At 32.9% G+C, this 63,007-nt stretch overlaps 5 protein-coding genes across 5 annotated transcripts; all 5 read right to left on the bottom strand.

Moving 5' to 3' along the window:
• Positions 1 to 1,407: 1,407 nt before the first annotated feature.
• LOC131601136 (transcription factor bHLH25-like) lies at positions 1,408 to 3,947 on the bottom strand. The gene is made up of 4 exons (XM_058872886.1): positions 3,792 to 3,947; positions 3,509 to 3,655; positions 1,674 to 1,976; positions 1,408 to 1,571 (listed from the first exon to the last, which is right to left on the bottom strand). Exons 1-4 carry the CDS (start codon positions 3,825 to 3,827, stop codon positions 1,500 to 1,502), a joined length of 558 nt encoding a protein of 185 aa, XP_058728869.1. The 5' UTR covers positions 3,828 to 3,947; the 3' UTR covers positions 1,408 to 1,499.
• A 4,534-nt stretch (positions 3,948 to 8,481) lies between these two features.
• LOC131601133 (transcription factor bHLH18-like) lies at positions 8,482 to 10,479 on the bottom strand. Its single transcript, XM_058872884.1, has 4 exons — positions 10,345 to 10,479; positions 9,803 to 10,255; positions 9,029 to 9,445; positions 8,482 to 8,937 (listed from the first exon to the last, which is right to left on the bottom strand). Exons 1-4 carry the CDS (start codon positions 10,378 to 10,380, stop codon positions 8,839 to 8,841), a joined length of 1,005 nt encoding a protein of 334 aa, XP_058728867.1. The 5' UTR covers positions 10,381 to 10,479; the 3' UTR covers positions 8,482 to 8,838.
• Positions 10,480 to 14,089: 3,610 nt separating this feature from the next.
• On the bottom strand, positions 14,090 to 25,243 carry LOC131601942 (transcription factor bHLH25-like). Its single transcript, XM_058873876.1, has 4 exons — positions 25,202 to 25,243; positions 25,021 to 25,125; positions 14,260 to 14,571; positions 14,090 to 14,161 (listed from the first exon to the last, which is right to left on the bottom strand). The coding sequence occupies exons 1-4, from the start codon at positions 25,241 to 25,243 to the stop codon at positions 14,090 to 14,092; spliced, it is 531 nt and encodes a 176-aa protein (XP_058729859.1).
• A 2,512-nt stretch (positions 25,244 to 27,755) lies between these two features.
• Positions 27,756 to 29,909, bottom strand: LOC131601137 (transcription factor bHLH25-like). The gene is made up of 4 exons (XM_058872887.1): positions 29,738 to 29,909; positions 29,485 to 29,598; positions 28,208 to 28,519; positions 27,756 to 27,918 (listed from the first exon to the last, which is right to left on the bottom strand). Exons 1-4 carry the CDS (start codon positions 29,777 to 29,779, stop codon positions 27,847 to 27,849), a joined length of 540 nt encoding a protein of 179 aa, XP_058728870.1. The 5' UTR covers positions 29,780 to 29,909; the 3' UTR covers positions 27,756 to 27,846.
• An 11,718-nt stretch (positions 29,910 to 41,627) lies between these two features.
• On the bottom strand, positions 41,628 to 43,530 carry LOC131601135 (transcription factor bHLH25-like). The gene is made up of 4 exons (XM_058872885.1): positions 43,327 to 43,530; positions 43,082 to 43,231; positions 42,205 to 42,513; positions 41,628 to 41,844 (listed from the first exon to the last, which is right to left on the bottom strand). Exons 1-4 carry the CDS (start codon positions 43,366 to 43,368, stop codon positions 41,773 to 41,775), a joined length of 573 nt encoding a protein of 190 aa, XP_058728868.1. The 5' UTR covers positions 43,369 to 43,530; the 3' UTR covers positions 41,628 to 41,772.
• Positions 43,531 to 63,007: the final 19,477 nt, after the last annotated feature.

The following is a 63,007-nucleotide window of genomic DNA, read 5'->3' on the forward strand; positions in this document are numbered from 1 at the left end:
GGCTCGATTTGTTGCTAAGGGATTTAATCAAACAGAGGGCTTAGATTACTTAGAAACTTTTAGTACAGTCATGAAAATGACAACAACTAGCTAGTGTGCTTTTATTTATAACTTCCTGCCTAAATTGGCTAGACATTAAATTTTCTCTTTCTCCATGGAGATTTATAGGAGGAAGTCTATATGAAATGTCCTCCATGACTAAAAGTCTCTAAAAGCATTGTCTGTAAACTTGATAAATCTATTTATGGCTTGATAGAAGTTAGTCGTCAATGGAATGGAACTAAAAAATTACTTCCACATTATTTAACTTAGGTTTTATTCAATAAAAATCATATTACTCTTTATTTATAAAAACTCTATTGCTTCCTTTAATGTTATTTTGGTTTATATTAATGATACAATACTTGCAAGTAACAACCTTATATAAACTTCTAATATCAAATATATTCCAAACAACAAGTTCAGTATTCAAGACATAAGCAACCTCAAATACTTTCTAAGATTTGAGATTGCCATGTCTTCCAAGGTAATAACTTTGTGTCAATGCAAATATAGTCTTGACTTTCTAGAACTTGTTGGATTACTTGGAGCAAAACTTGCACCTATCCCTATGGATCTAGGACACAAGCTTGATGAATCTCATGAACCATTCTTATTTGATCCCTCCCAATTCCGAAGTATCATTATTAAATTATTATATTTGACTCATTCAGGGTATGATGTTTATTTTTCTATATGCAGCCTAAGTCAACATTTTCCTAACCAACCATCACTCATATTCAAGTAGCATTAAGAATCATTCGTTATGTCTAGAATGCACCGACCATGTGTCTCTTTTTCAAGTAGAATTCTACTTTAACTCTCACTAGATTCACTTACTCGGACTGGGGATCATGTTTGACAACAAGAAGATTCATCATCTGCTTCAACTTATTTCTGGGAGGCAACCTCATCACTTGGAAGAGCAAGAAACAAATAGTTATTTCTAGGTCTTCATCTGAAGTAGAATACAGAACATTAGCCAAAATTTCATGTGTAGCCCAATGACTCATGTACCTTCTACATGATTTATGTATTGACCATCCACAATTCGTAACTATTTTTTGTGACAACAAGAGTGGAATTCACATTACCTTGAGTTCTATCTTTCCTAATTGGAAACGACATATATAGAGGTGGATTTCCATCTAATTGTAAAAAATTGCAAGCAAAAATAGTCCATAAACAGTGCCCATCTTGTAATAAGCATTGAATTAATGGAACTTATATTCATTTTCAATTTTCTCTTTTATCCATTTTTTGTCTTTAGTAACAAGTGTGTTTCACTCAAACTAATCAACATGGTCAAATAAACTAATTTCATTTATACAATAATATCAAGTATTAATCTCCAAATTACGGTGGCACTTTTTGAACTAGATAAAATAATTAATTATAGTAGATTAATTAAACAGAATTACAACTAATATTACATTTGTTTTATACATAATCATCACATGCTACTTTGTCATGATCACTATTGTGAGGGTCTTCACTAGTTCATCCATTGTAATGTTGTATCCATCACCCATCTGCATTAAATATTCAATGCAAGTCAAATTCTCATTTTATCACCACAATAACTTTAGTCATGATTAATGAATAATTAGTATTTTGAACTATGCTTTATGTACCTGAGCAACGATGGTGATGTCAAAGGTGGATTTTCCAAATTGCAAAACACTGCTACTCACTATTGAAAGATGAAGATTTTTTAGCTTGGTAAGTATTTTTAGCATGACACTCTTTTGTTTCTCACAATGGATTGTGAGGAGAATTTCCTTTTGTAACATTTTGGTTTTCACGTCGGGAAGAATACTAGTGCTTGTTCCATAATTGTTGGATCCAACTTCTTGTTCTAACTCTTTTACGCGATCTTGAAGTTTTTTCACATAGTGTTTAGCTTTCTCTAAGATTGAAGCTTTGTCTAGTTTTCTCTAAATAATGAAAGGAAATGATTAATAGTAAGTTTTGATTAAAACCATAAGATAAAAGTACATTTAAAGTTAATATATTAATCTTTTTTTTAAATTCATAGGACACTTTTTCTTATTAATATTTAAAAATGAAAAGAATACTTTCACAAATAATAATAAAAATTATATATATATATATATATATATATATATATATATATATATATATAAATAAATGTAGTCATTAAAGATATTTTTATACAATAGATCCCACTTGTGTCTCGTAAGACTTGGTCTAAAGAGATTTTTGTATGTATCGATTATATTTTAGAAGAATTCTCGAGAGAAGACTAACTTTTTAAAAGAACCATAAATATCTCAAATAAAAGGGCAATGAAAATTCATGTCTAGTCGAATAAGTGACCCCACGAAATCTAGCATCTAAAGTGAAGTATACGTCGGGACTATCGAGTAGGTGGTGTCTTTCACCAAAGGTCTTTGTCTCAAAAAATTTCTTGCCCTATTCAGATGAAAGTTATCAGCTAGCTCTTGTTCCTAAATAATAAACAATTTTTTCCATTGAAGATCACAAAGCATCTCCCCATTAACGCTAACTTTTGGCTTTATAGTGTTGGGTATTAATCGATGCTAAAACACAGTTTCTTGTAGTGTAAATCCTTCACTTTATAATCTTGTTGAATAGAATTCCGATAGAGGTAAGGAAAGTAAACTTTCAATGGGATTGATTCTGACATAGGATTCTCCTATAAAGAAGTTAGCATATTAGATGCCCCTCCCTTTTTTTTTTTTTTCACACAAGCTTTTCTCAAACTAGTAGGAAGGGGCGATATGATTAGAGCTAAAGAGGGAAACATGTTTTCACCATGGAGAAGTCGATCATAACTTAGTAGACCAACGCCACTAATGGAAGATACAACATGAACATCATATCTAGTCGAATGAATATTTCGTCATATACTACTGGCACCTAAGATCAGTCTCCACCTAAACTTATTAAGAAGGGCGAGATCAACCAACCAAAAATCACATAGATTTAAACCCCTCTATTTTTTGTCTTACGGGAATCATACCACCTGATCCATGATTCTTATACTCATTTTTAACACCATCCTAAAAAGACTTTCTCTAAATCTTCACAATAAATCTTTTTAGTCATTTATTCATGAAGGCATAAAACATAATAATAGAATTGAATACCAAATTCAGGAGAACCACTCTTTCCCTATGAAAAAGTTTCACATATATAAATTTAATGAGTAAAGGATAAAGATACCTCTCAAACTTTAAATGTTATGAAATCTGAGATGAACTTAAATACATAATTGAACTATTAATTAAAAAAAGGTTTAATAATTAGTTATTATTAGTTGGAGAATTAATTGAACGCATAAACATTTATCTTCAAACACTCATAAGTATGATTGAATTACTAATCATGAAAAAGTAAAATCAACAGCACAGATGCAAATTTTTTTTTATCGTTCGCTTAATTAAGCACGAATATTTTAACTAAATATAAGTTAATTACAAACCTTCTTCAAGCCTATGGCTGCTGAAAGTTCCAACAATCTTTCTTCAAGTTCCCTCTCATTTCTCTTCTTTCTATTGAACCGATCTTCAGTCTCATCACACAAAGAATCATAATCTCCATCTTCCAAAATGACCTCTTCACATTTTTCCTATGAATAAATGTAAATAACAAATAAATGAGAGTTATATAATATATGCACACATACTATGATAGTGCCTAATATGATCGTAATTAATTCTTAATCATGTATATGCTATATGAGTTATGAATTAAATTGCTTGTACCAAATCAGAAGACCAATTTTCTCCTGACTCCTCCATTGATTTTGAAGTAAAATGCTATGATATCAAAAATTATATATAATATAGAGTTAATGTAAGTGAGTGGAAGAATGAAAGTTTATTGGGAAGTGAGAAGTGAGAGTATGAAGGGTAGTTGAGGCAACTTCATCTTTTATATATGTATATATATAAAGAAGTTTAGTAATATATATGTTAAGAATAATCCAATGAAAAGGAGTTAATTGATTATATTTTATCCATCTTTTTCAAAATGATCAATTAGATAAGATATATGTATTATGAAAATATTTTTTTTCTATAATATAGAGCGGTGGAAGTAAAAAACATAAGATATCTTTGGCTGTTGTATGAATGAAACATTCAAGTTGTCTAAACATTCCCTATTTGTGACAGAATGACAGCTATTGTGTATGACCACCGTTTTGTATTATTATTATTATTATGGAAATACTAACCAGTGTCCTGAGACACTTTTTAAATAATTAAAGTAATAAGTTTTTATTAAAATGCGTGTATTTAATGCATTGAAAATATATTGAAAATTGAAATGTTAACTTTTATAAAGAATACTTTTCTTATTTAGTATGCTTAAATAGTACTCTGAGAACACTGGTTAGCAAGACCCTTATTATTATTATTATTATTAATAATAATAATAATAATAATAATAATAATAATAATAATAATAGTAATAACGACAATAACCTTCTGTTTGTTCTTTTAATGCACATTTGTAAAAATATAAATGATATTCTTTATATTAAATTAATTTTAAAAAACAAAATATATAAAGTTAATAGTAAGAAATTATAATAATGATTTGACATTAAAAATTTACATCAAATTTTAACTGCTAAAAAAATTAATCAAACAAACATATTAAATAAAATAAAAAATATAAAATTCATTATTTTTATTAAAAAAAATTATTCATAAAAATTATTCATATAATCGTTCAATCGAGTTTAAATCTTATTGACGGTTGAAATTGAATATAAAACTTTTAAATTTACATATCAATGAATCATTATTTATATATATATATATATATAGGGGGCGACTCAAGTGAGAACACTTGGTTATTATGAGAAATGAGAACAATGAATCACGACCATTAAATTTTGATTTTGTTGATTTTAATGGACTGGATTGGTTTCTCTTTATATGTTGATTTAAAATAAATATTAAGGATCATAGAAAGAGAAACCAATCCAGTCCATTAAAATCAACAAAATCAAAATTTAATGGTCGTGATTCATTGTTCTCATTTCTCATAATAACCAAGTGTTCTCACTTGAGTCGTCCCCTATATATATATATATATATATATATATATATATAGAGGGCATATCATATGAGAATGCCATATTTATATGAGAATGTGAGAATGAATCTGAACCATTGGATTTTAAAATAAATGGTGGAGATTATGAGTGAATCTCTTTTTTCTCTCTCCAGTATCTTGAAATAAATGAAGTAGGAGAGAGAGAAAAAATATTCACTCATAATCTCCACCATTTATTTTAAAATCCAATGGTTCGGATTCATTCTCATGTTCTCATATAAATATGTCATTCTCATATGATATGCCCTCATATATATATATATATATATATATATATATATATATATATATATATATATATATATATATATATATAAGAGATATTTTAAGTTATTATAATTTACTGTATATCTTTACTATTACAGTAATTATTTTTAATTTAATATTTAAAATAATAGATAATTAAAAATACATGCAACTTTGTATCTTCACCGTTCAATATTCTTATTTACATGTGTCAACCATAGAGTGACCATGCTTTCGGCATGGGAAGGAAACGAGGTTCGCGTGTTTCGCACTATATTACTATACTAAGTACTACAAATATTAAATTTCAGAATATGTACATTTTTTTGTTTTCTTCAATGGATTAGATAGTTACTCAATACTTATTTATGCAGAACACAACGATTTTCTATTTTAATCTTTCTACTCTATTTTATTCTCTTGGAACTTTTAAATCTATGAATTAAATATGTGAGGTAGATCCAGTTCTATTTTACCTTCTTCTTACTTGGTTAAAATTTACCAGATTAATTCATTAGTCTATAATTCAAATAGATAGTAAATAGTCTTTAAATTAAAGATGATGTAGATACTATTGAATTTAATGGTAAATAAAATTAAAGAGATTTTATTTTAACATTTAATATAAATTCAAATCTCTCTTCTCTACTTTTTTTTTTATGTTGGGAATAACATTATTAGAAAATATAGAGAAAAATTAAGCATAGTGGCTTTAGTAATCAAGCAATTGTTGGATGCTTAAGTAGTACAACGATGAGATTACACATCTTTAGAAGTTTTCTTATAAAATTTAAAAACAAGTTAATTCATTAGGGTTTCGAATTTTAGAGAATCTAAGGTGTTTTATGTATCAAGGAGATGGAAAACAAATGCTATGTACCATTAAGTATGAGTTGTGGTCCAAAGTTAGGGTTCCTATACCTCCCCTAGGTTTTTATCCCGGTCCAAAGTTGCTAGCTTCTAAAGTTGGCGCGTCTTTGCGCGTTTTGTCTCGTAGGACCCTGGTTCACAAAGAAAATTTATGCCACAGTAGTAGGAAGTATAATATTATTTGTAATGGAGGTATTATGTTAGACAAGGGATTATTTATTTGATTTTCGAAGAATCTAAAAAAAAAAACTTATCTTGCATATTGTTAGGATTCATATGCACTCCTTTGACAGTTGGCTTCGCCGTCAAAATTACCTTTGATGGGGGTCACGTGAGTAGACCTTGGGTGCTTTGTCCCAAGGCCTCTTTGGAAACCATCCAGTTTTTCTAGGAGTCGTTGTCTTCTTTGCTAAGTTGTGGGGAAGAGGAAGATCAGTGGCTCGTATATGTTTTTGTGCTAAGTGTTTTCCTGTGATCGCGACCTCAGAATATCCATTCGAGATTTTAAATTACTCGAAATTCAAGGTGGGCTAAGTTAACTCCTTCACGTTTATCTTATATATGGTCTTAGTTGCATGAATATCCCAACTTCGTCATCAAGTCATAATATGTTTTGATAGTTTGGCTTCAGTAGTAGCCAAATCGTTATTCCCTTCTTGATTTTCTTTCTCTGAGATATATGAAGATGGTTTCCTTTACCGGTTGATGACTTTATCCTCAACCAAATCATAATGAAATATGTATATTAATTCTTTTTCCCTATCATTTACTCTCAAACTATATTTGGTTGGTGCACCATCCTTCATAGATTTTTAGTGACTTTGCTAGATGCGTGGGACTTTCTTTTCTCACCCTTACCCAGTTTATGTGTTTGAGACCTACCTTAATGTTCGTCTCAAAACATGTCAAACCAGTTGAGTTTCCATTGTTTATTGAACGTTCTAGCATAGTGTGACCTACTGTGATAATAGGGACGAATTTTAAACTTTGCGTCGGAAAATCCACTTACAGATTTTGAGTTTTCCTTGGAGAATCCTTAATTTTCTAAAAACCAAAACTTTAACCCACATTAGCAAAATCCTTACCAGAGGCAAAATATAGGACACTAGCTATGCTCGCCTCTAAACTTCTTTGATTGAAGCATCTTTTCAAAGGTCTTGAAGTTAATATTAAAACAGCCATGATTTATTCAGATAATGTCTTGCCATTCATATTAGTAGAAATTAAATCATAAATGAAAGGTTCAAACACATTGACATAAGTTATCTTATGTTTCTCCCCTGCCAAATCTTCCACTGAGTCGTGCAAATTAATTGTACCAAATAAGTCTTTTTACTATCCAGGCAAGCATCCAACCAATCAACCAAATTTAGATTTTTCGGGACCCTCGTACCAGAAGGTAAAGCAAACCACACTAGTTTGGCAAAAGAGCGATGCATAAATAGATGATTAACATTTTATGCGGCCAAATAGCAAAAGATTCACAAGGTTTCTTTACAATAACCTTTTTTAAGCAAGTTACCTTTGGTTGGAAGGGTATCCTTACAAAGCCTCCAAACAAAGTTATGAATTCTCCCATGAATGAGAACCTTCCAAATCTTCTTCCGAAGCAGACATTGAGACTGGTTCGAGGGACCATCTTTCCAAGCATCTCTCTGTGTTTTGATCAGATGATAAGCTGACTTAACGGAATATTCTACATTCGTTTCTCTGTGCCAAAGCAATGTGTCTTCTGGCAGTCAAAAAGATAGAGGAATGCTAATAATGTGTCTAACCTCCGTCGGATCAAAGCATCTCTCCATAATATCCTTAATCCACCTACAAAAATCATGATCAATCAATTCGTGCACTCTGACATCTCTATCAACTCCTATAACCAAACTAAGAATTTTAAACCCATGGTTGTTCGGAATCCAATTATCATCCCAAATTCTCACTTTCGACCCATCTTCAATCCTCCACCTTGTGCTCTTCATCACCATCTCTTTGGCACTAAAAACACTTCTCCACGCGTAACTCGGGGCATAACTAACTTTGGCTTCTTGAATATAACAATTCGAAAATACCTACTTTTCTACACCCTTTCTAATAGAGAATTGTCATTTTTTAAAGTCTCCAAAAATGCTTCCCCAACAAACTCAGATTAAAGTTAGCAATTCCCCTAAATCCCAAACCTTCACTCCTTTAGCCTTCGCCACACTCTCCTAACTCATCTGGTGCACCTTTCTCTCTCTGAGTTTCGCTCCCCACCAGAACTTAGCTAACACCCTTTCAATCTCTTTGCACACACCATCTGAAATTTTGAAGCAACTCATGATATACTTGGGGATAATTTGAGCGACCGACTTAATAGTTATCTTTCTAATAATTACTTTAAAGCTTAAAAAAGAGTGCAATATATAAGGCAACAAAACTCACCCAACAATTATATTTTTATATTTACAAAACTCAAATCCAACACTTAATCATGGCACTCACAAACATATTAAGAAACAGAAAATAGGCAATCCACCCAAAAACAACAATTGTTTTTTCTTTAACTCAAAAAACTTGTTGTTCACTGATACACTAGAATAGATCAACTTCACATCCAATTTCAGGTTTCAAAATCACTCGCCTAACACTTTTCACAAGATCTTCCACTCTCACTTTGTATCCTTCACCCATCTGCAACATAAATAAATAATAAAATCATATACAAATTTCATTCATATTTTCATTAAAAATAAAATTTTAAGTATGTGAATAATTAATTTACCTGAGCAATAATAGTAATGGAAAGATCTGATTTCCCAAATGACAAGACACTGCTACCAGTAACAAAAAGCTCAAGATTTTCAATGTGTTTTAGTACTTTAAGCTCAATTCCAATTTGTTTCTCACAATGAATTTCAACAAGCACTTCCTTTCCCATAACTCTTGCTTCAATCTCAGGGAGGATATTATTATTATTATTATTATTATTATTACAATCATCATGATCATCATCATCACTACTTGTTTGACCAAAATTTTTGTCTTCATTATTGTCAATAATTCCATATAGATTAGGTTTATCAAGGACCATATTTGACGTGACACCAACATTTTTGTCTTGTTTTTCTAGGTCATGAACACGTTGTTGAAGATGTTTCACGTAATCAATTGCTGCTCTAAGTATGGAGGCTTTGTCTGTCTATAAAAGGAATCTTCAATTAGTTAATTTTGTTTTGCACACTTGTGATTATAAAGTAACACCACGTGCTTTATGCATGAAAAAGTTGTCATATAAGACATGCAACACCTTCTCATTCTGACTCAATGATTCATTTATAAATATTATTATCATCACACTTCCTTTTCATGAATCTCAAAAATCATCTACTAATAATTTTTATATATAAAAAAAAAATCATATAATCATTTCATTTATATTAATAATAAAGTGAGGTGTATTAAAACCTGAGAGGTTGGCCTAACAGATAGTCGATCTGATTAGTTGGATATCAGATATATTAATAATAAAATGAGGTGTATTTAGCAATTATCTTACCTTGCTCAATCCAGGAATAGTTGCTGAAAGAGCAATGAATTTTTCGGTCAATTCTTGTCTCCGTTTTCTCTCTGCTATTATATGATCAACACACTGAGAACTGTTTCTACCTCTCTTCACTACTTTTTCTTCATTCCTTTTCATCTTTTCACTCTTTTCACCACTTTCACGTTTCCGTTTATTCTTAGAATCACGTTTACCTTCCAAATCGACACATGCTTCACGTGTAGCAGGTATCATAGTTGAGTCATCAAAAGACAAAATAAATGTCTTTGGTAAATAACATCGACCAGTAACATTTTTGGATTGTTCTTGTTCTTGTTGGTGTTGTTGTTCAGATTCAGACACTACTGAATCTGAACTTTGTGGTATTTCTAATAGAATCTCTCTAAGAAAATCGTCACCGTCAATGTTAATGTTGTCTATGAAGTAATCATCACCGCAATCCAAATCCTTCAAGAGTTAAATTATTTTTCATCATAAAAATGTGACAAACAAATCAAATTAGTATTCTGAAATTATTATAGAAATAATAAATTTACCATGTCAAGATGAAAATCTTCCCATGACGCTTCCATTGGAAAAAAAAAAAAAGAACTGATCTAGCTTGAACAAAGTTTTGTGTTTGTGTTGTGAATTTGTGATGTTTTGATTTCCAGAAGATGAATTATAATGATAATATATAATAATAGAATAATGATTAAGGAGTATAATATTATAAGTCTAGGGACAAACAAGATAGTACTCGTTTTTCATGTTATTTTAATTTCAGCCGTTGGATCATTGATTTTGGTACGTAACAATGTTGAAATGGGACCATCCCATGTGTGTGAAGTGAGAGCCATCTCTATGAGTTCCGCAGGGGGGGAAGGCTGAGCTAAACAAGCTTTATTCACACTAAATTATTATGTCACCTTTTCTTTTATGACAATATATTATATCAACTTTGTTAACTTCTACTATATGTTTTATGGCAAAAATACAAGTGTTGGAGAATCAATTTTTACGGTGATGTGAAACGTACAATAAAAGTCTAAACTATGAATCCGTGGTTGGATTATAAATTTGATTTGATTCATTGAACTAATAAAGTGTTAACTACATTTATTAGTATATGTGGTATAGTCCAAAGCAAATTGAGAGATGTAGATGTGGATTAGTGGTGGTAATAAATCATATTATACTCACAAATCATAATTGTTTTTCAATTATGCTAGTTATTTAGGTTATGTTTAGTTTGTTACTTGAGCTATAAAGTAACATATTATGTATATCTTTTGATCAATTAATGTAAGGCTAAACTAAATGTTCAGTTTTAATACCAATTTCAAATTTTATTATAGTGTCAGTGGTGTGAGCAAGTCATCTTATTCTTCACCAATTCTTTTCTTTGAGCTTCAATAATGTGTTTCAAGTATGTGTCTAAGTAATTGGGGAAGACACTAGATGGTTGAAGTCAGACCATAGTGCTCATAGGTTATCATTCGAATGATGCCTACAAATTGTATTCGTCAGATGGTGATAAGTTAGTGGTCAGTAAGGATGCAAGGGTCAGGTCGACATGAGCACGATAGAATCACAATTGTGCTTGAAGAAGACCAACAAACTGAAGTCATAACCAATCGAAATGAAGAACCACATGAGTAATATGTCAGAAGATCGACTAGAATGAGAACTGAATCGACATGGCTAGCTTGATATAAAAGATTTCCTGATCAAGCCATTGATGCAGATGGTGATCTCATAGAAAAAGCAATGATGATGGTTGAATCAGAACCAATTAATTTGGATCAAGCTAGGAATGATTCAAATTGGTTGGCAGCCATTAAGAAAGAACTCAATGCAATTTAGAAGAACAAGATCTGGGAGCTTGTCGAAAGATCTAGCTAGAAGCCAATTCATGTGAAGTGGGTATTTTAGCTGAAACTAAGGTCAAGCGGTGAAATTTCTAAGTATAAGGCAAGACTAGTGGCAAGAGGTTTTCTGCAAAATTCTGGTATCGACTTCAATGAAGTGTATGCACCTATTGGAAGGATGGAAATCATCAGAATTGTTATGTCGAACACTTAATACAAAGGATGGATGATACATCAATTAGATGTAAACTCAGCATTTTCGAATGGACCATTGGAAGAAGAGGTCTATGTGAGTCAACCACAAGGATTTAAAATCAAAGGACAGGAACACAAGGTATACCGATTGAGGATGGCTCTATTTGATTTGAAGCAAGCTCCAAGGGCTTGGAGAAAGAGAATAGACAACTTCCTGATCGAAGCAGGTTTCACAAAGTGTGCCTCTGAACATGTTGTATTTATTATTGATGCAGACAATGTCAGTCGAATCAGTTTATGCTTGTATGTGAATGATTTGTTGATCATAAATGCAGATGAAACAAAGATACAAAGAGTCAAGTCAGATATGATGCAAGAGTTTGAAATGTCTGACCTAAAAAAAATTTGTCATATTTCTTAGAGATGGAGTTCAAAGACATAAGTGAATAAGTGTTCTTGCACCGAAAGCAGTATGATCATGACATCTTGAAAAGGTTCAAGATGAGCAACTATAATACATCGAGATGAGAAGCATTGAAAGCATGAATTAAGGGGTGTGTTAGAAATTAATAATTTAGTGTTTCAAGTATGTGTTCGACTATAGCGTGTTCGATCTAATCAAACAAAGCTGAATAGAGTTAGATGTATTCGACATAGTCGAATACAACATATAGTTGTTGTGTCAAAGTGTAATTTGTATGTTTTAAGTTTTGGTTACCTATAAATAAGCATGTTATGTTATAAATAGATATAAAAACTTCACTTAATAAAATTTCTTTTTAAATAATCTTATCTCTCTGTTTTTTCCTCCTTCTTTTTCTCGAAATCCTAATTGTTTCAACGTGTAGTTTGGTGAATTATAGTTCATAGATTAATGGTAAATTATATTCTGATTATTTTGTTACAACTTTAATTTAATGTAGGGTTTAATTTTGTTAATTCATAAATATAGATTAACATGATGCTTTGTTGGTGATGAGTTAATGATAATGTCTAAATCAGGAGTGGATTTGAATTACAATACTAATGTTGTGTGTGTTAAGTTTATTTAACTTTGATTCTATTGTATATTAGATTAGATTTGTAATATTTATTTTGGAGAATTGTGATTCCTTCTTGTAACTTTAGAAACTCGAAACAAAACGCTATTTAATGAAAATATAATGGTACTATAATATTTTATCACAAGAATGATGATAGAACTGTACTATATGGCAAAGATCAATTTAAGGATGTATTTAGTTCTTATTTATCTTACATTTTTAGAAAACTTAATTATAGAGATGAATTAAAAAAAAAAAGTTTTGTTTGTTACAAATATTATCCATTTTAGCTATTTCATTTTCATTAAATATGAAAATGAGAATAATTTTCGGGCTAAAAATTAAGATGAGGCCCAATTTGATTGTTTAAGAGTTTAAGAAAATTTACAAGGCCAAAATAAAAAATTACCAAATATTTATGTTTTACAAAATAAATAAATTTGGTCCAACAATTATCTAAACCAATTGAATTGAATTCAACAGTATGAAACTTGAAATTGATTAATTGTGAACTGTTTAAGGGCCCGTTCGATTTATCTTTAAAAAAAATAATTTTTATAAAAATGTATTTCAAAAATAATTTTAACATCCAATATATATATATATATATATATATATATATATATATATATATATATATATATATATAAACTATTTAAACTATTTAAAAAGATGCATCTCAAGAATTATTTTTATTAAACTATATAAAATAACTTTAATTTGAAATTTTATTAAACTATTTAAACTAATTTTTTATTTGACGTTTTCTTTTTAATTCTTTGTAAAAAAATTAAACAAAAATACATAATACTGTAAAAATCATTTTAAAAAAAGAAGTTAAAACAAGACCATAAATTGGAAGTAATTATATTTTGGATAAAATTAGATTCAACTATTTTAAAGTAGTTCTATTTGACTAATATGAACTCAAACTCACCCATAATCAACTCTTATATAGTAATTAAAATGGATCTACACATGTAATGAAAATAAGATACCACTACAGCAACTGCAATGAAACTGAATTATTACAACTAGTATACTACGTAGCACCGATACTTTTGGAAAAAGCGTGTCCGTGTTGATATCTGACACTTACATCAACACTCATGAATATATTTAATAATTACTAGTGTCGATGTGTCATTGTCAGAATTAAATTCAGAGTGTCCGTGCTTCATAACTACTTCATGCTATTTTGTTGAGATCGCCGTTATGAGACTTTTCACTAGGTCATCCACCGTAATATTATATCCATCACCCATCTGCATTGTATATAACCATAACACATAATAACAAGTTAGAATCTCATGTTAAACATCAATACATACATACATACATGAATATTGAAACTAATTTGTACCTGAGCAACAATGGTTATACCAAATGTGGATTTCCCAAATTCCAATACACTACTACTTTTTACTGAAAGATGAAGATTTTCAATGTGTGTCAATATTTTAACCAAGACCCCATTTTGTTTCTCACAATGGATTTTGATGAGAACTTCCATTTTTGACACTATTGCTTTGACCTCAGGAAGACTATCAGTACTTATTCCATTATTATTGCTACAATTTTTTTTGGATTCAGCATCTTTTTCTAGCTCTTTAACACGTTCTTGAAGTTGTTTCACATAGTTTCTAGCCTTGTCCAAGATAGAAGCATTGTCAATCTGCAAATTTATTATATAGAAAAATTAGTTTCGGTTTGTATATCACTAAATATACTTGCTAGGGAATTTTTCTTGCTGAATAGTTAAATAAAGATATGATATGATAGTGATATTGTAGATATTTATATTATGTGTATAGTGTAGACATGAAAAAAATATAATGTTATTATTTTATGTGTTTATCTTACATTTACTAATATGAATATGTTGTGAAAAACGATACCAATAACAAAGTATAATAGGGAATTATAGGGGAGAAGAAGAACACAATAATTAGTTATAACCGTTATTCTTTTACTTTCTCTTAAAACAAGATTACAAGTTTACAAGAATAACAAATAACCTCTCTCACCCTAAATTAGGATTTGCAGCTTAGCAATGATGAGAGACTAGTATGCTATTTATAATAAAACCTAACATACTAACTAATGGGCTTTTTCAGCAAGGCCCATTACACAAGCCAACTTAATAAACAAGCTAACTTAACAAATTAGGGTTTAAACACTAAAACCTAATTTAACATGCTAACAACTCTAGCATCTTCGACATCTGCATGCTAGACCCATCTTCGACTACAGCATGCACACTTCGACACCAGCATGTGAACAATCCTTCGACTTCATGCTTAACTCTGTCGAACTGTCGAACCAAGAAGCTACCATTCGACAATACTAGAGTTCGATCCAATATCTCACAAATCTCCACCTTGGACCTAACTCTACAACGTCAAGGAACAGACTAGCTTTCTTCATGCAGCTTTATCAACTGCATACAGTGGAAAAACTTGCAACTCGGCAATGTCTTGGTGATCATATCAGCAGCATTGTCTTCAGTCGAAACCTTTAGCACTTGGACTTCTCCACGCTCGATTACTCCTCTGACGAAATGCAGCCTCACATCAATGTGCTTAGTTCGCTCATGATAGGCTGAATTCTTCGACAGGTGTATTGCATTTTGACTATCACATTTAACAGTGATACCTCGACCTTGAAGTTTCAGCTCCTTCGCAAAACCTTCAAGCCACAATGCTTCTTTCACAGCTTCAGTTAATGCAATGTACTCCGCTTCAGTGGTTGATAGAGCAACAACCTTCTGAAGTGTTGCTTTCCAACTAATTGTTGTGCCAAACATAGTGAAAACATATCCAGAAATAGATTTCCTGGAATCCATACAACCTGCATAATCAGAGTCGACATATCCTTCGATTACTGCTTTACTATCTTCACCCAAGGCTCCACCATAAATTAGGACTCTATTCAGAGACCCATTTATGTACCTTAAAATCCACTTCAATGCTTGCCAGTGAGCCTTTCCAGGATTCGCCATGTACCTGCTTACAAGACTTACTGCGTATGCTATGTCGGGTCTAGTACAGACCATAGCATACATCAAAGAACCGACTATATTAGCATATGGGATGCTATTCATATAGGCTATTTCGACATCAGTACTGGGACACTGATCAATACTCAGCTTGAATTGAGGGTTTGTTGGAGTCACAACTGGCTTCGAATTCGACATACCAAACTTTTCAAGAATCTTCCGTAGATATGCCTCTTGAGATAGGCATAACTTCGACTTCTTTCTATCTCTTCGAATGTCAATTCCAAGAATCCTGGAAGCAGCTCCCAGATCCTTCATATCGAACTCCTTATTGAGTTCAGCCTTCACCCTCATCACATCTTCGACACTGTTGCTTGCTATGAGAATATCATCCACATAAAGCAACAAAATAACAAATGAATTACCAGGTCGAAATCTGAAGTAAACGCAGTGGTCGAACTGACTTCTAATGAAACTTATGCGTGCCATGAACTTGTCGAATCTCCTATTCCACTGTCGAGGAGATTGTTTCAGACCATACAAAGATCTCTTTAACTTGCACACATAATCTTCCTTCCCCTTTTCGACATACCCTTCAGGTTGCCTCATCAGGATCGTTTCATCTAGATCACCATACAAGAACGCAGTCTTCACATCCATCTGTTCCAGTTCAAGATCGAATTGTGCCACCATGGCAAGCAACATTCGAATGGACCTATGCTTCACAACAGGAGAAAACACATCATTGAAGTCGACACCTTCTTTCTGAGTGAAACCCCTTGCAACTAACCTTGCCTTGTATCTTTTCGACGTCACTCCTTCAATTCCTTCCTTAACTTTGAAAATCCATTTACAGCTGACTAACCTTGCCCCAACAGGTTTCTTGATCAGTTCCCAAGTATGATTATCATGAAGAGATTTCATCTCATCATCCATGGCCTTCAGCCATTTAGTCTTATTTCGACTCCTCATAACTTCCTTATAGTCTCTAGGTTCTTCGTCTAGAACCTCACTTGCAGAGATTAAGGCATAAGCTATAAGATCTGCATATCCAAGTCTCTGAGGTGGCTTGATGACTCTTCTCGACCTATCTCTCGACAATAGGTAGTCATCGTCAGTTTCCTCAACTTCAGCATCTTCTGCTTCTTCTTCGACTTCATCTGGGATATGCAATTCAGCATCAACATGCTCCACCTCAACAGGAATCTCTACCTGTTCCAGCTCTTCGTCAGATGTTTCTGTACTTCGACCAACATCATCAGTTTTCTTAAAAGCCATTTCAACTTCATTGAAAACTACATCTCGACTGGTGATACACCTCCTGTGACCTGGCTCTAGGCACCATAGCCTATAAGCTTTGACTCCTTCAGGGTATCCCATGAACATGCATTTCAGAGCTCTAGGTTCGACCTTGTCTTGCCTAATGTGAGCATAGGCTACGCAGCCAAATACTCTCAGTTTGTCGAGATCTGGTGGATGTCCCGACCAAACTTCTTCAGGTGTCTTCATATCAAACGCTGTCGAAGGACATCTGTTTATCAGATATGTTGCTGTCGAAACAGCCTCAGCCCAGAACACCTTTGTTAACCCCGCACTAGTCAACATGCATCTGACTCTCTCCAAAATAGTTCGATTAAACCTTTCGGCCAAACCATTTTGCTGTGGAGTACCTGCAGTAGTTCTATGCCTTGCAATACCAGAGGCAGCACAAAAACTGTCGAATGCCTCATTGCAAAATTCAAGGCCATTGTCGGTTCTCAACCTCTTGACCTTTCTGCCAGTCTGATTTTCAACCAGAGTCTTCCAACTTTTGAAATTCTCAAAAGTTTCATCCTTAGTCTTCTGGATGAATACCCATAATTTTCTGGAATAATCATTTACTATGGATAGAAAATACCTTGCTCCTGAATGTGATGGACACCTTGCAGACCCCCAAAGATCAGCATGGATGTAATCAAGGGATCCATGTGTTCTTTGTTTGCCTTTGTTGAACTTCACTCTGCAAGATTTTCCAAGTACACAGGGTTCACAAAACTTCAGCTTTTCGACTTTGTCTCCACCAAGCAGATTTTGTTTCCCTAATTCGACCAGACCCCTTTCACTGACATGGCCCAATCTCATGTGCCAGATTTCTGTTTTCGATAAAGGTTTCGTGGATGCAACATTTGTCGAACCACTTACAACTTCAGCCTCAAGGGTATACAAGCCTTGTTTCTTTACGCCTCTCAAGACTTCCTTCGAACCCTTCATGACTCTTAGGATACTTTTCTCTCCTTGGAAAACATATCCTTTCTTGTCGAATTCACCAAGAGAAAGCAGATTTCTCTTCAAATCAGGAACATACCTGACTTCAGTCAACAACCTTATTGACTCATCATGGAGCTTGAATCTCACAGATCCAACACCTGCAATCTTGCAAGCCTTGTTGTTTCCCAGCAATACTGATCCACCATCTTGATCACATAATTCCTCGAACAAGTCTTTGTTTGGAGTCATGTGCCAAGTGCAACCTGAATCCATAATCCACTCTCTCTTAGAGTCACTGCTTGAAACCACAAGAACATCAGATGATTCGAAATCATCTTGAACAATGGCAGCGTTGCCATTATCCTTACCTCCATGATATTTCAGGCGTTCAGGGCACACCTTTCTTGTGTGACCCTCCTTTTTACAATGGTAGCATCGAATGCCAGATGCTTCGCCACTGTAAGACTTCGACTGGCTTTTGCCTTTCTTCTTGTCGAACTTACCATCCTTTCGTAAGAGTTTTCCTTTAACGGCCAAACCTTCGCCAACAGTCGAAGGTTTATGCTCCTTTCGTTCATTCAAGTCCTTAGAGTACAAGGCTGATTGAACTTCTTCAAACGTCAGGGACTCCCTTCCATACAAGAGAGTTTCTTTGAAGTGAGCATGTGATCGAGGCAAAGAACACAATAGTAACAGCGCTTGATCTTCATCATCGATCTTCACATCAATATTTTCAAGATCAAGAATCAGCTTGTTGAACATATCCAACTGCTCAACCAATACTTTGTCTTCAATCATCTTGAATGAATACAAAGCTTGCTTCAGGTAGAGTCGATTTACCAGCGATTTGGTCATATACAAACTTTCAAGTTTCACCCATAACCCTGATGCCGTCGTCTCCTTTGATACCTGCCGGAGAACCTTATCACCAAGGCTCAACAGAATTGCGCTGTGTGCTTTCTCGATCATAGTTGTCTTCTCCGCTGCCGTTAATGCAGCATTCATGGCTGCCTCTCCCTTCAACGCTTCCAAACAACCCTGCTGAACCAGTAGGGCTTTCATCTTCAAGCGCCACAGACCGAAATCATTCACTCCGGTGAACTTTTCAATCTCATACTTTGTTGAAGGCATCTTCTCCACGCTCACCGCACCAATTTGTTGTGAAAAACGATACCAATAACAAAGTATAATAGGGAATTATAGGGGAGAAGAAGAACACAATAATTGGTTATAACCGTTATTCTTTTACTTTCTCTTAAAACAAGATTACAAGTTTACAAGAATAACAAATAACCTCTCTCACCCTAAATTAGGATTTGCAGCTTAGCAATGATGAGAGACTAGTATGCTATTTATAATAAAACCTAACATACTAACTAATGGGCTTTTTCAGCAAGGCCCATTACACAAGCCAACTTAATAAACAAGCTAACTTAACAAATTAGGGTTTAAACACTAAAACCTAATTTAACATGCTAACAACTCTAGCATCTTCGACATCTGCATGCTAGACCCATCTTCGACTACAGCATGCACACTTCGACACCAGCATGTGAACAATCCTTCGACTTCATGCTTAACTCTATCGAACTGTCGAACCAAGAAGCTACCATTCGACAATACTAGAGTTCGATCCAATATCTCACAGAATAAGTGGAAAACTTCATTAAGAGATTCAAATTAAATATAAGGCTGGAATATGAATGATTCCCATGGTATAGATGAATTCTCTTTTAGGATAACATGCATTGAATGATTCACAAAAGAGAATGAGAGTAGACATGCTAGTTGAAGAAAAGGTAAACACTTGATCTCCATCATTGATATAGAGGATTATAATGACAGTGTACCATAAATAATAATTAGTCTTTCCATAGAGAGATTGTGCATCGGGATAGTGAGCACTAGCGTAAGGAAAATCAATTGCAAAGGGGAATTTGAACAGATCAAGGGATGTTGTGAAAGTGTGGAGAAGAAAAATGTGCATTTAAAGTCCCAAAATAGGGCCAAAATCACACCAAATTCTCCTTGCACGGTGGTCTCAATCGAATGCTTTTAAGAGGATCACAAAACAAGACTCGTAAAAGATAACATACCAAAATTGAGGAAAAAACCGCACAAAAGATAGGGAAAGATTCCTAATCGCTTTCAAAAACATAACACTCATTAGAGGAAAGAGAGAAGACACCCAAAGAAGGAAAAAATAATTGTATGATCAAAATGTAAGTCGTATAACTTGTAAGACTATTTAATAAAGTTGTAAGGATACATATTTGACTAAAAACTCATTGTTGGATAAGAAGTGTAAACTTCCGTTCAAATTAGAGGAAAGTTACTTCAAATGTTAGCAACAAAAATTGTGATTTTTTTTTAACTTTAAAAAAGGTTGTCAGTGTTTTGACCAATAATATTCCTATTGACTTGGATGGAATAGTTAATTATGATGAAACTGAATATGTTGTAAATATTAAAGAAAAAGATTTACAGTCAAGGAAAGAAATTCATATTCTAAATTCATATCCTAATAGAAAGAGAATGATTATCTCTACAAAATTTATATTCTAAATTCACTCGCAGATGATCTATATGTTTATTATAATAATTGTGAGACTGCAAAACAGGTGTTGGAAGCTTTGAATAAGAAGTATGATATCAAAGAGGTTAGAGATAAAAAAAGCTTGTTAGTCGCTACCTGAAATATTAAATGGTAGATGAAAGGTATGTGAAAGCTGAATGTCATGAACTTGAAATTAAAAATCAACTTAGCAAGAAAATTAGGAGGTTTTGTAGTAATGGATGAACTGAGTATAGTCCTAGTTTATTTAATGAATTTTATAAACAACGTGGAATTTTACATGAAACAACTGCACTATATTTTCTTGAAATGAATGGTAAAATATAAGGAAAGAATAGAACTCTACTAAACTAGTCATTGCTATTATGTTGAATTCTGGTGTTGCATCTCACTAGTGGGGAAATTTTTATTGACTATTTGTGATGTCCTAAAGAGAACTTAGAAGTATAAAAATAAGAAATCTCTGTGTGAGATACTGAAGAAAAGACAACCAAACTTGTATTAGTTTAGAACTTGGAACGGTCTGGCTTGTGTCAGAATTTTGGATCCTAAGCGAGTTAAACTCACCAGTAGTGTGTCAGAATGTGTATTCATTGAATATGAAGTAAACAATAAGGCATATAGGTTTTATGACCTAAATTCTAAAGTGATCATAAAATCAAATGATGTTGAATTCTATAAAAACAAATTTCCTTTCAAATTGAAAATAGTGAGGAAATAGAATTGAATCACATTTCTGCGATAATAAGCACAAACAACATTGATAAAGTAGTTCTAGAAACAGAACTTCAATGTAGTAAGAGAGTAAGAGTTGCTAAAGACTATGTGTTTGATACTTAGTATACTTCAAGAAACCTTGTCATATTTGGATGTAGATTTGTTGCCAAAAGCAATCAACAATGAGATAGATTCTGTAAAATCTAATCGGACCTGACACTTAGTAGAATTACCTCCTGAGTACAAACCAATGGGTTAGTAAATGTGTTTTACAAAAGTTACTAAAACTTTATCGAACAACTTTCCTTGTAGCCAAAGGTTTTAGGAAAAGAGAAAATATAAATTTCTTCTATATTTTTTTCCAGTCACTAGAATTACATCCATTAGGATACTGATTTCAATTATTTCTATTTATCATTTAATAGTACACCAAATAGATATTTAAACAACTTTTTTAAACGGTGATTTAGAAAAAGTAATCTATATGTACCAACTAGAAGATTTTGTGATTCATGGGCAAGAAAACAAGATATGTAAGTTAGATAAGTATTTGTATGGTCTACAACAAGCTCCAAAGTAATGGCATGAAAAGTTTGATAACTTAATAATATTGAAAGACTACAAAGTTAATAAAAGTGACTAATGCATTTATTACAGATCTAGAAATAGAATTTGCATTATCATATGTCTCTATATAGACAACTTACTCATATTCAGATCAAACATTTACGATATGGATATTGTAAAATTATTGTTGTGTAACAACTTTGATATGAAAAACTTCGGAGTATCTAATATGATTCTTGAAGTCAAGATCACTAGATTCGAGAAGGGAATATGATTGTATCAATCTCACTATGTGAAGAAAATCTTAAAGAAATATAATTATTTTTCCTACAAAGTTGCTTGCACACTATATGATCCTACTATTAAACTATTTAAGAACAATGTTGACTATGTCAGACAAACTGGGTATAAGATCATCATTAGCAAACATAGGTATGTCATTGATTATACAAGACCCGACATTGCATATGTCGTAGGGTTGTTGTGCAACTTTACTAGTAGACCGAGTAATGAGCATTGTCAAGCTATTGAGTGATTCATGTCATGCCTTAAAAGGATCATGAATCTTGGTCTACATTATTAGAGATTTCTGGATGTACTATAAGGATACAATGATGGAAATTGAAATACCTTATCAGATGATTTCAAAACAACTAGTGGCTATATATTCAATATAGTTGGAAGAGTTGAATCTTGAAAATACAAAATAGATTATCTTGAATGAGTCTATGATGGGGTTTGAAATGATAGCAATATTAGCAACTACTAGTGAAGAAACAAGTTGGTTATGATGTTTGTTAGTTGAGGTCCCTTTGTGGGAAAAATTTATGTCAGTTGTGTTGATCTACTGTGATAGTACCGCGTCTATTGCAAAAATTTAGAACTATTATTATAATGGTAAGAGACATCGAATAAGGAGAAAACAGATCATTGTTAGAGATTGTAGCTCTAAAGGAGCTGTAAGAATGGATCATGTAAGCATAGTTTGAGATTGTTGGAACATGTCAATATTCTAATATGGAGATGAATTTAAAAAATAAAAACTCCTTAAATCCCACATTGTTGGAAAATTATATGTGTCTGTATGTTAATTGAAAAAACTCTAAGTTCCACATTGCTTATATTACATTATTTTGCCTAGTTTACTCATTATATAAGAAAAACACATCTTTCATTCCAAGACACACACAAAATTTCTTTGAAGATTTTTCTTCTTCACTCTTTTACTATGCGTTTTCGAAGTGTCAAAACGCCAACTTCTCTTTCTTTCTTTCTACTTGTTGATTTTGTCGAGTATTTTTTAATTCCCTTTAGTGAATAACTTGAATTCCTCATTGTTTGAGAAATTACTGAGCTTTTTTTTTTGTAGTCTCTTTTACAAATTATTTGAATTTCTCCTTATTTGAGAAATTATTTTGAGTGGTCAAACAACCAATATTGAATTCTCTTTGTAGCGTTATTTGAATTTTCCCTCATTTAAGAAATTATTATGACTTGTCTATATACCAGATACTACGAGTGGTGTTTATACCATATTCAACCGATCTTTATACTATTAGAGAGTATATTTTTAGATCTATCTATCGCACAAATAATAATCATACAATATAGAACTAAATTGTTTTATCTTAAAGGCGTCGTGGTTGAGTTATTATTTTACATGACTTTGAACAATTATGTGAAATGTCTTAAAAAACATTTTTTCAAAAATTTTATATATATATATATATATATATATATATATATATATATATATATATATATATATATATATATATATATATATAAAGATTTATTTATTAAATTGTCAGTTTTTAAACACTCAATATATGTTGATATTTTAATGCTAAACTTAAAGTTAATGAAAATAAAATAACACACATTTCCACAAAATAGAGCAGAAAATAATACAAATATTATATGGGAAAAGCTAACATGTGCCCCAAAGGCACAAGTTAATGAGATATTTATAGAAATATTCTCTTAAAACGCGTGGAGTCAATGCATCGAAACTTTAAATATAAATTTACTGTATTTAATTACATTTAACTTTTTCTATTTATAGTATCCTTAACATGTACCCTAAGGGCACATGTTAGCCTGACCCATATTATATATATCCCTTGAAAGTATCGCAAACAAAGGACAATGATTTCAATTTCACGTATTTTCAAATGCATAATTGATTGTGCAAAGAAAAGGGTGCAATAGTACTGCTCTACCGACATTAATTATATTTGGACCATTAATAAAAGGTTCGTATTTTGTGGTTCTCATTTGTTTTCAATCTAACCTATTTGCAAGTTGAAATTGTGGTCCATATTCGACCATAATATTTGGACCATTTAATAAAAGTTTTGTATGAATATCTTTTCAAAAAGTTGAATATGCACTTGCAAATGGGATATATATCTATCAATCATAATTTTTATTTTCCTTTTCTGCATCTTTTTTAACTAAATTTGTTCATATCCTAAGTTTTCTCTTCTTCCTATAATAAACTATAAACGGAAAAGAATATCATAACTTTTTTGTGTCAAAAAAATAGAAGTTAAACGGAACACTTTATATTTTATATTCTCACTAACTTTTATTTTTTTATTCAAAGTTCAAACTATTAAATAACCTTAATTATCACTCTATAGATAATAAATAATCGATTTTTTTACAAAGCTAATAAATTAAAAATATTATAATTAAAAAAATTAAATATAATAAATAATTTATTAACTTGTGCCCTAAAAACATAAGTTAACTTTTTCCATTAATTATTGACCAACATCCCACCAAACAAATGAGTGTAAAAGAATTTTCTTAAATCAACTTTTATATAAATTATATATATGAATGATCAAAATTATACATAAATCAGTTCTTAAATTATTATTGCACAATAAAAGCAAGAAACAAAACAATTGTGCAGTCTAGTAACTTCTTACTATATATTGGATATATTAATTAACAACAAGTAACACAAAGAAATGATATAATTGTTTTGAATATAAATATATTTTACTAACCTTATTCGAGTCAGGAATGGTGGCTGAAAGTTCCAGCATCTTCTCTGATAAATCCTTCTCATTTAAATCATCACCATCATCAAAAATGACGTCAACACATGAACCCTAAACCATAAATTTTGAAAAATAAGAATCAAAAGAGAACCAAATATTTTGGTAATGAGTAGAAGTTGCATTTTACCATATCACAATCAGAAGGCCAATTTTCTCCAGATTCCTCCATTAATTTTGTGGTAAAATGCTATTATGAAAAGTTAACTTTGTGTGAAGAAATATGTATAGTGATATTGGGTGGAAGAATGAAAGTATATTGTTGATAAGAAGTTGAGTTGTTCTTATGGAAGAGAGAATGAGAAAGTGATGATGACATTTATAAATAAATAAATAAATTTAGAAAATAAATAAATAAAAAAGAAATTTAATGCGTGTGTTATGGTTTTAATTGGGGCAAGCCCACATGTGGTATTGAGAGAAGGGGATCTCTAGTTGTCAGTGGCTATAGCTTTGTGAAGAAAAATGAGAAAAAGAGAAGAGAGCAGGTGGAACATTAATGAGACAGAAAATGGTTTAAAGTGGTGGAAGAATCTTTTTTTAGGTAGAAGTTTTACTTTGTTGATAAATTTTTATTATTAGTGAATTATTAGTGATTATTAGGTTTGGAAGTGGATCAGAAAAAAATAATTAAATTGTTAATTTAAATCAAATTATATCAAAATAAAATCAAATTTTTTGGTTCGATTTTAACTAAATTAAATTAATGAAAATTGATATGGTTTGATTTGGTTTTCGGTTTTAGTCATTATTATAAAAAACACATATAACGTCGGACATGAAATGCATATGACATCGGTTATGAAAACGAGGTAACGAAGGGTGTCATGAAAAGCTATCACTTAAGACCTCGGTTATTTAAGCGTCGAGGGATAAAGTTCTCTGCACGTGGTTTCAATTCTCAGCATCTGCATTTTATTATTTTCAAAATTGGATGGCGCACCCAATATTAACACTTGGTATTTTGTAGAACCGAGGTAATATTTCAATGTTATTATCTTAGTTTAATGGAAAAACCGAGGGGTTAAGTTTTTTCTGTACTATTGTTTGCACCATATATCTTTTGATACCATGTGATAGACTGATTGTTACTTTATTGTTTGTCAAGTTATTATTCTCACTCTTGAAGCTTTTAAGTATAGAGTTAAGTATTGTTCTTGGTCGAAGCTTTTAAGCAAGACCAAATATTGTTCTTAGTTAATTAAGGTTCTTGACTAAGTATTATTTTATATTGCAAGTGCAATCTTCTACTTTGGTTACTAGTCATTTGGATTGTGATTAGTTTGTGTCACTAGAATTGTGACTTGTATTGTCACTGGAACTGTGACTTATTTGGAAACAGTAAATGTGATTGGGACTGTTTTGGGACTGTTTTATTACTGAGGTGATTGTTGAAAGTGAGATGGGATTTCTCATATCTAGATGGTGATTTCTAGGTAGAAGTTGCACGACGCAGTGATTAAGAGAGAAATTGTAATTTAGGACTGTTTAGACTTTGAACTAATACTATTATAGTGGATATTCTTTCTGGCTTGGTAGCCCCTAGAATAAGTGATGTTTCACCGAACTGGGTTAACAATTGACTATGTTATTTACCATTCTACAACTTAATTATGCACGATTTTGGTAAAAGTGTGTTTTGTTAGCAGATGATATCATTACATATGTCATGTCATTGTGGTTTATGTTGAGACATTTGTCATAACAGGTGTCTGTGATGATTATCATTCTGTAGTTACAGTCTGGTTGGGGTTATTCTGTTATGTCAGTCATACGATGTTGTAACATCTGTCTTGACATCATTATCCGATGTTGTGACATCAGCAGTGGCCTCTGTATTTCAAGTGCCAGAATTTCAGTCAATTAATCGATTTCTTCTTGGATGGATATTCAGGGTAGAATCAAATCACTTGAAACCCTGAAGATCATGAAAAGACCTTGTTTACATGCCCAATTAGGAGTCCTAGAAGAACGCCTTTTTAGATTATTAACACTTATTTTCTTTTAATATCAAACTTTTGAGGCCATTAAAATCTCTTTGCATATTACTTTCCCCATTATATAGTTATCCACGATATCTTGACAAGTTTAAATTGTACTTTGCTAATAATACTCTAGTGCTAACTTTAAAGACATGACACTTGTATTTGTAACATGAACTATGTTAAGAAACTTCTCAATGACACATTCTTTCTTAAATTTTTGTTATCCACGAGATCAAATCTTTGTTTAAATCATCAATAATAATTTTTGTGGTCTCTCAAGCAGCATCTTTCCCAATATATTTTTGAATGTTAGGTGACACTAATAATACCTCTAACATGAGCATTGAGTCTATCTTTCTTTTTTTCAATTTGAAAATCCCTCTGTCACAAATGCATCTCAACGTTATGTTAAAGAGCCAAAGAATCATTTACACATTAATGTCACTTATTAGATAAACATGTCAGATTTACATTCAAAATTAAAATAGGACAATAAAAGTCTCCTCTAATTGTTAAATAGGGCAATAGAAAACTAAATATTAAAATAAGGGAGTAAAACCTAATTAAAATTTAAATAGAGGTAAAAATACATTTAAATCTATACAATAATATCAAGTAGTCATTCCCCTACTTACAATGTCAATATTTGAATAAGATAACAATGATTAAATCTTTTAGAGTAATTAAAATGGATCAACACATAATATAAATAAAATACCGCAACTACATAATGACAATAAAACAAAATTACAACCAATATTACACTTGTTTCATACGTAACTAACACATGCTACTTTGCCATGATCACTATTATGAGACTTTTCACTAATTCATCCATTGTAATGCTGCATCCATCACACATCTGGCATTATACATTCATAGTTAATAAGATTTTCATTTTATCACATCAATCATTTTATTCGTAATCAATAAATAAAGGGTTAAATAAGTTTTTTGTCACTATAAATATTGTAGTTTTTATTTTTAGTCTCCCCTGCCTTTAGGCAATGGTTTTTACAAAAAAAAAAAATTATTGTCAAAATCAGTTAAAACTGTTGCCAAAACCTAAAAGGGACTAAAAATAAAATTGCAATATTTATAAGGCCAAAAACTTATTTAACCCATACTAATTTGAACTATGCATTATGTACCTGGGCAACAATGGTGATGTGAATGGTGAATGTTCCAAATTGCAAGACATTACTACTCACTACTAAAAGATGAAGATTTTCAAGGTGGGTTAGTATTTTGAGCACAACATTCTTTTGTTTCTCACAATGGATTGTGACTAAAACTTCTTTTTCTAATACTTTGGCTCTCACGTCGGGAAGAATATTAGCATTTGTTCGACAAATGTTGTTGCTAGAAACATTGGATTCAACATCTTGTTCTAACTCTTTTACACGCTTTTGAAGTTTTTTCACATATTGTCTTGCTTTGACTAGAATTGAATTGCGGTCCATCTACAAAATAATTATATAAAGAAAATTATATTAATTATGTTACAATGTATTTATTATTTTTTTTCTAATTATGTAAAAAGTTAGTTGGGCTAATTTAGTTAGTTAGAACCCTTTGCATCAAATATTTAAAATGAACAATGGTTTTTTATTTTTTATTTTTTTTATAGACAAAGGATCTATTAAAAGGGAGTATAAGAGATACTCTACCTGAATTACAAGACGGAAAACCTCTACAAATTAAAACATATGAGAGGAAAAGTATTTCAAATGTGGAAATTACAACAGACTTCAACGGTGCAAAATGAACATAACCAAGTCCCAGAGCTGAAAATAATGGCTGTCATACAGTCATCATGAGGCATTGTTAAAAATAATATTATTATGCATTAACCAAAGACTCCTCACAGTTGCCGAGCTATATCACCGCTAACACTGTCCTCTTCGAATAACTGATCATCTTATTGTGAAGAAAGAAATAGTTTTTTATTGAAAAAATGCAAGTCTCAAATTGATTAAAGATAAAATTTATAAAAGAATTTATATAGACCATCATCTTACACCTTACATTTTTATTTTATAAGAATAAATTAGATCAAACTTTTTATAAATACGAATTAGGTTAAATTTTAATTTTTTTAATATTAAAAAAATTTATATAAAAAAGTTATATTAGTTTTTTCAAAAATAAGAATTATTTTTGTGAGAGGAAAAGAGGGTACATAAAAAAATAGATATATCATGGATCTTTGTCTTATTTATTTTTTTTTGAAATTTTGATATCCGGCCCTGCGACTGACTAATTTAAGAAGGATTAATCTCACCGTCTACCAGCGGAGGCCCGTTTAAAGGATCTTTGCCTTATTTATTTCAATTGGACGGCTGGAAGCATGGAAATCTAGATCCATATATATTAGTAACAGTTAGTCAGCAAAGTTATGTTAACAAAACTTTAATTAATTACAAACCTTCTTTGAACCTATGGCTTCTGAAAGTGCCAAGAATCTTTCTTTGAGTTTACTCTCATCATCCCACACATATTCAGATTCTCCATCTTCAAAAATGGCATCATTCCATTTTCCCTTTGTATAAATAAAAACAACAAACAAAATATCAGAGTTAATTATATTCATAATATTCATGTATACTACTATATATGAGTTATGAGTTTGTTTAAACTAAAAATAAAGATATATGAGTTATGAGTACAATTGTTTTTACCAAATCAGAATCAGAAGGCCAATTTTCGCCCGATTCCTCCATTAAGATATATAAAATTATATGATATCAAAAAGTATATATAATATAAAGTTAAGAGGTGGTTGTTTTGGGAAGGAATAATGAAAAAAAAAAAGGAAAAAAAGAAGAAAAACAATGAAAAAAAGAGAGCTAAATATTGGTGTTCTAAAGTGAAGGGTAGCTGAGATTGTGAGGTGGGTAATAATATGAAGTGTGGGAGTAACTCACTTCATTGTCGACTTTTATTAATATAAATAAAGAACTTTCCAATTATGTTAAGTTGATCCAGGTGAACAAGATCTAGTTGATCATATTTTATTTATTATCTATTCAAAATGACCCATTGGATGGATCAACTTACAAGTAAAGACTCTATCAATCACATGGAAAAATCACTTTTAAATTAATAAGAGATATCACTTTTAAATTAATTAGAGATTTTGGGCCGGTTTGTTTTAGCTTTAAAAAAATGGATTTTTTTTTATATTTTTAAATTAGATTTTTTAAAATCGTTTTTCAAAATATTACAAGTTATTTTATATTTGTTTTTTCTAAAATGAAACACTAATTTTGACATCCTAGAACATAAACATAGATTATTGAAGACCAAAACTTTGTCAAAATTACAATTTTTTCAAAAAGTTGTATTTCAAAAATGATTTTTATGAAAATCTATTTGAAATAGCTTCAAAATTAAGTGATTTTTCGAAATTTTGATATCCGAATTTTTTACCTATAAATAGATGAAATACCTAAAATCTCATTTTAAGAATAACAATTAAAACAAAATTTTCATTTGAAGCTTTTATAGAAAAATTCTTTGTAAAAATTTTTTTCACAAAATTTTGTAACATTATAAAAATCATTTTTTAAAAAAGCCAAAATAAACGGGCCCTTTGAGAGAGAAAAAATATTAGACCGGATCAACAAATTTAAAGATATAAGACATGAGTTAAAATAAAAATTTGAAAATAATAAATTAGAGATTTTTAAAGTTTAATTAATTTTTATAATAATAGACAACACAAATATATATTATACATAGATTGAAAAAATTCTAATCAAGAACAAAAGTGATCTAAAACTCAAACTGTCCAAAGTCTCATAAAAGAATCATAAAATGATCGTATGATCTACCACGGCTAGAATGTGGATTTCCTAGTTCGAACCCATATCTGCCAAACACCAATCCGATTAAGTCATCATGGAACTCAGGTCCATTAATCGACAAGGTGGTTCTTCATACCACGTGACCTAACGCTCCATGCATGACAGCGAGACTAAATACTTCAAATATAGATCGTGATTAAACATGTCAACTCATACACTGGGTCCTCATCGACTTTTTCAATGAAGAAGGCAGAGGCGACGCCAGCGCGCGGCGACATCGGGCAGCTGCCCGAGCTCTTCATCAATTTACCTTATTCTTCGCTTATTTTTTTTGAATCGCCGCAAACTGCAATCACTTCAAAAAACCCAAATCACATTGTTTTGTTTTGTTCTCAATTCTCATTTATTGAGTTTCACGGTCTCCCAAGAAAGGAGCTTCAAGCTCTTTGCAAGAGGAACAAGATTCTGGCTAATATGAAAAACGTTGCCATGGCAGACATTCTCGCCGTTCTTCCTCGGGTAATTAGTTCTTCATCTATTTACTCTCTTTATATCTATTCGATTCATTTCTAGGGTTTAATTTTGTTGATTTGATTTTAGGTTTGTAAGTTTTTGCTAACCTTTAAAGTTATTGATCCTCATGCGATGAATTGTTGAAATTAGACATTATTATAGGTTAAGGGATTGGGTGAAATTTCAAATCCGAAGGAAGGTGGTGATATTGGTACCCCGGCTGTTCAACCTCAAACAATTGGTAGAGCTACAACTCAAAGGAAGCCGGTGAAAAAATCGGAAAGCTCGAAGATCTCTACACGCAAGGGCGATGCCAGAATGCCTACAACATAAGAAGGTCTGTAAGAGTGTCGGGCAAGATCTTGTCAAAGGTTAGCTTGGTGGAGACTGAGGGCGTGGAGCACACCAAGAGTGAGGATGTTTCTGAAGATAGTATGTTCCATGAGGTTGTTTCTCATCTCTTTGCACCTTTTCTTTTTGATTTTCCATCCTTCTTTGTCTTATAGTCTTTTATGTCATTCTAAAGATAGCTATGCATTGCTTCAATTCAAGTCCTCATTCACAACATATACAAACTATACTTGTCATGACCAACCTCAGAAAACAGCAACATGGAAAGACGAGACAGATTGTTGTTCATGGCTTGGTGTCACCTGTGATATTTTTTCTGGTCATGTGATTAGTCTCAATCTTGGTTGTGAAAGCATTCAAGGTAAAATCTATCCTAACACTACCCTTGTTTCTGGTCATGTGATTAGTCTCAATCTTAGATGTTCTTCAAAAGGTATCACCTGAAGTCTCACCTGATTGTTTCTTTATGTTGCCCCGCATTATGCAGCATAATTAACTTTGGCGGGGAATTAAAAATATATTGAACTTTAACTGAAGGGAATTGGTCTTTTTCATCTTCAATAAAGCCAACAATTTCAGGATAGAAAACAAGTTTCCTCATGCAAACTTCCAGTAATGCTCCAGAGTATGTAATCTACAATTACAGAAATATAAATTATAACTTTTTGTCCAAAATGGGAGTAAAGATAATCTACGGTGGACAAGTGAAATGACACAAAATATATGCAGTAATTACACACACTCACACTCGATCCTGATATTTAGTTATTTCCAAACTTTAATATTGCGAGTTAGTTAGACATTGAGATAATGATCCTGCTTAGGGGATATTTTCATTGTTTCTGTCTTAAAAAATACTCAGTTGATATGCTTTATTGTTTGTACTTAAAAAAATGCTACCTTACTTTCACATGATTTCTTATTTCCAATATGTAATGAATGAAATAGTAAAAGCAAGACGATGCTGTTTTCATCACTTTGAAAATTCTTGAAAGCAACTAAACACAAAGAAAAAAATAAACCAACCATCATATTAGAGCACCTCCAATGAAAATCCTTAGAGAGTCCATGAGTTCAAAAAGCATGTTATCCTTAGAAATTTTTGAACGAGTCCTTTTTATTTTAATTGATCACTATTTATATCATATATACTGAATTTGCGGTCTTTAAATTTTTGTCCAGACTATATAATTTTTCTGGCTTCACCACTGGAAGAAGGGATGATGATTCCTCACACTCTCATGATTTGATCAAAATCCAAGAATCATGGTTGAACTTATAGGTTAGAAACTTTCTCCTTCCTATACTCTAGCAACGAGCCAAAACATTCATTGACTAATGTCACACAAGTTAGCATTCAGGCCCTCCTTCTGACGATCATACCCATAAGCAGGTTTATAAATTATTGTATTTTTTACGAGTACAATATCCAATCATTTTAATAAACAAATTTGTATAATAATAATTAACAATATTAATACTCATAGGGAAAAGCAAGAAAATTAAATCGTAAAACTTTGAATAGAGAGCTTAGCATTAATTGTAATTTTCCTAAAGAATATTTTGATTTATATCTAAAAAATTAAAAATCAAATAAAGCATTTCGAAGAGACAAAATGTTTACTAAACAAAGCCAGCTACATTTTTTTTTATTACTTTCGGTATAGTTCGGTTTGGGATCAGTTTTGACATTAAAAGGTTACAGATCTCTCCCAATCATAATTGTGGAAGGTCGAACTGTGATCCTCCCTACCAAATCAGCCCGCCTATAATTTACTTTACATTCGGTTGCACCAAAAACGTATAATACTGTGTCAGAATTTATCACCTCAATTCACACATAGTTTTAATTCTGTTTAGAAAAAAAAACTAAATTCTATTAATTAGATCATACAATTAATAAATCTAATTGAAGTTGTTTTACAAAATAAAAATAAAATTATATCGAGACATTTTGAGATCACAAATATCTCTGCTTGCGTAATGTACGAGCATCATCATTCACCGCAATGTGTATTATTATTACATTACATATACGTTAAACATGCAAGTTGCATCTACACCGTTGAATGAGTGATACGTGTCAACCTTAGATCGACTCAGCCAGCATGCTAAAAGCATGGGAAGGAAGCGAGGTTCGCGTGTTTCGTACTATATAACTATTTACTACAAAAATTCAACTATTTCATAATCTATATAGAATAAACGACTTTCTATTTTAGTCTTTTTATTCTATTTTATTTTTTGGAGTAATAAATTTATGAATTAAATATTTGATGTAGACTTCTATTTTACATTTTCTGTCGTATCTATAATTATGTGTCGGTGACTGAATTTGTCCAATTTATTTAAGGCGGAGATTATCCAATGTTCATGTGGATTTTCCAATTAAATTTTTTATTTTAAAGGTCAAATTAGCCTTAGTAGGTAGGCCTGAGTAGATTATTTTAAATTTATCAAGTAAGGTCATTGATAAATTTCATATAAACATCTTACTTCATTTATATTAATGAGTAAGGATTTAGTTGAGATTATGAATTAAATTTAGTATACTAACATTCAATAATTTTATGTTAAAATCAAATCAATCAATTAAAATGTTAAATTATCTAATACTTTCATAAATATCATGTATAAAAAAATTTGAAATAATTTAAAGTTTGTTGATAATATATATTACATGTCCTAAATTATATATTACTTAACAATAAAAATGTCATAATTTTTTTAATTAGATTTGTAAATTATTTTTTATATTTGTTAAAAAGTATAGGGTGTGCGTGTCTCCTCTGCAAGGACAGAGAAACTCAGAAGATGTCTTAATAGGTATATTACACGTTTGAATGGTGGGGGCTAGTTCACAGTGATGAGAAGCCCTATATGATATTTTTTAGGCTGTTTAAGGGACCTACTCACGTTTGATGAGAGACGCTGTAGGTGGTCGGCAATATTGGGTTGCTGACAGACGATTCGATAGGTTGAATACTTTAGGGTGATTACGAGTGTGGTGCTCTTTGAGTAGTGAAGAGTGTGTATGACTTAGAGTTTCTCCTTTATCCCTTTGAGGGATAATGTACTTATAGAGTCTTCGTTGACCTAGGATTTTTACTTTCTAGACATGGTCTTAACCGCTACCCTCTTACTAAGGGAAGTTATTGACCGCTTATCATCTCGGAGTTAATTGAGACTTTCTATTGCTTGACTTTCACGTTTGTGAGACTTCTCGAACAATTCCCCTAGATCCCGTCTAAGAGGCCCAACTATTAGGCGAGGGGCATCCTAATTTGGAGGTTTTACCAAATATACCAACCACTACACAGTCATTCAAGCACGAGGACTTTTTCTTAAAAGGGCGGAGTGTTTAAAACTACCATCCTTTCCATAATGCTTCCCTCGCCCTGTTGACAGTTTCCTTGACTGAGAAGGTTTCTCTGGATGGTGGCATTCCCCTTAAAGGTGAATCCCTCGGTGAAAAGCTAGAGAAGTAGTAGGTGAGTCCCTCAATGAAGGGATAGTGAATTAGTAGGTGACTCCCTCGGTGAAGGGCGAATAAAATAGTAGGCAAGATCTTTGGTTATTATCTCCGCCGTATAAGTTAGCGTCTAGGTGTCCTCTATTTAATTATGGTATGTTACCCGAGGTGTCAGTCAATCACGTTGGAGACGTGTTTTCCTTCATTTAATGTAATAAATGATGGCTTGTTTTCAAAGTTGCAAATGGTAATGGCACGTGTAGATATAGTGCATATTTTCACAAAACTGTTGGAGCGGTAAAGCGGCAAGCAACAAAAGTTTTGGAAATATTTATCCGGGAATTTATCGTGTCCACAGAGATTGGTGATACCGAATTGCCGTTCGACGGATTCTTAGTTATGAGTTTGGTTTTGAATGAATTTAAATAATGAAATGGAAAAGTAAATATCAACACAAAAAGAATACATTCTTCAAATAGAAGAAACTATCAAGTATTGCATATAATCTACTCTTCACAAACTTAAACTTATCGACCAGTTGCACTCAGTTTACTATACTCCTTAAACCATTCACGTGTTGCCCGTTGTCGGCATTCGTGTCCAAACACCGCCACGAGTTCTATCGTATGCTTAGTTGACGATTTCTCCACCAACCAAACATACGGTAGCTTACCGTATTGCTCGATCGACGATCTCTCCACCAATCAAACAACCCGGTAGCATTACGAACCAACACAAAGTGAACATTAACTCTTCATCTATCTCTACAATCAAGAAGCTAATGATTATCTCTCCTAATCAAGATTTGTGAAGTCTATTTCTACAACAACACAAACCCCTAACATCAAGATGCAAAACAACCCACCAAACATAACCCAAACATCAAGATGTAAAAAATCAGGAAAAACAAGTTTATATTGTAAAGCAACTTTATACAACACCATGGGCGACAAATATACATGAGATCAAAGTATATATATACAAAACCCACAAATGAAACCACAAAGAGAAGAAAAGAAGAAAAACCCAAAAATCTCACGGTTTGTCGGCTCCGATTGATGAAGGATTCAACCTCGGATCATCCATTTGACAGCTCCAATGTGTTTTCTAGCATCTTTCCACTCAAAAAATGCTATTGGATGGTGTGGAGCTCTAAAATATCCAACCATGCCCTAAAATATCTGATTTCCGCCTATTTATAAAATTCTGGATCTGGTACAGCGCGCGTCGCGCGCAGGAGCGCGCATCGCGCCCAACTCGCTGAGTTGAAAAATCAGCTTTTAGTAAAAATGGCGTAACTTGAGAACCGTAACTCCGATTTGCGCCCGGTTCGAAGCGTTGGAAAGCTTATTCAATTTCCTATCTAACAATGACAACATATCAACCAAATTGGTGATTTATTATTCTTTTATTTTGAGCTTTATTTGCCGAATGAATTGATTCCGCCGCTCAAAATCGCGCGTTTGAAGCCGTGTCTTCGGCACTTTATTGCTCATGCTCCAAATACGCAAGAATACCTACAAAAAGAGTAGAAAACTATCAAAAAGTATAAAAGTGTATGAAAATATATCTATTCACAAAGTATACGTATTTATGCACAAAACGGGGTATTATTCAAACGTTATTAACAAAAAGTATCGATAAGTGCCACTATTTACAATCACAAAATAACTACATTTTGGCACTTAACAACTCTCCCCAACTTGAATTTGTTTGTCCTCAAACAAGGCCAAACACTCAAATCGCAAAAGTGAAAATCCAAAGAATCAAGAATCAACAAAGTTTAGAAAAACGAAACAATTGTACGGTTCAAATAAAAACGTACGAACAAAGTAAATACTTACCATTATCCTACAACGACAACATGAAAATGAAACGATTCCTAAGTACAAAAATTCATACAAAAACATTCTAAACAAAACATGCTCAATCACGAATCACGCCTAGCAAAAACTCATCGGTAGATGAAAAACACCGAAAGGTGAGGACTTTGAACACTCATCCAACAATCTTGCAAACAAAAGACAAAATTATGCGTTTATCTAAAAATAGTATTGAAAATGCAACCGCACGAATCACAAGGGCTTTAAAGGTTGTAATGTGGCTCGGTTAACAAACAAGTGATAAGTCCTAAAGCTAATCAAAACAAAAACTTGCATAAACCTAAGGGAGTAATTACTTCCACAAAGTTTCAAACAATACAATTCCAATCAAACTTCTTCTTCATCACATGTTTCACACCAAACACAATACTTATTAACACAAATCTTATTCCAAACTCTTTTTGATATTTTTTTTCTTCAAATTTTTTTCTCTTTTCTACTTTCTTTTTCTTTTCTTTCTTTTTCACTTTTTTTTTTTTTCACATTTGTTTTCTTTTTCTTTCCACAACCTCATAATCAATCAACCAAAAAGTAAGTAAACATTCTCTCCCCAACTTGAATTCAACCATGGTATCAAAGTGTGAATACTCCCTACTTTCTAAGGCAAGGTAAAAATACAACTAAACATCATAGTTGAGGGTTCAAGAAAACAAAGAATCAAACATACATACACAAATGAAAACCAAACGCTCCTAGACAAGCATTAAGCAAAAACAGTATGGATATTGACAAAAAGGCTCAAAAGGGGTTACTAATGGTCACACACTCACAAGGTGAATTGGTATTTGGCTATGGTAGTTGTGCTCAAAATCAAACAAGTGCCTTGATCACTTTCGTGCATTCACAAAATCAATACAAACGAAAGATTAAACATAATAATATCCAGTTAAAACAAGAAATGTCGGTCACTCACATATATACACAATGGAAAGCCACCTCACATTTATGGTAAAAAGGATAACTAATTGTGATTCAAGTCATGAGCAAGTTATGCAAAAAGAATGAGTAATATGAAAATTGTACAAATGAAAAGTCTCCTAATCATGCTATGCTATAGAAAGCGATAAACGAGTACCTTGCTATGTACAAATTCGAACAATCATTACCGCACAACCGGCATGTTGAATCTATCACAATCGGAGAATTACCAAATGTGATTCCAAGTAATCGGGCCAAAATTTGAATCTAAACACAAACAAGAGAATTAAAAATAAAACTATAAAATACTATACTACAAAGCCTTGGTGTAAGTGGAAAAAAAACTAGGCAAATGAACCATTAAAAAGAAATTCACTGGCCAAAAGTTACAAGGCGCGCGACGCGCTCTCAAGACCGCGCGACGCGCGCAAAGTTCTGCCAAACCAAGCTCTTTAGCTCCCAGGCCGCGCGACGCGCCCTCTTTGCGCGCGACGCGCGCTACACCAGAAAAACCAAACCAGTTCAGAAAACCAGAATTTCCAGTGCGCCACCACTTAACACCTACACTACTCATTTACAGAAAATTAAAACAGAAAAATATACAACCGTTGGGGTGCCTCCCAACAAGCGCTTGTTTTACGTCGTAAGCTCGACGCCTTTATTATGCACGGTAGTAGCTTCCTCTACGATACGTCAACGCTCACGCCTCAATGCAACCTAAAGAAAGTGTCCTAAGCATACACTTGAACAAACGTTACGAAACAATAAAATTTACAACAAAACTTAAACAACACATATGTGTACATACTCAAACATTAAGAAAAACACAACTTACAACGGAATGGTGAAATTGACTAAACAAGTTGAAAAGTGAAGATATGTAATTTTAAGAGCTAATCCGAGTTCAACTTGTTTAGTCAGTTTACCAAACAAAACGAACAAGTATAACTATACAAAAATACACAAGTATGAGTCTAGGCACAAAATATACGATATTCACAAAAATCAAAACCAAAGAAACTATCGCAATGCAAATTCAATAAAAACACCAATCCCCGGCAACGGCGCCATTTTGTTGGGGCGGTAAAGCGGCAAGCAACAAAAGTTTTGGAAATATTTATCCGGGAATTTATCGTGTCCACAGAGATTGGTGATACCGAATTGCCGTTCGACGGATTCTTAGTTATGAGTTTGGTTTTGAATGAATTTAAATAATGAAATGGAAAAGTAAATATCAACACAAAAAGAATACATTCTTCAAATAGAAGAAACTATCAAGTATTGCATATAATCTACTCTTCACAAACTTAAACTTATCGACCAGTTGCACTCAGTTTACTATACTCCTTAAACCATTCACGTGTTGCCCGTTGTCGGCATTCGTGTCCAAACACCGCCACGAGTTCTATCGTATGCTTAGTTGACGATTTCTCCACCAACCAAACATACGGTAGCTTACCGTATTGCTCGATCGACGATCTCTCCACCAATCAAACAACCCGGTAGCATTACGAACCAACACAAAGTGAACATTAACTCTTCATCTATCTCTACAATCAAGAAGCTAATGATTATCTCTCCTAATCAAGATTTGTGAAGTCTATTTCTACAACAACACAAACCCCTAACATCAAGATGCAAAACAACCCACCAAACATAACCCAAACATCAAGATGTAAAAAATCAGGAAAAACAAGTTTATATTGTAAAGCAACTTTATACAACACCATGGGCGACAAATATACATGAGATCAAAGTATATATATACAAAACCCACAAATGAAACCACAAAGAGAAGAAAAGAAGAAAAACCCAAAAATCTCACGGTTTGTCGGCTCCGATTGATGAAGGATTCAACCTCGGATCATCCATTTGACAGCTCCAATGTGTTTTCTAGCATCTTTCCACTCAAAAAATGCTATTGGATGGTGTGGAGCTCTAAAATATCCAACCATGCCCTAAAATATCTGATTTCCGCCTATTTATAAAATTCTGGATCTGGTACAGCGCGCGTCGCGCGCAGGAGCGCGCATCGCGCCCAACTCGCTGAGTTGAAAAATCAGCTTTTAGTAAAAATGGCGTAACTTGAGAACCGTAACTCCGATTTGCGCCCGGTTCGAAGCGTTGGAAAGCTTATTCAATTTCCTATCTAACAATGACAACATATCAACCAAATTGGTGATTTATTATTCTTTTATTTTGAGCTTTATTTGCCGAATGAATTGATTCCGCCGCTCAAAATCGCGCGTTTGAAGCCGTGTCTTCGGCACTTTATTGCTCATGCTCCAAATACGCAAGAATACCTACAAAAAGAGTAGAAAACTATCAAAAAGTATAAAAGTGTATGAAAATATATCTATTCACAAAGTATACGTATTTATGCACAAAACGGGGTATTATTCAAACGTTATTAACAAAAAGTATCGATAAGTGCCACTATTTACAATCACAAAATAACTACATTTTGGCACTTAACAAAAACCATGAGGAGATCCTAAGTTATCTTATAAGAAATATTTTTCTCTTCACATCCTGTTTGACTTCCTACAAACTTGCTCGAGTCATCTCCTTTGGCCCCCTCAGCGAAGCTTTCAACCTTATCACAAGTATGAGTTTTTTACTTTTTCCTAATTTCTGGTACTAGATCTCATAGGATCTGTTTAGAAAAGATGCTTCAATATTAGGAATAAGATTTCTAGATAGATAGTTTTTTCAGAAACAAAATGTCTTCCTCCTCTGTCGTTTCCAAACACGCGAGTGACTTTATCTCTATTTACACTTCCGAGGAATAAATCTGTGCCTTTCTGGCGGCAGTGGATGTTTCTTACTCAGGGGATGAGGAATGGGTTATCTTGGAGAATTGTTAACCCTCGAAGCGGGTGACTTTTCCTCTTCCTTCTGATCTCCCCTCGTCGTACTTTTACTTGTATCCTCTTTTTATCAAAGATATAGGAGTCATTTTTCTTCTCTATGCTTTTTTCATGGAGATCCTCGAGGTGTTTAATGTCTCTCTCTCTCTCTCTCTCTCTCTCTCTCTCTCTCTCTCTCTCTCTCTCTCTCTCTCTCTCTCTCTCTCTCTCTCTCAACTGTTTCCTGAAGGAAATCCGTCGTTAATCTCAGTTGCATCCAATATACTATAATTGGTGGGGCGAATTGATCCTAAAGGTTAGTGTGAAATTCATATACTTTGAATTTTCAAATACCATTTTCATCAATATGTTCTAATGCTGCCACGTATCCACCAACAACCACAAAAATCCAACAAAATGCATTTAACAGAAAAGGACCTGTCCTCAAATAATATCACTCCACATAAAAGATTTTTCACTATAATTTAAAATATGGTGGAGACATTTTTACATTCAATTCAAGTTCGAAGCAAATCAATAAAGATTTCTACATTCTTTTCTCACCAAGTATATTTTATTAACGTTATACTATGTTTTGACCATCTCATATAGATTAAGTAATGTATTTAATTTTATATGAGATAATTTATAAAATTATACTTTATTAATAACATGAAAAAAAAATTTAAAAAAACTTGAAAGAAGATAGAGTGTAACAAATAGTAGCATGTTGCGATTTGAAACTTGTGAATTTCAACACACATCATATCAATAAGATGTACTTGCAATTAAATTGCTTTGTAGAAAAATTAAAAACTGATCTACAGATATAGTAAATAAGATAGCACAACTACATCCGCAATTATAAACAAAACCAATTACAACTAGTATTACACTTGTTTCATACGTAACAATCTCATGCTATTGTGTCAAGATCACTCTTCTAAGTGTTTTCACTAGTTCATCCACTGTAATGTTGTATCCATCATCCATCTGCATTATATATATATTTGATCACAACAAGTCAAAATCTTATGTTAACCTCATTTAATAGTAAACATGAATGAAAAATTTAGAAATAAAAAATATGCTAGAATTTAGCAGTAAACTAAGGCGACTTTTAAAAACTAGTAAGTAATACGTAGCACTGATATCTTTGAAAAAAAACGTGTTTGTGTCTATTTCTGTGTCAGTGTTGGACACCTGCACCAACACGTGATTACATCTAATTTATTTATTTTTTTAAATTATTATCGGAATCACCATGTTAGTGTCGGGGTCGTGTACTTAGGGTATATGTGTTTCATAAATATTAATAATGAGTAAGAAAATCATGACAATATATTTATGTACCTGAGCAACGATGGTAATATCAAAATTGGATATTCCAAATTGCAAGACACTGTTGTAAATTACTAGAAGATGAAGATTTTGAAGATGAGTAAGTATTTTGAGCATTGCACTCTTTTGTTTCTCACAGTGGATTGTGATAAGCACTTGCTTTTGTAACACTCTTGCTTTCACATCTGGGAGAATATCAATACTTGTTCCACAATTATCGCTATCAACATTGTTGGATCTAACTTCTTCCAACTCTTTCACACGTTCTTGAAGTTGTTTCACATACTGTCTAGCTTTGTCTAGGATCGAATTGTCGTCCATCTACATATTTATCAAATAAATACAAAAATTAATGAATGTAATTGAAATACACCAACAATATAAAGAAGATTTATATTTGTCAATGAATCATAACTGTTACTGTAAAATATTTTATTTTATACTAACAATTGATAGTGTATAATGATTAATCTCAAAATTAAATATAAAGTTCTAATAAATATACTATTTTTTACGTTTTGATTTTAGTTCCTACAATTTTTTTAATTTAATTTTAATCCTTATAAATATTTTTTATTTAATCTCTTTAATATGTAAAATATTTAACTTTAATATACTAAAATTAAATTATTTTTTTAATAAATAATGGTATTAATCACAAAAGAATGAAGGTTACAACTGACTGACGACAAGTTACCTCTTTATACAAGATAGGGGTAAAATGTTTCAGACATGGAAAATACAAGCCGTAGAAGAATCATTAACTAATCTAAACCATTTTCAGGAGCTGAGCATGATAGCGGTAAAACACTCGTCAAAGTTAAAAATATTACCTATGAATAAAATTAAATATTTTGCTTATGACATCTATTAAATATTTTATACTAACCTTCTTCAAGCCAGGTATGGTGGCTGAAAGTGTCAACATTTTCTCTCTGAGTTCCCTCTCATATCTTCCATTTCTGTCGGTGGAATCTTCAAACTCATCATCATATGATTCAGAATCTCCATCTTCGAAAATAACATCATCACAAATTTCCTATGTATAAATTAAAACAATAAACAAAATAAAGTTATTCACATATTCTACTATAGTACATAATTTGTGATGAGTGAATTGAAATTGCATTTTACCAAATCAGAATCACAAGGCCAATTTTCTCCTGACTCCTCCATTAATTTTGTGCGAAGAATATATATATTTGTGAGGTAATTGTGTAGAAGAAAGAGTGAAAGGATATGGTGGACTAGAAAGAAAGAATGAGAGAGATGAAGGAAAAAACAAAGAGAGGAAAAACGATAAAAAGGAAATTCAATCTTCGTGTGAAGGGTAGTTGAGGTTATGGTATATATATATATATATATATATATATATATATATATATATATATATATATATATATATATATATATATATATATATATATATATATATATATATATATATATATATATATATATATATATATATATAGTAAGTAAATGATATATAAAATAATGTTATACTATATTATAATTTAATATTTTTTCTCTAAAAAATTTAGAAATAAATCATGATTTTTTAATTCTTATCCTCGTTAATTTATATTATTTTATTTTGCTTATTCTCTTTATCAACTATCACTAGACTTTTCTCCTTGTGGGCAACACAAACATTCTAGGAATTTTAGTCAATACTTTAGGAATCAATGATTTATTAATTTCTCTCTCTACTTTATTAAAGATTTTCATACTTGTTAATTTGACACCATAATGTGACATTAAAAAGCTTATATTTAGACTGTTTTAAACATATTTTAATTCTAAAACTTCATTTAAATTTCAATAGAGCCCTTCTCTTTTAGTTAAGTCATTTGCAATGAATATTAATAGTTTTATTTCAAATATTATTTATAAGGAACTTAGATGGAGAAGGGGTGTGTTTGCTTGAAGGGGTGTGTTTGCTTGAGAGTTAGAGTTGCTTAGTAATCTAATTGTGAATATTCAAGGTGTTATTCATTTTAAGGTCGATAAAGGTTTGTGGTAATATCACGGAGATGGTGGAGTGTTCTCGATTAAACATTGCTATTTGGTTTTGTTTGTTAATAGCTATCAACCTATTAAACCTGCTACGGGAGTCAATTAGATCACGCCTCTTTTTGAAAAGAGTAAGGGTCTTTCTAAGATGATTGTCTTCTTTTGAAAATTACTTTAAAGTAGGGCTTTCATTAGCCTTAATCTCTTTAGACGTTACGTGATTGTTGACTCGAATCTTTTTGGGGTGGAATGTGTCAAAATTTTAGCGTTTGTTAATCATCTCTTCGCGACTTGTGTAATAGCTTTGTTAGTCATATCTTTGTGACTTAGATGGAAATGAAACTATTTTATATAAAAAAATTAGGTGGTTAAGGTGGGTTTTTTTGTTTTTCAAAGAGTTAACTTCATTGTTTGAAATCGTTCGATTTATTAGTGTTAGGTTTAGAGTTAGATAAAGTTTTATCTTAGTTTGAAACAGTTTGGTTATTTAGAAATCCAAAAGAATTTACTTTGTAGGAAAATTTATGTCAAAGGAGGAACTAGAGGATATGATGACATTTTCTTCTAGGAACTAGTTTCGTTTCTTAGTAAAATCATATGTTTCTGTTGTATTTTTTATGAGTAACTGATGGGTCATACTATGATCTTAAATATATAGAAGATTTTGGGTCCATCATTCTAAATTGCGAAGGTTTAATTTGTTTATCCTTTATCGCTTTAACATTTGTGTTTTCTTTTAGGTATTGGTAAATTTTAATTTCTACGACTTTGCATTCTTCACTCTTTTTTTTCTTCAAAAATGTATTACTTTGTAGGATACTTCTGATAGACTCGTATTATTATTTTTTCCTTTACGAAAATCTTTTATAATTCACTCGTTAACACTAGGTGTAAAATATAACATACTTACACCTTCAATAACTTTGTGTAGAAATTAACTTAAATCAATCCAACAATTCAATTATAAAATATTATCATAATGATCATGAATATAAAATTTTAAACATCTTAAACATTTATTGTTATGTATTTTACTAGTTAATATTTACATATGATGTACATGAATTCTCTCTCTCTCTCTCAAATTTTACTGTTGAAATGGTAAAATTTATGAGAAATTTAGCACAGAATGAAGAAGCACACGAAAATGGTAAGAAAAGCATAAATGAGGAAAAACAATTGGAGTTGGAAGATAAAATGAATAGAAAACAATTAGAGTTAAAGAGTATGAAATGAGGAGAAAACAATTAGGGTAAGAGAAACCGTTGCAAGTTGCAAATGAGCGCACACAGAATTTGAATAGTTAACGATCTCACAGATGAATCAAACTTTCTATGGTGGATATAGGATTTTGATAGACGTGGTAAAGATGACAGATTTAAAGGAGCTAGTAGACAATGACGACATGACAAAGAAGAGGAGGGCGAGGGGAGTGACTTAGATGATTGATTACATGATTTGTTTTTTATTTTATATATTGATCATATATTTGCAATATTTATTTTTAATTGCATTTTAATTATGAATTTTTTTAAAAAAATTATAGTTTTATTTGAATTTTATTTTACAAATTTTAAGCTGAAAATTATTTTTTATGGTCTTAAATATAAGTAAAAGAAATTTATAATTATACATTCAATATCATTATTCCAATTATATCCGTAAAATGTTTTACATTTTAATATTTACAACAATTTCTAAAGTAAAAAATAGAGATAAAATTAAAAATAGTGTAAGAGTTAAATGCTATGAGACATTCTTAGTTATATATGATGAAGGATAGAAAAACACTTAGAAAGGGGGGTTTGAATAAGTGTAGCTTTAAAAACTTGACAGATAAAAATAAATTGCACAGTTATTTTTATCCTGGTTCGTTGTTAACTAAACTACTCCAGTCCACCCCCGCAGAGATGATTTACCTCAACTGAGGATTTAATCCACTAATCGCACGGATTACAATGGTTCTCCACTTAGTCAGCAACTAAGTCTTCCAGAGTCTTCTGATCACACACTGATCACTCCAGGAACAACTGCTTAGATACCCTCTAAGACTTTCTAGAGTATTCTGATCCACACGATCACTCTAGTTACAACCTGCTTAGATAACCTCTAAGACTTCCTAGAGTATTCTGATCCACACGATCACTCTAGTTCCTTACAACTTAATGTAATCAATTCTAAGAGTATTACAATTGCTTCTTAAAAGCTATAATCACAAACTGTGATATTTCTCTTAACGTTTAAGCTTAATCTCACTAATATATTACAACAGCAATGTAGTGAGCTTTGATGAAGATGAAGATTCTGAGCTTTGAATAGAACAGAGTTTCAGCAAGTTAATATGAGTTGTTTTGTGCAGAATCGTTAACCTTGCTTCTCATCAGAACTTCATATTTATAGGCGTTGGAGAAGATGACCGTTGAGTGCATTTAATGCTTTGCGTGTTCCGTACAGCATCGCATTTAATGTTATACGCTTTTGTCAACTACCTCGAGCCTTGTTCACGCTGTGTCTACTGACGTTGCCTATAATAGCTTTTAACGTTCCTTTTGTCAGTCAGCGTAGCTTGCCACTTGTACTTCCTTCTGATCTGATGTTTGTGAATACAACGTTTGAATATCATCAGAGTCAAACAGCTTGGTGCAAAGCATCTTCTGATCTTCTGACCTTGAAGTGCTTCTGAGCGTGATACCATCAGAACTTCAGTGCTTCTGATCTCATGTTCTTCTGATGCTTCCATAGACCCATGTTCTGATTCTGCTTCGACCATCTTCTGATGTCTTGCCAGACCATGTTCTGATGTTGCATGCTGAACCCTTTGAGACAAAGCTTCTGAGCGCTGAATTATGCATACTCTTTATATATTTCCTGAAAAGGAAATTGCATTGGATTAGAGTACCATATTATCTTAAGCAAAATTCATATTATTGTTATCATCAAAACTAAGATAATTGATCAGAACAAATCTTGTTCTAACAATCTCCCCCTTTTTGATGATGACAAAAACATATATAAATGATATGAATTTGCGATCAGAAAGAGCAGACGGCAAAAGACAAATTACACAGCTATAGCATAAGCATATGAATATGTCTCCCCCTGAGATTAACAATCTCCCCCTGAGATAAATAATCTCCCCCTGAAATAAATACTCGAAGAACTTTAATAAAAGACTTCCCTGATTATTTCGGTAGAGACGATCACATAAGCTTCTGTCTTCAGAGAATTCATAGCTTCTGACTTCTGCTTCCATTGGACAGCTTCAGAACTAGAATTTCTTTAGATCCCTAGAACACTCATAGCTTCTGATTCCTGCTTCCATCTAGGACAGCTTCAGAACTTGAATTTCTTTGATCTTCAGAACATTCACAGCTTCTGATTTCTGCTTCCATTTAGGACAGCTTCAGAACTTGAATTTCTTTGATCTTCAGAACATTCACAGCTTCTGATTTCTGCTTCCATTTAGGACAGCTTCAGAACTTGAGTTTTCTGGATCTTTAGAACATTCACAGCTTCTGATTTCTGCTTCCCTCGGATAGCTTCAGAGCTTGAATTTCTACCAACATCACTTCATGCTAGATTTGTATCAGAACATTGTTGAATGTACCAGAGCATCACCAGAGCATCTCTACATCCTGAAATGTTACAGAACAAAAACTAAACGACAAAAGTCAGCATGAACGAGTCAGAACATACAATGTATATTAGAACACATGATATGTATCAGAGCCATATAGGCTAAAATAATGTATCAGAGCAAATAGAATTTTGTCAGAGCAAATAGACAAATATGGATCAAATTCTATTATCTGTGCTTCTGATTCATTCTTCTTTCTTGCTTCTGATTTCTGAAGCTTGACAGCACTTAGCTTGCTTCAGTTTCCATGAGCTTATTCTTTTTACAGAATAACACTTCTTATGGTTTTGCTTCTTGTGTTTGCTTTGAAGATTCTCTTCACTTCTTTATACCTGCAAAACACAAAACACTTGAACCATATAGAACTTGCAGTTCTTGTTAGTAAAAGCAACTGATTAAATCAAATCATTTATCACATATTTCTCCCCCTTTTTGTCATATCATCAAAAAACAAAAAAAAATTCAGAGACAAACAAAACGAAACACACGGAGGAAGAAGATGATTTCATTGAAGTTCAAACAGCAGGTACAGAAGTACATGAAGATAAGTAAGATCAGATGCACAAAGACAGATGCAACGAAAAGAAAGAAACAACACAGACTCAATCTAAGATGGCTCTAGCCTTGACAAGATCTTGGCCAGCATCTCTTGAACCTCATTGTTGTGTCCATCTTGCCTCACCATGAAAGCTCTATACTCAGCATTGAGTGAGCTTTGCTCATCCTGTCTCTTCTGAATTTCTTCCAGAGTCCTTGCAAGACGAGAAGATTCATCAGAAAAAGCTTCACCGCTTTCAACTACAGGAATAGCAACTTGATCTGTAGCTTCCATGGATAGATCATTTGCAGGGATTTCCTCAACAGGATCTGATTCAGCAACATGATCTTCAGCATCTGCTTCTTGCATAGAAGCATCTCCATATTCTGCAGCAGGAATTTTCGAGTCTCCATTCTCAAGTGCCTGAAGAATGGCAGCTAGATTCCTGGGAGCAGAAGGACCTTCAACTTCTGGTGGGTCAACAACTTCTGGTATGACCAAGCTTGGGTCTTTCTCCGAAGGGTTTTCCCTCAGATAGTCAAAGAGAGTCTTGAAGTCTCCGAGCAGAACAGGATAATCAGGAATAAAGATAACGATATCCCTGCATGGATTTGCTTCCATTTCAGCAGCCAGTCTTGCTACTTCCAATTCATCCACAAAGGGCTTCTCCTCAGCAGCAACACAATTTCTGAGAGGATGGTAACATATACCATTATCGTCCTCCAGAAGGTAACCAGGGTAACCAGGGGCAGCAGCCACTAGTCTTTTCTGTACTCCCATTGCTTCTACTTGAAAATCCTTGCGAAATCTTCTCCAGAGATTTCTTGTAGAAACATCATCCAGACCATTTAGAAATGCATCCTTCAGAAGGTCTAGACTGCTAATCACCTCATGTCTGAAAAGTTCCAGGTAGGTATAGGGTTCAGGTTCAGGCGGATTGAAGGTGAATTTGTAGTCAGGGTAGAGAAGACAGTAAGGTTTGGATTTTCTGGTAGGTAAGGGATGGGATATAGAAGGTGGAGGTGCGGTGGATGAGGAAGAAGGGATATCTGAGAGAATGATTGATGAGGATGGAATATCAGAAATGATAGATTGAGACGAGGATGGAGTATTTGTAAAGGGAATTGGTGAGAAAGATTTATCAGAAGGAGTTGGGGGAAGAATACTTAAAGGTGTGGGGTTTAGAATGGGAGAGGAGAAGGATGATGGAGAAGGATTTGGTAAGGTGAAGTTTATTTTTGGTTCAGATGGAGGTGATTGGAAAGATGGTTTAGGGACAGAAGGAGGTGGAGTAAAAACCTGTCTGGAGATTTGTACAGAAGTAGAAGATCTGGTTCTGCGAAAGGAATCTCTGATCCTTTTATCTCTTCGTTCTTCAGAGTCCACCTTGTCAGGATCATAGGTGACCCTCAACTTCTTGGCTTTCTCAGCCTCATCTTCTCGGGCTTTTCTTTTTAGCCTAGCCTTTAGTTCCTTCTGATCCTTCTTCAGAAGATCAGCCTTGGACGGAAGTACTCTGCCACGGATCCAAGCAGGATCAATATCTGATTGCTTCCTAACACAATCTTCCAGGTAAGACTTGACAACCTGATGCAGTTCTTCTTGAAACAAGGAGGCAAAACCTTCAACAGCAACTCTTCTTGAGAGAATGTCAGGAAAGCTTGGGCACACAGAAGGTACATTTTGAATGAGTTCTAATCTGAACAAATCCACACCATTAAAAATGGGACCTTGAACTACTCCAAGCAAATGGGATGCATTGAGTTTTCTGATGGAGTCCAGCACTTTGCTTTCAGTAAGAATGTATGAAATCATTCTTCCAAACGGAATAGTCGTTCTTGAAAGATGAGGGTACTTCGCCCTTTCCTCTTCTCTTGACTCAAGGATTGAAGTCTTTAGATTCTCAAACAGAATGTGAGAAATGTTGATCTCAGTCTTTTTGCCAATGCAGAAAAGAGTGTGCTTGTGATCTGGACTGATGTAAGAAGAGGAGAGCATCCTTTTTCTGTGGTGAAGAGAACCCAGAATAATCTCAGCCCATACTCTATAAAATGGCCTCAAGGTGCCTGTGTTATTCGAGTCAATCCCAGAAGACTTAGAGATTTGTTTTTCAACTATCGACCAATCAACAGATGCATGTCGAAAACCAGACCAACCTTCTTCATCATTCAGATTGTATAGCTTCCTGATCAGTTTTTCAGAGATAACCACTTCATGCCCTAGCACGAATGAAATGATGGCCGTTGGGGTAACCGTTGCATGTACCCAGAAATCCTTCACAAGATCAGGATAAATTGGACCAACCAATCTATTAAGGTACTTGGACCATCCTTGCTCAAGGATTCTTGCATCACACTTAAAGCCATTCGCTTTAAGATTGTTTAAGTCCACAGCAGTTTCACATAAAACCTCCAAGTCCTTCGTGGGTATCAAGCAAGTTTTCAAAGGAGCATATTCATAATTTCGTAGAAGGATTTGTGAAGAAGTAAGTCTTTCTTTTGAGGAAGATGAACAAGAGGAAGAGTTCATGATGATTATGTCGTAAGATTAGAGCAAAGACTAGGGTTTGAAAAAAAACAAACAGATGCAGCAAAAAAAATGTACAGCAAAATAGAGAGAAGGAGAAAAGAATGAAGTTGAAGCGGGCTATTTAAAAGATTTGAAAATAATTTAAATCATTTTGCATTAAATGTGAAATGACATTAGGAGAGATAGCATGGTAAATGAAATGATTTAATACAGTTACCTAGGTCGGCGTCTTTTCAACTGCACGCTTCGTACTGACCGTAGAGACACGTGTTTATCATCAGATAATGGATGACAGGTGTGAAATATTCAATAGGCTTTACGCCTTCTGATTCCGATCACTGCTTCTGAATTGATCAAGTTTCTCTTCTGGAAACACTCCTTCTGAAGTGTGCTGATATAAATCTGAATGATCTTCTGATCCATTACTTCTGATATACACAGCTTCTGGAGATTCACTTCTTTGTTCTGCAGCTTCTGATAAGACAAAACTGTATCTGCAGAAATTCTTAAGCTGCTTTGTTTCATTAGAAACAAGTTTATCATCAAACCAGATATTTATTGATTCGTCCACTATCAATGTTTCAATATTGTATATTCTGTAGCATTTAGAGCATTCAGAATAATCAAGAACGAAACATCATTGCTTTAGAAACAAACAAAACAGATGGTTCCAAGACTAATAAACTTTCTTTTCTGATCTCCTACGAATATAGTTTCTTCCACAGATTTAAGTACCAGAACTTGGAAGACAGTCCTTCTTCCCTTCAAGTGTTGTGACCAACTTGAGTCCAGGTGACATGACATGTTGACTTTTATCTTCTTTGTCGCCAAGAGAATCTGCAAAAGAAATAGTCTTTTTCTTTGGTACCCACATCTTCTTGGGTCTTTTCTTGTTAGATTTTCTCAAGTTCTGATTGAACTTGGGTTTAACATTGTAAGCAATAGGAGGAACAACATGATAATTTTTAATGTGAGTTTCATGATATTTCCTAGGTTGTGTCACATGCTTTTTGGTGTGTGTTATGTGAAAACTTTGAGCATGTGAAGTGTGCCTAATATCATGGGAGTGGCCATACTTGAACTGATCATACAATGGCTTGTATGTAAATTTCATTTCATCAACAGGTTCAAGTTTGTATGGGGTTTCACCCTCAAAACCAATGCCGACTCTTTTGTTTCCAGACACAGCATATATCATAGAAGCTAGCTGACTTCTGCCAATACTTCTAGATAAGAACTTCCTGAAACTTAAATCATATTCTTTCAGAATATGGTTTAGACTAGGAGTGGATTTTTCTGAATCAGAAGGAGGTCCAACATTATTGGATAATTTTAAAAGTTTTTCTTTTAATTCAGAATTCTCCAACTCAAGCTTCTTTGTTTCAAATTCAAATAGCTTTTTCAGCTCTTTGTATTTGAGACTAATCTGAGACTTGAATTCCAGAAGTTCAGTTAGACCGGAAACTAGCTCATCTCTAGTAAGTTCAGAAAATACCTCTTCAGAATCTGATTCTGATGTAGATTCTGATCCGTCATCTTCTGTCGCCATCAGCGCACAGTTAGCCTGCTCATCTTCAGAGTCTGAATCATCTTCTGACTCATCCCAGGTTGCCATAAGACCTTTCTTCTTATGAAACTTCTTCTTGGGATTTTCCTTCTGAAGTTTTGGACATTCATTCTTGAAGTGTCCAGGCTCATTGCATTCATAGCACATGACCTTCTTCTTGTCAAATCTTCTGTCATCAGAAGATTCTCCACGTTCAAATTTCTTTGAACTTCTGACGCCTCTGAACTTCCTTTGCTTGTTCTTCCAGAGTTGATTTAGCCTTCTGGAGATCAAGGACAGTTCATCTTCTTCTTCAGATTCTGATTCTTCAGGATCTTCTTCTCTAGCCTGAAAAGCGTTAGTGCATTTCTTGATATTGGATTTTAATGCAATAGACTTACCTTTCTTTTGAGGCTCATTTGCGTCCAGCTCTATTTCATGGCTTCTCAAGGCACTGATAAGCTCTTCCAGAGAAACTTCATTCAGATTCTTTGCAATCTTGAATGCAGTCACCATAGGACCCCATCTTCTGGGTAAGCTTCTGATGATCTTCTTTACGTGATCAGCCTTGGTGTATCCCTTGTCAAGAACTCTCAATCCAGCAGTAAGAGTTTGAAATCTTGAAAACATCTTTTCAATGTCTTCATCATCCTCCATCTTGAAGGCTTCATACTTCTGGATTAAAGCGAGAGCTTTAGTCTCCTTGACTTGAGCATTTCCTTCATGAGTCATTTTCAAGGACTCATATATGTCATAGGCCGTTTCCCTGTTAGATATCTTCTCATACTCAGCATGAGAGATAGCATTCAGCAAAACAGTTCTGCATTTATGATGATTCCTGAAAAGCTTCTTCTGATCATCATTCATTTCTTGCCTTGTCAGCTTTACGCCACTGGCATTTACTGGATGTTTGTAACCATCCATCAGAAGATCCCATAGATCACCATCTAGACCAAGAAAGTAACTTTCCAGTTTATCTTTCCAGTATTCAAAGTTTTCACCATCAAATACCGGCGGTCTAGTATAACCATTGTTACCGTTGTGTTGCTCAGCAGAGCCAGATGTAGATGCAGGTGTAGACTTTGCAGTTTCATCAGCCATCTTTTACTGAAGCGTTTTTCTCTTCCTGAATCTTTTCTAAACACGGTTAAGTGCTTGCACCTTAGAACCGGCGCTCTGATACCAATTGAAGGATAGAAAAACACTTAGAAAGGAGGGGTTTGAATAAGTGTAGCTTTAAAAACTTGACAGATAAAAATAAATTGCACAGTTATTTTTATCCTGGTTCGTTGTTAACTAAACTACTCCAGTCCACCCCCGCAGAGATGATTTACCTCAACTGAGGATTTAATCCACTAATCGCACGGATTACAATGGTTCTCCACTTAGTCAGCAACTAAGTCTTCCAGAGTCTTCTGATCACACACTGATCACTCCAGGAACAACTGCTTAGATACCCTCTAAGACTTTCTAGAGTATTCTGATCCACACGATCACTCTAGTTACAACCTGCTTAGATAACCTCTAAGACTTCCTAGAGTATTCTGATCCACACGATCACTCTAGTTCCTTACAACTTAATGTAATCAATTCTAAGAGTATTACAATTGCTTCTTAAAAGCTATAATCACAAACTGTGATATTTCTCTTAACGTTTAAGCTTAATCTCACTAATATATTACAACAGCAATGTAGTGAGCTTTGATGAAGATGAAGATTCTGAGCTTTGAATAGAACAGAGTTTCAGCAAGTTAATATGAGTTGTTTTGTGCAGAATCGTTAACCTTGCTTCTCATCAGAACTTCATATTTATAGGCGTTGGAGAAGATGACCGTTGAGTGCATTTAATGCTTTGCGTGTTCCGTACAGCATCGCATTTAATGTTATACGCTTTTGTCAACTACCTCGAGCCTTGTTCACGCTGTGTCTACTGACGTTGCCTATAATAGCTTTTAACGTTCCTTTTGTCAGTCAGCGTAGCTTGCCACTTGTACTTCCTTCTGATCTGATGTTTGTGAATACAACGTTTGAATATCATCAGAGTCAAACAGCTTGGTGCAAAGCATCTTCTGATCTTCTGACCTTGAAGTGCTTCTGAGCGTGATACCATCAGAACTTCAGTGCTTCTGATCTCATGTTCTTCTGATGCTTCCATAGACCCATGTTCTGATTCTGCTTCGACCATCTTCTGATGTCTTGCCAGACCATGTTCTGATGTTGCATGCTGAACCCTTTGAGACAAAGCTTCTGAGCGCTGAATTATGCATACTCTTTATATATTTCCTGAAAAGGAAATTGCATTGGATTAGAGTACCATATTATCTTAAGCAAAATTCATATTATTGTTATCATCAAAACTAAGATAATTGATCAGAACAAATCTTGTTCTAACATATGAGACTAAGGTTTACTATATTAAAGATAAATTATTTTAAATTATATTATTATATCAAAACTCTAGAATTAGAATTTATCGTCCTTCAAACTATTTTTTCCCAATTTCCATCTAATTTTATTTATTTTTTATAAACTATTTTCTTTAAAAATAATTACATTTAAGATTATATAAGTACCTAAGCATTTACATGTGTCAAACATCTAGTGGTGATTTTGTAAGCATGGGAAAGCTTCGTGGATCGCGTGGATCGCGCTATAACATTATTAAACTACTATAGTTCCCTTTCACTTGTACTTTCTTATTTTTCTTTTACAATATTTTTTCTTCATTGGATAAAAATTGGATATGTTGCTTATGAATTATCCATGCAGATATGTACGAACATATTTTACTTTAATATTTATTTTGTATTTTTAAAATTTTAGAGCTTTTTATTTTATTAATAAATATTGCAAGTGGAGTTTTATTTTATTTGTGCTGACGTGGTTAACTGATGGTGGCTGAATATGTGTCAATTTATTTGTGGTGGAAATCTTAGTACCAATGTTCATGTGAGTTTACAAGTATAAATATAGTGGACCTCCTTAAATGTCTGTATCTTTATTATTTTTATTATTTTATTATTATAAAATTTAACTTTTTAATTGAAAATGATAAGTGTTTCTAAACTTTTTTTGAAAGATACATATTAGACTAACTCATAAAAAAGATATATTAGTTTAGAAAAGATTTCTATAGAGCATTGAGTTTGCCTTCAAGCATGTGTTTATCTAATTATTGTTTTTTCTTATTTATAAAATAATAATTTGTATGCAATTATTGTTCTTTATAACATCTTTAATGAATATGGCAAAATAGATGACGTGATTATTGTTGGGATTTATTGAAAATATATTTGTTTGAAGAAGTCTCAAATCGCTTAGTTTTGTAAAGGAAAAAAGGGTTTAAAATATATAAAGAATTCAAGTTCTTCCTTATAAAATGCATTAGATAAAAACACTTTAAGTTTGTATTTGACTTTTTCTTTTCTCTTATGCTCTTGTGTTAGAGTGTTGTGAAATGTAGTTAAATATTTGCATTGGAGGAGTATGGGTGTATTGGGGGCTGAGGTAGTAAAGACTATATTATGTGTTGTAACCATTTTCACATAGTGTTATTCTTTGGTTGTCATTTGACAATGATCGTGATTTTTTCTCCGATTTTGGAGTAATTTAACTTCAAGTGAAATATATTCTTCATGATAATGTATATGATTGTCGGTGATGACAATGTGAAATTCTTAGAGTGGGCTAGCTTCAAGTCAAATATATTATTTATGGTGGAGTATGATAGTTCTTTTTAACTATAATTGTCGGTGAAGACAATGTGAAAATTCTTCGAGTGATGTAACTTCAAGTGACTATGCTCTTTATGGTGGAGTATGATTTTGGGTGAAGACAATGAAAGTTGATATATTATTTTTAACAAGGTGTAGATTGTTGGGGTTGGTTAAAAATATACATATTGATAATCTTTATGTTGGTGTATGATTGTTAGTGAAGACAATGAAAGCTTATATATTGTTTTCTTATAAGGTGGAGATTATATGGGTTGATTGAAAATATACATGTTGAAGAAATCACATATCGCATGGTTTTATAAAGGAAATGGGAGTTCAAGACTATATAAAGAATTCAAGTTCTTCTTTACAAAATGGATCAGTAAAAAACACTTTAAGTTTGTATTTAGCTTTTTCTTTTCTCTTATGCTCTTGTGTTAGAGTAATGTGAGATGTAGTTAAATATTTTCTTTTCGGGAGTGTGAATGTACTAGGAGCCTGGGGTAGTTGAGAGTATATTATGTGTTGTAATAATTTTCACTTAGTGTTATTCTCTGGTTGGCATTTAACAACAATCGTAGTTTTTTCTCCGATTTTAGAATTTCCATGTTATGTTCTTGTGTTGTGATTGTGTTTATCTTTTTCTCTATGCATTTGTTTTTACTAATAGTCACACTCTAAAAAAGAGTCAAAAGAGGAAAAAGAGTTGGGTTTACAGGATTTTTAAGGTTTAGAGATGTAAATCATTTTGCGACCAAGTTAGACAACATCTTCATTAAAAGCGAAAAATTGTTTCTAAATTTCCATAAATAAAGGAGAAATCAACATTAATAGAAGAAGACAAATCAAGCAAAGACCCAATAGTGGTCAAAGATTACATCCTTTCGCCCATATAGCTTTCAATGTAGAGGAGAAAGAAATAAGAAAATCATTAGAGTCGTATGTGGGGGTGATATTAGCACCAAGAGATTTGAGCATTTATAAGTGGAAGATAATCCACACACCTATCCTTAAGGTTTTGGGTGACTATGTAGTATGTCTCTCATATAGTTTCAGTTTAATTAATAATAGCATGAGCCACGAAACTAAGATTGATACTACAGCTATTCTCAGAGAAGAAACATAAAACCATTCATCCACTTTCATTTAACAGCTTAAACTTTTGAAAAGCAGGTTAATGGATAATATTCATTTTGAAATAAGGTATTTGATAATATATATATATATATATATATATATATATATATATATATATATATATATATATATATATATATATATATATATATATATATATAAATATTGAAATAATCATGGGAGGGGTGGCTATAATATAAGGTATCTTGTAGTCTTTAGTTATTTTTGTGTATTCCTCATAAGTAACAGAACATGCACGACGCATTGTTCTACATACCATCAAAACATAATTCTTTAGGAGCCAATTTACTCATGTCAGGAGGGGGACACTCTAGTTATCTCACATCTGTCTCTTGTAATACCTTGCTTATTATGTACACAAGGTATTGTGTTCCTTTTATTTCTTTTATCATAGGCGAGTCGACAGTGTTTTTTATGGATGCTAACTACATGGTTTGCTAAACACATGGTGTTGGCATGGTCAAGACCCAATCCTAAAGAAGCCGTATGATGGTATCTAGGAGTGGGAATAAATCAGGCCGACTAACAGGGGCCTACGGCCCAGCCTACATAGGCCTAGGTCAGACCAGGCTTTTTATATAAATAGAAAAGGCCTAGGCTTTTTTATAAGCCTAATTAGCTAAAAAGGCTAGGCTATAGGCCATATAAAAAGCCTTTTAAGCTTATGAGGCTGACCTATTTAAATAAATATGAATAATTTTATTATTATTATATTGTATTTTGTACTTTGAATTAAAATATAAAAATAAATCTTAGTTATCTTGAAGAAATTATGAAAATAAGATGAAAAAAATATCTTATGAACAATGTCATAAGTTTCTTCCATAAGTTCTCTCAAACAAATAGTATCACAAAATTTATGCTACTAGATAAACTCAAATAAGCCAATGCAAACAAACATTTAATCTTACAGATCTTTTAATTTGTTAGTCTATATAAAGTTGATTTAAATGACTTATTTACAAATGTTCAAATGAAGTAGGCTTTTAAGTAGGCTAATAGGTCAGTCAGGCCTTCAAAAAGGTCAGGCTCAGGCCAAAAAATAATCCTACGATAGGCTACAGGCCATGCTTAGGCTTTGAATTTTTTAGCAGGCCAGACTCAGGCTTGGCAAAGCCTAGCTCGGCCCAGCCTATTCTCACCCCTAATGGTATCCTATCAAACCTGCCTTAGAAAAGCACAAAAAGATATTTCCACTTAGTGTTATCACACTGACTAGTCGACCAAAGATTCTTGTTGCGGCACATGCGTGTCTCTAATTGAAAAAAGAACATGCCTTGCATCTTCAATCCCATAATTTTAGCAAAGCATATTTTATAAGTCACACATAAACCACAAAAATGTGGTCAAACTATTAACACACTATTTACACGCAAAGAGTTCAGTTCATCCAACATATTGCCATTTCAATTCAAGCATTCAAAAGAAAATATGTACAGCAGAATACAGAGAAAATTAAATAGGTCCAAACATCATTATATTGGTACAATTCATATTCAATAATAACCAAAGGCACAATGCAAAGTAACTCAAGATAAAACATCAATGCATAACCCTACCCTTCCAATTAACTAACAGTTAACCTTTACCTCTAACTATTCATTATCATTTCATTATAAAACCCTAATTGATAGAAACATCAATAGAAAACCCTAAATGATAGAAGCATCAACAGAAAGGGATATTGAAACTTATAGTTTAATATATAAAAGGAGAACTTGATGTAAGTTAGGAAATAAAATTGATGCCCTAATTTTTACAACCATACATGAACTCGCCAATCACGGAACACACAAAATAATGGATTTCAAACTGAGAAGAGTGAGAGAGGATGCTCAAATTCAAAGGGAAGCCATTGAAGATGCTCAACGATCGTATTGATGCTGCTCAACTCAAGGTCTAACCAAAGTCCGTGTGAACAGAGAAAAAGTGAAACAAATTAACGTGTTTAGAGTATTTATGCGTGGGCAAAGGATTTAGGGTGATAGCGGTGAGGTTACTGTCGTGCCCTTTGATAAAATGTTCAAAACGCGGATGTTGAGAGTATATGGGCGATGGTTATTTTTACCGTCATAACATGTGGTACATTTTTTAGATTGTTAAGTGGTAATACGTGTCTCGAAAGGTTTAGGGGGGCAATGTTTTTTTTTACCGTCATGACCTGTATATTAGGGAAATTGATGTAACCGTCGTAAACTATATTTTAGGGCGGTTCATGTTACAACCGTCGCAATCTTTATTAATTTTTAAAAAATGTAAGGCCAGTTGGTGTAAACCACCGTGGCAACCGTCTCTATAGGAGAGTTACGACGGTTAACAAGTAACTATCGCAATTTTTGTGTTGTAAAACCCTAATTTTCTTATATGGATTATTGTTTTTTAAAAGATTAGATTAATTAGTTAAGTTTTTATCTCATAAACTATTAGAGTACAATGCCTGTCAATTTCTTCATTATTTTTTTCTCTGTAAAAAATCTAATCAAAAGGGAATAGGTGGATATACATCCACTTGCTCCTTAAATAAACGAGTGGAAGGCGTACGCCTCATCGTTTCGAATATTCGTCTTCCATATAAAAATATATTAATTAAACTTGGATGAAAAAGGATTGGGTGGTTATACATCCACTTGCTCCTCGAATAAATGAGAGGGATGTGCACGCCTCGCTGCTCCGAATATTCGTCTTCCATCAAGAAGTTTTATTTAAAAACTTGTCTTAAAAAAGGAATGGGTGGGTGCACATTCACTTGCTCCTCGAATAAACGAGTTAGGGTGCACACTTCATCGCTTTGAATATTCATATTACACATAAAAACAACTCCAACCAATCAAACTTCATTTATCTCCAGTGCGAGGCCAAGCAATTTCTTAAGCAAAAGTTTAACGCCCAAGCACGAATCTTTTTATTTTTCAATCAACGAGTCATTTATCACCCAAGCGCAAATATTTTTATCAATGAGTATTTTTACCTTCCAAGCGTGACTAAACTCATTTTTACAAGTAAAATCAACCAACAGACTAATATTTGTTGCCTAGAACTACATAGCTTTGAATTCTTCATCACACTAGGAGATACGTAAGAGCAAGATTCAACATCTTGTCAAGCACCCTAGTAAAAAACCTATTTTGTGCCCTTTATTTACTTTTGTAAATGTGTCGTAATGATTAGATGAAATCAAAATACTTTAGGCAAATACTCTTATTCCCAAAACTAATTAAGAGGTTCTTGTTGGTTACAACAGATGTCGCGGGGTGCTAATACCTTCTCCGCACATAATCGACTCCTGAACATGAATTTGATTGCGTTGACCATATTTTTATTCTTTTAGGGTTTTATCGATGTTTTGCCTTTTAAAAATAAATTTAGATGGCGACTTCATTGAATTTCGAGTGTTTATTCGCTTGGATATTTTTCACGTTGTATTGAAGTGGTAGAGGGAAAGCAATAAAAGATTTGGAAATATTATTCCGGGAATTTATCGTCTCCACAGTGATTGGTTGGAAAGAATTTTTGTTCGACAGATTCTTAGTTCTTGAGTTCAGGTTAAATGGGTTTTAAAGTAAAGTGCGGCAGAAAATAAATGCACTTTCGAGAGGAGAAACTAATCCGACACGAATGTAAACTACCCGTCACAAACTTAAACCTATCACTTTGTTGCATTTAACTTACAATACTCGTCAGAATCAACACATATCCCACACATCAATGTCCATTTCTGCAACACTGGCGAGAGTTCAACCATATTTCTCTTTCGACAATGTCTCAACTGGTCGAACAATATAGAGGCATTAAACTCCGAAATTATGTGGATGTTAACCCCAAACCTATCTCTAGAATCTAAAGTTAACATATATCCCCTTAATCAAGATTTATGAGCTATATGTCTATGACAATACTAATCCAAAGCATTTAAGCAAAAAGATCAAAGAAACACCGACAAATATTTGTAACGCAAAATTTATACAACAATAGAGTAACAAATATACATAGGTTTAGAGTAAACTTACAAACAAACCCAACAAATAGAGAATACATAGAGAAAATAGAATAAAAATCACAAATTTCCCGTTTGTCAACTCCGATTGATGAGCAATTCGACTCCGGATCATCAAAATGAAAGCTCCACTGTTGCTTTCAAGCTTTCGCTACTAAAAAATGGTTGTGATGGTGTTGGGACTAAAAATACCCAACCCATACCTAAAAACTTGATTTCCCCTATTTGTTGAATTCCAAAGTCGTAGGGCGCGCTTCACACCTTCAAAAGGCGCTTCGCGTGGTCAGTGTTGTCATGAAGAAATCAACACTTGTGTCTTTACCATAACTTGAGAACCGTAACTCTGATTTGTGCCTAGTTCGAAATGTTGGAAAGCTTATTCAATTTCCTATGTAACAATGTCTAAATATCTACAAAATTGATGATTTTTATCATTTTTTAGCCTTATTCGTTGATGAATTGCTCAAAATCGCGCTTTTGTTTGAAGCGGTATCTTCGACACATTATTGCTCTTGCTCCAAATACGCATCAATACCTATAAAATGAATAGAAAACTATCAAACGGTACATAAATGAATCGAAAACTCGAAGAATACATAATATGTACAAATAAAATGAAAAACGTACGCATTCATGCAGAAGTTGAGGAAAAAGAGACAATAAGTAGCATAAAACTATATATAAGAATAACTACACTTTGGCACTTATCACGTCACGACTATCGTCACTCTCTACATAACCTTCCACGGCCCTAGAGCTATCAATTAACACAATAAAGTTGAGATTAAGATCATTAACTTCTAAAGGTTCAACATATGAAACATCAAGATTCACATAAGTCATTGTTATTATTTTCTAAGTTGACCATGGTAAACACTAAAAAAGAATAAATAGTGAATGCAATGGAAAGGGTTTGAAATTGGTACCAGAGTAAGAGGTGAAGCCATAAAACTATTAAAGGCAAAATGAATTTGACAATGTGGTGAATCTGGAACGGCGTATCCAAACAAGAACGAAACATGGCCAGAGCAGTAATAACTAAAGCTTCAAAGAAAAAGAAGGAGAAAGGGTTCACAAGGAATACATATTCAATTGTGAGAAGGAACAAAAAATTGTTTGAAAAATCAATAGAAGCTTTATAGAATGCAACGGTCGAAGCGGATCAATGCTACAAAATAAAAGAAAATGGAAGGTGAAAAATCAAAAGTTCAGATGACACCTGAAAACGTAACAACACTTGAGTGCATTCGAGCTCTCTAAGGAGAAGCACCACACCCTAACCTACAAACTGCTGGAGCGGTAAAGCGGCAAGCAACAAAAGTTTTGGAAGTATTTATCCGGGAAATTATCGTGTCCACAGAGATTAGTGTTACTAAACTGCCGTTCGACGGATTCTTAGTTATGAGTTTGGGTTAAAATGGGTTTTAAGCAAACAAGGAAAATATAACATTTGAACATAAAATAAATTCATTCTTGATAGAGAATAGCTTATCTGGTTTGAATCTAAACTACTCCTCACAAACTTAGATTTATCACTCCGCCGTACTCAATCTACAATACTCATCAGAATCACCACATATCCCTCACATCAATGTCCATTTCTGCAACACCGACGAAAATTCAACTATATTGCTCTTTCGACGATGTCTCAACCGATCGAACAACACAGAGACATTAAACT

The sequence above is a fragment of the Vicia villosa genome, linkage group LG5 (genome assembly GCF_029867415.1).
Source record: "Vicia villosa cultivar HV-30 ecotype Madison, WI linkage group LG5, Vvil1.0, whole genome shotgun sequence".
Taxonomy (NCBI): Eukaryota; Viridiplantae; Streptophyta; class Magnoliopsida; order Fabales; family Fabaceae; genus Vicia; species Vicia villosa.

Coding starts and splice junctions, on each gene's coding strand:
- LOC131601136 (XM_058872886.1), bottom strand. CDS start 3,827: ATGGAGGAGTCAGGAGAAAATTGGTCTTCTGATTTG. Junction 1,977..3,508: donor CAGCCATAGGCTTGAAGAAG/GTTTGTAATTAA, acceptor TTCATTATTTAG/AGAAAACTAGACAAAGCTTC. Junction 1,572..1,673: donor ACATCACCATCGTTGCTCAG/GTACATAAAGCA, acceptor TATTTAATGCAG/ATGGGTGATGGATACAACAT.
- LOC131601942 (XM_058873876.1), bottom strand. CDS start 25,243: ATGGAGGAATCTGGAGAAAATTGGCCTTCTGATTGTGATATG. Junction 25,126..25,201: donor GGCCTTCTGATTGTGATATG/GTAAAATGCAAC, acceptor TTTATGGTTTAG/GGTTCATGTGTTGACGTCAT. Junction 14,162..14,259: donor GTATAACCATTGTTGCTCAG/GTACAAATTAGT, acceptor TATACAATGCAG/ATGGGTGATGGATATAATAT.
- LOC131601137 (XM_058872887.1), bottom strand. CDS start 29,779: ATGGAGGAATCGGGCGAAAATTGGCCTTCTGATTCTGATTTG. Junction 29,599..29,737: donor GGCCTTCTGATTCTGATTTG/GTAAAAACAATT, acceptor ATTTATACAAAG/GGAAAATGGAATGATGCCAT. Junction 27,919..28,207: donor ACATCACCATTGTTGCCCAG/GTACATAATGCA, acceptor GTATAATGCCAG/ATGTGTGATGGATGCAGCAT.
- LOC131601135 (XM_058872885.1), bottom strand. CDS start 43,368: ATGGAGGAGTCAGGAGAAAATTGGCCTTGTGATTCTGATTTG. Junction 43,232..43,326: donor GGCCTTGTGATTCTGATTTG/GTAAAATGCAAT, acceptor ATTTATACATAG/GAAATTTGTGATGATGTTAT. Junction 41,845..42,204: donor ATATTACCATCGTTGCTCAG/GTACATAAATAT, acceptor TATATAATGCAG/ATGGATGATGGATACAACAT.
- LOC131601133 (XM_058872884.1), bottom strand. CDS start 10,380: ATGGAAGCGTCATGGGAAGATTTTCATCTTGACATG. Junction 9,446..9,802: donor CTATTCCTGGATTGAGCAAG/GTAAGATAATTG, acceptor TTCCTTTTATAG/ACAGACAAAGCCTCCATACT. Junction 8,938..9,028: donor CCATTACTATTATTGCTCAG/GTAAATTAATTA, acceptor TTTATGTTGCAG/ATGGGTGAAGGATACAAAGT.